Source organism: Myotis nattereri (assembly GCF_964212035.1).
Source record: "Myotis nattereri genome assembly, chromosome: 1".
Taxonomy (NCBI): Eukaryota; Metazoa; Chordata; class Mammalia; order Chiroptera; family Vespertilionidae; genus Myotis; species Myotis nattereri.
Genome location: NC_138075.1, coordinates 11,581,686 through 11,647,893, shown reverse-complemented (window position 1 = coordinate 11,647,893; position 66,208 = coordinate 11,581,686). Strand labels below are relative to the sequence as shown.

Sequence of the window (66,208 nt, the reverse complement as noted above, 5' to 3'; positions counted from 1 at the left end):
CATATCTCACTGATTAGCCAATGAAAAAGGTATCGTTCGTACGCCAATTACCATTTTTCTCTTTTATTAGTGTAGGATTATTATTATTATTTCACCACACAGACACCGTGGGTATTTTTAGTGGCTGTGGCAGGGATTTCTTAGAATAAACCAAAAATGGTTTCAAATTATGACTTGGCTTTGCACATGGCTTGACCAAAGGAAGAGCATGCACTACTCAACCACTTTTAAGTATTTCTATTCTTTGTGGCAGAGATTACTCATCTAAATTGGTAAGATGCTATCCTAGCATCTATCTCACTTTCTAGTGCATTCTAATTTAGCTTGCATCTCTCTCACAGATCTTTATTGAGGAAAGAGAGATAGAGGTAGAGAGAGAGAGAGGTTTATTGTTCCACTTATTTATTCATTCACTAGTTGTTTCTTTTATGTGCTCTGACTGGGGATCGAAGCCACAACCTTGGCACATCAGAATGATGCTCTAACCAACTGAGCTGCGGGGCCAGGACCCTGTCTCACAGATCTTGATTACCTCTAGACACTGACAAGAGTGAATATTTTCTCTGAAGCTGGAGGAAGAAAACCTGTAAGAAGGAAAAGTGGGAAGGAGAAATTGTGCACGAGAGATGTGTGACAAAGGCCTTTATTTTAGTAGCAAAGGAGTTGGGTGAGAGATGGTGAGGTACAGTCTTGATCTCAGTAAAGTAGGCAGCCAGACTGGCCATGGTGAATGCAAAGGAGGTAGGCATGATTAGGGGCTGAAAACTATAGGAAAAGGCCTTTAAGTAATGTCATGGAGGACTCAATGTGAACAAAAGGATTGCCAAGAGGCAGTTAGACACATGATAGTTAGGTGCTCAGTACTTGTTTGTTGGCAAAATAGCATCTACATAATTCCCATTTACTTTTGCAGGATATAGAAAAAAGAATAGGTAGTGAACACTTTTTTGGTTAATTAGTTTAATTTTTGCTTAATTAGCACCCTGTTTTCTGAATTTACAATGTGGTCATGTTAGTGCAATGAGCCCTCACTCTCCTGGCACCATCTGATTGGTTGGTCAGGGTAACTATGTGACTCAACTCAGCCAAGTTTTCAGGCTGTAGGTGCTCAGTCTTGGCTCTGAGGCAAGCCAGGCCACGAAAACTTCTCTTCCAGGAACTCTGGAACCAGAACTGAGAAAGAGAAGCTACACGGTGTCTCTTATTGTGTCTGGACTGCAAGATGTAATAGCCCAGGAGGTAGTGGAGGAGCAGAGGAAACCTGCCTGTGGAGGGAGAAGGGTGAAAGCCAATGTCAGTTGGAGAAGAGGGTCCCAGAAATTCTGGAACGCTAATTCTAGTTGTCCCTGGGGCCTTGTTCCTATGCTTGGATTCTGAGAAACGTCCCAATATCCTTATGATACATTCTCCGTTTCAGTTGAACAGATTCAAGTTGACTTTCCGTCATTTACAACCAAGAGTCCCAAATAATACAGAATGACAATGTGAATGAATGAATGAGTAAATGACACCATCTCCACCCTCGGAGGTCTGGATCCCAGTGTCTGGAGGTGTTCCAACTAGTTTCAGGGGTGAACGAGACTCTTGAACTGGTCTACCCAGAACATGTAAAAGCAGACTCCTTTCATCTTAAGAGGGAAAGAATCCTCACCCACCAACTGAGGCAACTGGAGAAACTGGTCTATCGACTCATTCCATCTTAAGGAACTTTCTGGTAACCCCTATGAAGTAAAAGAAAGAAAATGTGCCTTTGGAGACAGGAGATACCACAAGAAAATAAAAGAGCCTGAACCACTTCATCGGTATGATCTGCATTCCTTTTTACTTATTTATTTTTTTGAAGTGGGTGGTGAGGAGGGTAGAACTGTCTTGGGTTGGAAATGCCTTACTATGTAGACACAATTCCAAGTAGTAGTTCTTCAGCCATAGCTAAACTAGCCTATTTGTGCCTAATCACAATTCATGTACTCAAGAATCTATCTGAAATATGTAAGGATTTGAGATATTGTATAGAAATGAGCATCAGCAACAACACCTGGTAATGATGTTACCATTTAGAATCTTTAAAATCTTCAGGAGGAGAGAGAACCAAGATGGCAGCATAGGTTAACGCCGGAGTTTGCTGCTTTGAACAACTACTTCAAAAGTGAAACTAAAAGACGGAACGGACATAACCCAAAACCACTGGAACGCTGGCTGAGTGGAAGTCCTACAACTAGGAGGAAAGAGAAACACATACAGACACTCAGAGGAGGCGCAGTGCTGAAGTCAAATTCTGAGGTGCGGAGTGCGCGGAGCGGGCTGGCGGCAGAGGGCACGGTTGGCGTTTTCAATCGGGAGGGAGTCGCAGACTCTGAGCTCCAGATCCGGGCGAGTCTTTAGGGACCCAGACTCAAACGGGAGAAGCGGGACTGCCTGGTTTCGGTCAGAGCGAGTGCAGCTTTCTTTCCGAGCTTTGCAGCGGGTGCTGGGACTCAGAGAGGCAGAGCCCCTGGGGACAGGACGGAGAGCCACCATAACTGCTCTCTCCGGCCCACCCTGTTGATCCTGTGCGACCTGCACACAGGCATTTGCCGGATAGCCTCAGGCAAACGCCAGATTAGCACCTCCCTAGAGGACAGAAGTTCTCTCACTGCTGACACAGCTGATTCTCATAGCCACTTGGCCTGGAGGTCAAACCCTCCCTGGAATTAGCTACAACAATCAAGATTTAACTATAAAACCACGAACAAAGACCACTAGGGGGTGCACCAAGGAAGCATAACAAAATGTGGAGACAAAGAAACAGGACAAAATTGTCAATGGAAGATCTAGAGTTCAGAACCACACTTTTAAGGTCTCTCAAGAACTGTTTAGAAGCTGCCGATAAACTTAATGAGATCTACAAGAAAACTAATGAGACCCTCGATGTTATATTGGGGAACCAACTAGAAATTAAGCATACACTGACTGAAATAAAGAATATTATACAGACTCCCGACAGCAGAAAAGAGGAGCGCAAGAATCAAGTCAATGATTTGAAATGCGAGGAAGCAAAAAAACACCCAACCGGAAAAGCAAAATGAAAAAAGAATCCAAAAATGCGAGGATAGTGTAAGGAGCCTCTGGGACAGCTTCAGGCGTACCAACATCAGAATTATAGGGGTGCCAGAAGATGAGAGAGAGCAAGATATTGAAAACCTAGTTGAAGAAATAATGACAGAAAACTTCCCTCACCTGGTGAAAGAAATGGACTTACAGGTCCAAGAAGCGCGGAGAACCCCAAACAAAAGGAATCCAAAGAGGACCACACCAAGACACATCATAATTAAAATGCCAAGAGCAAAAGATAAAGAGAGAATCTTAAAAACAGCAAGAGAAAGAAACTCAGTTACCTACAAGGGAATATCCATACGACTGTCAGCTGATTTCTCAACAGAAACTTTGCAGGCCAGAAGGGAGTGGCAAGAAATATTCAAAGTGATGAACACCAAGAACCTACAACCAAGATTACTTTATCCAGCAAAGCTATCATTCAGAATTGAAGGTCAGATAAAGAGCTTCACAGATAAGGAAAAGCTAAAGGAGTTCATCACCACCAAACCAGCATTATATGAAATGCTGAAAGGTATCCTTTAAGAAGAGGAAGAGGAAGAAAAAGGTAAAGATACAAATTATGAACAACAAATATGCATCTATCAACAAGTGAATCTAAGAATCAAGTGAATAAATAATCTGATGAACAGAATGAACTGGTGATTATAATAGAATCAGGGACATAGAAAGGGAATGGACTGACTATTCTTGGGGGGGAAAGGGGTGTGGGAGATGCGGGAAGAGACTGGACAAAAATCGTGCACCTATGGATGAGGACAGTGGGTGGGGAGTGAGGGCGGATGGTGGGGCGGGAACTGGGAGGAGGGGAGTTATGGGGGGAAAAAAGAGGAACAAATGTAATAATCTGAATAAAGATTTAATTAAAAAAAAAAATCTTCAGGAGATGCCCTGGCCGGTGAGCACAGTGGTTAGAGCGTTGGCTCCTGCACCTAAGGGTCTCGGGTTTGAATCCCAGTGAAGGGCACGTATCTGGGTTGCAGGTTCAATCCCCACCCTGGTTGGGGTATGTACAAGAGGCAACCAATCAATGTGTCTCTCTCATTGATATGAGATATGTTTCTCTCTCTCTCCCACTCCCCCTCTCCCTTCCAATCTCTCTAAGAATCAATGGAAAAAATATCCTCGGGTAAGGATTAACCAAAAAATAAAATCTTGCCGAAACCGGTTTGGCTCAGTGGATAGAGCATCGGCCTGCGGACTGAGGGGTCCCGGGTTCGATTCCGGTCAAGGGCATGTACCTGGGTTGCGGGCACATCCCCGGTGGGGGATGTGCAGGAGGCGGCTGATCGATGTTTCTCTCTCATCGATGTTTCTGACTCTCTATCTCTCTCCCTTCCTCTCTGTAAAAAATCAATAAAATAAAATAAAAAATAAAATAAATAAAATAAAATAAAATCTTCAGGAGGAAGCTCACTCCGGTTTGCTCTCCTCTAAGGAGGGTTGTGTGCTCAGGTTGAGGGCATTTTTTAAATGCTTTGGATCAAAGGGATTTTAACAAGAGTTTTCAAAGGTTAAATGCAGTTTCTTGGGTAGCTTACTCTGAAACTAACACTTCTTCCCAAAATGCCCAGCTTTTGTTGTGATTGGAGTTCTTCCAGAAAGGGATATATGTTTTATGAGTTATGTTGATAATGAAAGAGATCAATGAAACAACATAAATCCTTTATTTTTAAAAATAATTGTTTAATAAGTAAATAGTTAAATCTTCACCATTCAAGCTGCCTTTCTTTGACAGGAAGGTGACCATTTAAGAACTGATTTGATTTTAGTCTCCATTTAAAAACCCTTTTATCTGGTTGACTTTTGTCTTTCTGGCAGTTCTCCTAAGTGTGGGGCGGGAGTGGCTGGTTTATTTCCTCCCCCTTCATTCCCATCTGCACCTCTCTTCTCACTGCCTCCTCTCATTGCCAAAAAAAGCAAACGTGTGAATCTTCTCACCTGTAAACTTCCAGTTGCAGGTGGAAGTACCTAAGTTAAATTGATTTCACCTTTGCCTACCTCTTTAGGAACACAGAGAGGAACTATCCTCTCCTAATTTTAAGCATGCAATACACGCTTGATACAGAAAACGTTTTAAAAGCAGGGACGTATAAAGAAGATGGGCAATAATCACCCAATTTCCATTACCCAAAGATGAATACTGTTTTGGAGTATTTCTACATAGGCCTTTTCTTTCTTTCTTTCTTTCTTTCTTCCTTTCTTTCTTTCTTTCTTTCTTTCTTTCTTTCTTTCTTTCTTTTATGCTTGTTGGGTGTCTTAGTTTACATATTTTTTCATCATGGTTGTGATTGCTTTTCTTCCAAGTACAATAAATACACAAGCATCTCTCTGTTTTAATACAAATCTCATAAACATGTTTTATATGTAAAGGGTGTCCCAAAATTCACGCAAGAAGTAATTTTGATAGAAAACACAGGTTTATAATTTAAAAATATTAATTTTTTATTGATTCGTAAAGTATACAGTATAGGGTTATGTATGGAATAGCATATCGGGTAAATGGCCTCCACAGCTTTGCTGGCACATACACACTCTTTTGTTGAAATTTTCCATGACCGTTTTGCATAAATGTGGCTGAATTTCGATGAGGCTTATTTTCATCTTGATGGCTTGGTTAATCGACAAAATTGTCGCGTTTGGGGTTCAGAAAATCCACGAGTGATTGTTGAGAAACAAATGCATCCACAACGTGTCACTGTTTGGTGCGGATTTTGGGCTGGAGGCATCATTGGACCATTCTTCGAAAATGCAAAAATGCGGCTGCTCAGGCAATAACAAAAGAGTGTGTATGTGCCAGCAAATCCGTGGAGGCCATTTACCCGATATGCTATTCCATATGTAACCCTATACTGTATACTTTATGAATCAATAAAAAATTAATATTTTTTATTATAAACCTGTGTTTTCTATCAAAAATTACTTCTTGTGTGAATTTTGGGACACCCTTTATAATACTTCATCTAAGGGGTAGGATCATGATATACTTAACCATTCCTTATTTCTAGATATTTAAAAAGCCTTACCTGTGTCATCTCAGCAATGTTATCCACGAGTTCGCCAAGGCACGAATGGCCAGGCAGGACTGTCAGCCACAAGATCTTCGGTGGTTGCTTTGCTCACCCATCAGAAGCTAAGGGGGATGTCTGTAATGATGAACTGCCACTGCGCCAGAGCATGAGGAGTGAGGTGCCAGAAAGGACAGCGAAGGAGGGGCAGAGGGCACGTTCTAAAGAGACAAGTATAACTTCCAATAATAAAGGCAAAGCCCCACAAAACACTTGCTCGGGAAAGTCACTGTACTGTGTACCAGCAGTGCATACAGGCATCTCAACAAACAATCCTGGCCCGAAGATGTAAGTGCAAAGATAATCTAGAAATGAACCAGGAGTTCAGCCAGCACTGGGGAGTGGGGCCAGGGGCTCCACTGAGCTGGAGCTGCTTACCTGTGTCTTGACAGATGAGGAGGACTTCACTGGACAGGCCAAGGAGAAAACAAAGGTAGGCAGAGGGAATAGCATGTGCAGGGTCTACAACAGCAAGGTGTGTTCAAGGACGCTCAACCCGGGCACTGAAATGAGAGAGGATGGGGTGAGCTGGGAAGAATGGCTGGGGTAGGACCTGAATGCCGTGTGTTGTACGACAGAGAATTTGTCTGGTCCTTGTCCCTGGTTCTTCAGAGGGAAACACCAAATCTTTGGAATTTCCTGAGTGATTCTTTATTACTTATGGTGGGTCCCTGACCATACCTGAGTTTACGCTAACAATATGACTCAGGATGTGGACTCCCCATGGACCATGTGATTAGAAGGTTGGGGTTTTGAGCCAGCTGACCGCTAGGCAGTGGACAGGGGCTGGAGATGGAGTTCAATCATGCCCTCATAATGAAACTCCCATAAAACTCGAGACACCAAGGCTCCGGTGAGCTTCCTGCTTGGTGAGTGCATGAGTGTGCGGGTGGGCGGTGCGTCCTGATTCTACAGGGAAAGGGCACAGAAGCCCAACATCCAGGACGCTCCCCGACCTCGCCCTATGTGTCTCTTCATGTGGCTGGTCCTGATGTGTAACCCTTTCTCATTAAACTATCACCGTGAGTATACCACTTTCCTGAGAGTTCTGTTTATCAAATGTTCTAGCAAAGGATCATACCTTAGGTAATTGACCAAATTTGTAGCCAGTTGGTCAGAAGTGTGGGTAGCCTGGGGATCTCTGAACTTGTGCCTGGCATCTGAACTGAGAGCAGTCTTATGAGGGACCGTGCCCTTAACCTATGAGTCTGTGCCAACTCCAGCTGATCTGCAGAGGAATCACATAGCAATTATTGCACCATTCTACGGTGTTTGGATCTTATTTTGAAGGAGTTTAAATATGGGAAATATCAACTATTAGAAAAATCACTCTGTGGACGTACAAAGAATGGGTTAGACAGCAAGGAATATGAAGGAGGGGGGGTCACAGATTTCTGAAGATCAGGCAGAAACAATAAACTGGCCGACAGACAGCATCAGGAGTGAAGACGAATTGCCATCATCTCTGAAAGAAGTGTGTGAAGGGGCAGATCAGAGAGCAGCATCCCCATGGGTTGGTTCTGCCAGGGTGTGTCCAGCCTGTGGTGGAAGGAAGGCAGCAGTTTATTGGAAACATCACCTTCAATGATCCAAAAGCTAAAAGATTTATATCTTCTATAAAAAAGACTAACAAGATACATTTTCCTTTTGAGTCTGTGGGAAGAGTTTAAAGATGTTGAATAATACAGCATATTATTGTGTGCTCACCCCTGTCCCCAATTTAGCACATATTAACATTTTCTTCTTTTTCCTTAATTTATTCTATTTGTGCTTATTTGTTTTTTATTATAAATCAATGGTTCTCACTGGGGGCTGGGGGAGTGGCAATTTTCCTCTCCAGGGACATTTGGCAACGTGCAGAAATATCTTCTGTTGTCATAAATGGGGAGTGGCACTGAAGCTAGTGGACAGAGCCCACGGATGCTGCTAAGCATTCTACAATGTACAGGACAGCCCAAGAAAGAATCATCAGGCCCCAAATGTCAAGAGTGCCGAGCCTGAAAAACCCTGATTTAAAAGAAATAAATTATAGAAAAAATGGAAATCCCTGTGTACCCACTGAGAAAGGGAGAGGAGATTCAACTCTCCTCCCTTTACTCTCCTTTATTCACTGTGGTAGAAAATAAGATCAGGAAAAGCCATTTCCAGAAATAAGATTAGATACAGGGCTAGGCTTGTTTCAGCCCTGACCAAAATATAATGTAACAAACACTCCCTCCTTCATTCGGTCCCTTTAGACTCAGCCACCGGGAGTCCATCCTGCAAGATCTTCTACAGAATATAGTAGGAGTTTAACACCTGTTGGAATAGAGTCACCGAAGGTAGGCTTATTAAACAAAGATGACCTATTTCAAATCATAGTTTTATAAACAACTTATAAGAATTTTAGGTTAATTAACCCAAGAATTTGAGATACTGACATGATGCTTCAATGCAAGAAAAAAATTAACTGAAATAAGTGAAAGTTACTGAAACAGATGGAAAAAAAGCTTATTTTTTTATTTAAAAAAAGAACACTAATATTTTTCAACTACATGCTAAGTACTATCCTCTACACTGGTGATAAAATATCATCTCAGGTGAGGGAAACATCATTTTAGATGCCTTCAAGGATCTCATAATCCAGAATGAGAAGCGCACACATTAGCAGATAATGTTCATGAGATGATGTGGTGGGACCATGGAAGAGAAATTTTTTCAGTGTAATTGCAGCAGCAATGAAATAAAAGACTCAACTGGTAATAGCAACACTCTTTTCATCACACCCGAGCTATGGTTTATAACCATGCAATATGAGCTGAGAATGCCATTTAAATAGTCAAGTAAACTTGCCCTACCAGATTTAAAATATATTGCTGTAATAGTCCACAGTAATTTGAATGGTATGGAATTGGTTTAAAACAAGGTAGACATAATAGCACAGAATATGGAGTACAGAAACAGAACGTACTCCATCATCTGTATGGCATTTCAAATCAGCGAAGAGATAATGATCTCAAAATAAATTTTAATTCAGCGGAAAAATGTTATTATAGCTCCAGTTCTCCTTAATACCAAATAAATTCTAGTTGGGTCAAAGATTAAATATTTTAAAAACACATGCAAAAACAAAAAAAATATAGGTATTTTTTACATCTTGGGGCAAATAAGATCTTTCTAAACATGACACCAAAGCTAGAAATTCTGAAAAGAAAATGTTGATAGATTTTACTAAATTAAGATTTTTTTTAAACTTCCGAACTATGAAAAAAACCTGTCAAAAACAAATATAAAAAGTGAAGCAACAAAAAAATGTTTAAAAACTATGTCATCTGAATTAATACCTGAAAACATATAAAGATCTCTTATAAATAAGAAAAATATGACTCTCCCCCATAAAAATGGGAACATGAAATGAAAATGCAATTCACAAACCAAGATATGCAAATAATGTGGAAAGATATTGTTCTTTTTAATAGTCAAAGAAATGCAAATTTCACCACAATAAATGATAGTGAAAATTTAAAAGACTGAAAATTCCAGTATGTGCAGAAGACATATATACACTGAGAGTGGGAAAATAACTGGGTAGAAACCTACTGTAGGAATTTGGTAATATGTGTAAGAAAGTCTAAGGAGAAAATAATAAAGGCAGGTAGAGGGGGGAAGGAGACGATACAGGGAATACTTTTGAACTAACGCGTCCTTTTCTAGGAATTTACCTCAAATATGCATCTGTTGTGTTTATAATGGTGGGTTAGTCTGCTATGGATGCCATAACTAAAAAACACAAATTGCGCCGAAACCGGTTTGGCTCAGTGGATAGAGCGTCGGCCTGCGGACTGAAAGGTCCCAGGTTCGATTCCGGTCAAGGGCATGTACCTGGGTTGCGGGCATATCCCCAGTAGGAGATGTGCAGGAGGCAGCTGATCGATGTTTCTCTCTCATCGATGTTTCTAACTCTCTCTCTCCCTTCCTCTCTGTGAAAAATCAATAAAATATATTTAAAAAAATAAATAAATAAAAAACACAAATTGTGACTTAAACAACAGACATTTATTTCTTGGAGGCTAGAAGTCCAAGATCAAGGTGTTGGCAGGGCTAGTTTCTGGCAAGACCTCTTCCTGGCTTGCAGACAGCCAGGTCTTCTCCCTGTGTCCTCACATGGCCTTTGCTCTGGTGTCTCTCCTCTTCATATAAAGATGCCAATCATATTGGATTAAGGCCTCACCCTTATGACCTCATTGAACCTTACAGTCACACTGAGGTCTTCAACATGAATTCTGGAGGAACATAACTCAGTCCATAACAAACAGTGAAAATTAAAAACAACCTAAAGTTCTATACAGTAAAATGTTATGCAGCCTTAAACTGGAATTGGTTTAAGTGATGAAATCACCCTGGCCAGTGTGGCTTTAGTTGGTTGGGCGTTGTCCCGTGCATCAAAAGGTGGCTGGTTCGATTCCCAGTCAGGGCACATACCCAGGTTGCTGGCTTAATCCCCAGTAGTGGGTGTGGAGGCAACTATCAATACCTATCAATGTTTCTCTCTCCCTCTGCTTTCCTCCCTTTAAAATCAATAAAAAATGCATTTTTTAAAAAAGTGATGAAACCGATTTATACTTATTAATATGGAAGCTGCTATGATATGACATGTTTCTTAAAGGTTTTAAAACAATAGGCTTAGTATGAACACACTTGTGGGAAAAATATATTATATGTATATTTGAAAAATAAAGTTTATGCATCCCAAAGTAAACAAGGTAACATCTAGGCAATGGAGTTGTGGAAAATATATGCATTTAACTTTATATTATAGTGCATAATATATAATGAATATTCTTACCTTTATAATAAAGGAGAAAGAAGTTATTTACAAAAGGACAGTTCAGTCCCAAATTTATTTCTTCCAGGATTATTTAAATAAAGTTCAATTTCTGATTACTAATTTTGCATAAATAATTGCAAACTATGAGCCAAAGTGGCTCTACAGGGTGCACCAGCAAAGAGGCCACCGTCATGAGGCAGATTATAAGCTTGAGTGCAAGTGATTCATTTGGGGGGAAATTATGAACTTAAATAAATATTAACTAATAGAATTTATGGGTATACTTAGTGGACACTTGGCAATCATTTTATTAATTTGATCATGTTAGCCTGTCAAACTAGATAATTTAAGCCAAAAGGCCCTATTAGACAAATATAGAATAATATACTAACAAATTTCAGACACAATTCGTTCTCTTTTTAGCAGCTCGGAATCCAGTGTTCAACTTCAACATCAACCACACAGAATTCTGGGGGTAAATCCACTTTACAACTAGGAAAAAACCAACACAACAGTCTATGTTTGTTTAGCTCCTGATTGGTTTACCAACTAATCCAGTCCTCAGAGTGACAACTTTTTCCTTTTAGTGAAAAATCATCTCAGTTTGCTCCTTATTTTGAGTTAGATTTTGTATTTAAAAAATAAAAATTCAGCCCTGGCAGGTAGCTCAGTTGATTAGAGCATCGTCCCCATACACCAAGGTTGCGGGTTTGATCCCTGGTCAGGGCACATATAAGAAGCAACCAATGAATGCATAAATAAAAGTGTTTCTCTCTCTGCCTCTCTCTCTCTCTCTCTCTCTCTCTCTCTCTCTCTCTCTCTCTCCCTCTCTCTCTCTCATCAATAAATAAAAAAAGTATTTAAAAAATTTTTAAGCCTAAATTCAAGTCAGATCCTTCAAATTTGAAGAGCTCAGCAATGAAATGTCTGGTGACAGTGGTGACAGTCATTCAGACTAAGCAACACTCCCAGTTTGGTTTGCCATTCTGCATCATTAGTGATGCCTGTGTTGTAGGCAGAATTCCGTAACACAGCTTGATTTGCCTAAACTCAAGAAACACTTCTCTCCCTGTTAGATGGGAAGGTGGCACCAAGGGTGGAATTCATCTCCTGATTTGTCACTATCTTCAGAAGTTTGGCTCACTGATTCATCAGAACAAGTGAAGGCATGATGTCTTCCAACCTCTCTTGAGCTGATCAGGCAGCTGATGGCAACCTTGCACGGTCCTTCAGCATATGGGTTGCATAATCTATGGGGGATTCTGCAGAATATGTTGATAATGACTTCCTCTGACATTCCAGTTAATTATCACTATTGATTCTTTAATACTTAAAAAATACATGATGCTTAATTTGTTCATGAATCAGTGGTTTAATAAATGCCAGTGTATATATTAAATTATGTTAATGTTTAATATCTTTTATGAGCAGTCAAGGGTACATTAAAAATTAAAATAAAATTAATTCCCACTTTCCCATTCTTACACTGTAGGTAATGTTATTTTGCACTGTACAAATTGATGTTCGGTATTTGGAATTAATGAACTTTGTGATTTGTTTACTGCCTGGGGTGTTATTCATTACTTTTTCAATTACTGTAAAACTTTATACATCACAACATGAGACCCTAAGCAATCAGATAAACAGTGCTAGGGAGTTTTTCCTTTTAAATGGGATCATGTAACAAAGGCAGAAGACTAAATTAACATCTCTAATATGCCAGCCAGAGACACTGGGTTTCTCATCGGTGGGCTTGCGAAGAACCTTCCAGAAGTGAACCTTTCAGAACCAGGATGCTCAGGAGAACCTGGTGTCCTGCCCTTGAGCAACTGAAAAGTCATGGTTTTGTCGCCCACAGCACTCAAAAGCAAGGTTCCCTGGGACCCAGTGTAATAGCTAGAGGCAGCTGAGAGTTTGAAAGTACTGCCATGTCATATCAGCCTACAAACTTTCAGAACTACCAGGCCCTAAATGTGTCCATGTGTTTGATTTCTTTTCATATTTCTTTTAGTAAGCACGGACAAGATTCCCAGCACTGCCCTGGGTTCTAAGGGCTGAGGGAACATACAGAGATGACACCGCACCCCCCCCCCCACCTTAGGGTTTGTTTGTTTGTTTGTTTGTTTGTTTGTTTCATCTCCTGGAAACCCTGTGTCATTCCCAGGAGGGGCACCCCATGTAGAACATCACCCCTGCTGGGAAACTCACAGGGAGGCAAGGAAAGGTTAGAGGGGGCCTCACTGAGCTGCTCCCACAATCACAGGAGAGGGAGAAGAGCAGTAGGGAGTGAGGAGAAGCCATTGGCAAGGTGACAGAAGCAGCACATGGGCTCAGTGGGAGTCCAGGTTGCACACCAGCAAGCCAGCTGGAGGAGGTAAATACACAACCAGGAGGGCCCAGGCTTCCTCCAGCAGCTCAGCCCACTCTGCCTGCTTACCCTCAATGTGCCAATAGGAGGAGGAGCTTATCACTTGGTACGAGGGATCACTATTCAGTGGCAAGAATGAAGGCAGGAAGGAAAGACCTCTCACCTTCACAAAAGATAGACCTGATGACAAGTTGCTGCATTACTAATGCCCCAGAGGCTGGGGAGCCTGTTGGCTACTGGGGCTGGGACCAGGCCACACAAAACACCAGAAGGAAGCTGTTGGGAGCTGTGTAACTAATGAGCGTTTATGGGTCCTTTGCAAAGTTATACAAAATGCCCATCGCACAAGGAAACACCAAACTCTAATTGTAGGCATTTTATTTCTGTATCAAACATATAACAGAATCTCCGTTTTCTAGAATTTTCCTAATTAGTCTGTTCTGGCATATCTTAGCCATTCTGTGCTCACCCCTTTGGTCATCCTGGATTGGAACAGGTCCCCCTGTGCCATGGCCTCCTCAGTCACAGGGATGGTTCCAGTTCACTCGTCTGTCGTATAAGCATCTATCTGGGCTGAGCCCTCACTTCTTATCCCCCAACCTGCTCCTTGCTTATAGCCTTTCCGAGACCCTTGGACCTCTGATGGCTTCTCTGGGCCTTAACCCTTCTTCCTGCTCCTCCTTAATTTAAACACATTCCGTTTATCAGGCCTGTACAGACCCCTCTAGGAGCCCCTTACCCAGGACGGGTCTCCGCAAGCCATCCCAGTCCCTCCAGCTGAGCTGACCAAGGCAGTCGTGGATAATTTGCTTTTTGGAGCCAAGGGAAAAAAATCTTCTTTTGCTTCAACACTTCCAAAGACCCCCTGGTTCTTCCTGGATGGTGAGGGAAGGTGTGGACCTCAGGGTCTTCATTTCAAACATCAGTGAAGGCTCCAGAGTTGTGGCTTACCCCAAAATGTGGCTCCTCAGATAATAGGACCAGACACTGGACTCCTTGGCTTGAGTCACCTCTCTCGTCATTTGATGTTTTCTGATAAGGGACAATACTATAAAATTAAACAAGCAATAGTGTTCCAGTAGTTGCAAGTTCTTGGGAGTGGAGTTCTTTTAGGCCTATTATAACTATCTATAAAAGGTCCCCAAAGCTATATAGCCCTTGGGAAGTAAAGATGACTTAGGGCCTCTGAAACTGCCACAATTATTTTGTTAAATAAATCATGGTCCCCAGAAATACCCCGATAATTTAGGGATAATCTTTAGAACCTGGCTGTGGTGACCTCATTGTAGTGAATAGAATGTGGGTTCTGAGAAGTCAGGACTAGTGTTCAGTTCCAGGGCAGTTCATGGCTATAGTGCAGTGATGGCAAACCTATGACACGCGTGTCAGAGGAGACACGCGAACTCATTTTTTTGGTTGATTTTTCTTTGTTAAATGGCATTTAAATATATAAAATAAATATAAAAAATATAAGTCTTTGTTTTACTATGGTTGCAAATACCAAAAAATGTCTATATGTGACACGGCACCAGAGTTAAGTTAGGGTTTTTCAAAATGCTGACACGCCGAGCTCAAAAAGTTCGCCATCACTGCTATAGTGTCTTCAGTCCCAGCTGGACCCTGTGGGAAGGTGGCAACAGGCTGGGAAAGTGACCGAAGGAGGGTTCAGGGATCTGCCCCACTGCAGTCTCTGGAATAGGTGTGCCACTTGCCCCAGTTGGAAGAACTAGTGAATTCCCAAAGCTGAACGTCAGAGCGCCGATTTCTCGAATATAGTGGGCAGCAGCCTGGATATTTTGGGAACCACCCATATCATTTCCCTTCTCTCTCCTGGGAGAGCAGTCTACATCTACACATCGGTTCCCAGGAGATCAATCTCCAGAAGCCCCGTGAGTGCAGGTTACAGGGTCAAGGTCCTGCTGCTTCAGCTGCCAGCTCGGGTGATGAGGCAGAGAGCCAGAATCACAGAGGCACGTTATGTGGACTTACACTGCTTCCATGGCAACACACAGACACCATGAAAACGACTGTGAAAAGTTTAGCCATCTTGATGTACCTGTTCATCTTAAGCTTATTTCAACTATCACTTTAAATGGTCAGCTTCTAACCTGATTTGATTCTTGCAACTTGTGTTTGATTTTTAAGCTTAAAATATTAATGAAACGATTTACTTAGGAATTCACCTGGTGCCTATTTTTTTTATGTATGGTTTTTGCAACAGCAATCCCAAACTCTTGAAGGACTGTTTACTTCCATTATTTTTATTTGTAAAAAATATATTTTTATAATCTATTTTTATTGATTTCAGAGAGGGAGAGATAGAAACATCAATGATGAGAATCGAGCCCGCAACCCGGGCATGTGCCCTTGACTGGAATCGAACCCCCACCTTTCAGTCCACAGGCCGACGCTCTATCCACTGAAACAAACCAGCTAGGGCTACGCCTCCATTATTTATTGATTGCTTTCTGCTTTTTTTGTTAACCCAGGGAGGTCATTCATTCTCAAAATGTAAACTCTTGCAATTGAATCGAATTACTCAGATCTCCGCCCCCCCACCACACCCCCCCACCCCCCACCCCCACCCCCTGGCAGGCCATGCGGCCAGGTCTCTCCTCAGAGCTCCAGATACCTGCACAGCTGCCGAAAGCACATCTCTACGTGTCCACATGTCCTGTTGTATGAAACAAAACCTGTTCCCTTCTTTCCCAACTGACTTCCTTTCCCAAGCCTCCTATTGACTTCTATCAGCTACACTGTGCAAATATTCCTGTTTCCTTTGGGGATCCCAAACCCATTTATTTCATCACCCACTGGGTCCCCTGAATTATACATAGTGTCATCACTTCCTGGGTAAATGAGTGCATATTTTTCTGGGGAGAAGACCTCCCAAGTTTTCATTCTGTTCTCAAAGGGTCTATGATCCTCTCCTCCTCCAAAAGGATCAAAATGGTCTGTCATTTAATCAATGCTCTCATTATGTTACACTTTATATTAAAACAGCCCCTTAGCTGAGCCCCTTGCCTGTTCTCCTTTCAATCCATCTGTACACTGAACACCACCCACTATTTCTTCAGTCAAACACAAGTGCTAATGGCTTCAGTTCTCTCTCCCTCCTCCCAATCTGAAGGGTCCCCAGGAGCTGGGCAGTGCACCCCCCGCGCCGCCCCCCCCCCCCCCCCCCACACACACACACTTTTATTCCTAATTCTCTGTGGCTGCTCTTCTACCTAGAACACCTCCCTTGCCCCTCTCCCCACCTCTAGCCACACCCACATTTTAAGCAAAAGAAGCCTTCCAGACTAAGACCGTCCTAGATATAAGAGTTTGGTTTCAGATAGAATACCCATCTGAGTGGGGATGTGGGCCTAGAGGGCTACAGGGCTGAAAACCTTGACTTGAGAGTTGTCTGCACAGAGTTTAAAATCTTGGAAAAAAAAGACGAGCTCTCGAAAGCTTCAACCTTGAGGATGAAAAGAGCTCTCAAAGGGAGATGAAAGTAGAAAGCACTCAAGTGCTCATTCTCAATTCTACAGCACTTCGGTGCCCGGCCCTGTGCTCCGCAAAGAGTGTCACTCCAACGCTTACAGAACGAATGTGGATGTTACATTGAAAACGTGTCTGATGGGTGGTGCAGGGAGTTGCATAGGGTCAGATTTGCCTGCAAAATATTGTTGCGGGACAGGGAACCTGGTCCTGATCGGGTCTGCCCAGGGCCGGCCAGTATTGTGTCGTTTCTTGATTTCGTGCAGGAAAGATTTCACAAGTCCAGGTGATTTTGAGGGTAGGCTTATTAAAATAATAAGCCCTCACTGGGGACAGTGAGACAAGGAAGTGCTTAGCGCAGAGGAAGTAACAGGAGAGGACGAGACGGGCCTCTTTGGCTCACTAGGAAGTCAGAGAAAAGGGGGCCTTGGAGACAGCTTCAGGGGGTGAGCTGTCCATTGCTCCCTGGCTCCTCGTCTTGTGGGGACCCTGAGAGTTTAGAGATGCTGCCAGTGGGGGAAGGTGAAGGGGAAGAGAAAGACATTGTGCGTGCTCCCAGGAAGGAGAGCACATGCTGGGTCCTTGGTTTTGAGGGTTTTTACCTGTCTCTTGCAGGCGGGAATCTTAGGGGCGGTCTCAGGGAGGGTTTCAGCAGAATACTCATCAGTTTTCCAGGTGTGCCCTTTCAGGGTCATGGTCTCTAGGGATTGGTCAGCGCCTTAGTCATTGCAGCTGGTCCTGGTGTTGCCCACCTGGTTTTGCGGCTTTTCTGGGCCTGGACCTGAAATACAACAGAGGCCTACATGTTATCTCTAGGGTGGCGACCTCCTCCAGCTGGCTGTAAGTGGCCTGGCCAGTTTGTTCAGCTCTCTATCTCAGTTTCCCCATTCCACTTGCCAAGGAATGTTTCCAGCTTTTACTATCCTGACTCAATATTTTGAACAAAGTGATTTGCAAAAAATAGGTGAATTATTTCCCCTGTCCTTGCATTAAAAATTGTTATTTATAAAAGCATGATCGTTGATAAACTGTTTAAAGTAGTGCATTAAGTCAAATGACATCCTTAATAGGTGCTCATTAAATATACATCTTTCTATTAACATTTTTCATAGATATGATAATAAAGTACATCTAAAGTGGAGAGAGAAAAAATAGACTTTGAATTAATAATTGGTAAATAATTCTCTCAGGCATTTGCTTAATTACTGTTACTTATGCAACTACCCCAGGCATAATTTTTCAGGAAATTATTCATGTCTTCTTAGCAACACATTTAAACCAATATTATTGGTCTCTAAGTAGTAAATGTGTCCGCAGTTAAGTTAGGTATTTCATATTATGAGTAAGTATTAGTATTAAACTTGGAGCTAAAGAGAGAACAAAAAACGGGCTGGTGCACAGACAAATACATAAGGTCTGTTATTTTTGCAGGCAACTGAGTTGCCAAATTAGCTGTTACTGGGATGGAAGACCAAGCAGGAAGCGTGTGGCTCCGGGGCTGGACTCCTCTCTCTGCATCAGCAATGCTCACCAATATGACATCTCTGCAATGCTTCATCCTCCTCATTTGCAGAAGGTAATGGATAACAGCAAGGCCTAGCAAGCTCGGTTACTTGCGCCAGGCACATGGTTGCTATGGAGCCAGGCCTCTACCTGACAATCTACTGCCTCCCAAATCTGCAGCCATTTTTGTGTAAGTTTCCCCCAGGGCTTACTCATGCCCTTTGGACCTCCATGCACAAGGGCCCTTTAAAAACCTTTCAACGAGGCTTCCTGAAAGCTCCTGAAACCTTCATCCCCAAAGCCGCTACCCACAGCATTCCGCCAGCATTCGGACCACACAGCCCCACTGTGCCCCAAATCTAGCAGAGAATTTCCAAGTAGGAGAAGCCCCAAGGATAACTGCTCCTCTCATTTTACATGTGACAAAACAGTAGCCTGGAAAATCTAAGAGCTGGCCCAAAACTGTGCACCTGGTTATGGTGTGGCTGGGCCAGAACTCTGATCTTCTCCCCCCAGAGTAGGCGCTGCTGTACCCTAGTTCTCCCAGCTGTTAGTGACGTTAGCTAAGTAGAGCTGGCATTTCAGCAGGTGAAAGCGGGTCCCTTTAGGAGTCCTGAGAAGCATCTGAGACTTTTGTTATTTATTAGAAAGGCATTGCTCCAATTTACTGGAATGTTTCCCTTTTACAAATTGACTCCTGTCCTTGCCAAACCCTTCCCATTGATTTCCTTTGGAAATGACCTACTTTGACACCCTTGACCTTGTTGCCCAGCTGTGGGCGTGGGGATTCCTGTCCTCCAGACTCCCTTGTAAATGTAGTGAGCACTGGCAAAGAATGGGAGGAAAAGGCCGGAGATTCAGAGGTCTTATGATGCAGCCAGCAGCCAAGTCCTTGACCTTCGAGCAGCCTTGGGTGCCTATGCTTTCAGGAAAGGCTTGAAGGTAGCTCAGTGCTAGCGTGGCTCAGAAATGCCCTTCAAAGGAAAAAAAAGAAAGCCTTCCAGCTGGATAAACTTGGGGTAGCCCTTGTCCTGCCTTGTTTCCAACTTAAAGCTCCCTCACCCCTCTCACCCTTCCTCACTGGTTTAGGCAGTTGGCCCAATTTGTCAGCAACCAAAGCAAAGACCATGGGCTGAGCTGACTCACTTAGGAACAGTAATTCCTTTCAGAGAAGAGTCCCCGTTCATTTAGGCACCAGAGCAATTATTTGCTGGCTGACAGTTCTAATTACTTTTTACTGCAGGTAGGTAACTGTTCCAGAAGCCACGCTAATAGGATTACTGGTTTCTGAAGGGCTTTTGGAACAAGTAATTTTCAAGTAGTCAGCTCAGCCTGTTCAGTGAACTTTCCACTTGGGGTAAATTCCTTCCTCTGCGGCTCCTCACGGCAGGCAAGGTGTGGGTCCTTGGATGGGGCACTTTGGAATTCAGGGGTATTCTTCTTCCATGCTCCTTTGTTTGAAAAGGGGACCAGAGCAAATCATGCTTGAGGATTTTTCATGAGCTTGCACCAAATCATTCTTCTAATTTTCAACTGCTCTGGCAGTTGGTATTACATTGTATCAGCCAGCCCACCTTTTTAGCAGTAGTTAGGGTCACTCACCTTGCCAGTCATGGTGTCCCGTGGTAACTTCTCCCTCCATGCTACCCATTTCTGAAGGGAAGTTAAACAATAAACCCAGAAGACCTTTGAGTTGAGGTTCCCACCAAGATTACCAACTGTTTTAGACTGCAGATAATGATTTCGCAACACGGTTCTCTATTTGATAAGAAATAACCCTTCTGAATGATTACCAACATTTGACTCTATCAGTTGGTTTGACATTTAACAAAGTTTAAAAAGCTCACCCATAATCCGTTGGGAAAACAGCGTCTTACTGAGAAGTCATTCAAGGTGTTTTTGCTCTTGTTATTATGACTACTTAAACATTCCCACCCTCTGCATTGCCATCCCCTAGTTAGCTGAACTAGGGTTTTGAGTGGGTCATAATTGTTCTCTTTCTGTCCCCGAGTTGGCCTATCCTGGCACCTGGCCAGGAGAAGCAGAAAATGCAAAGTTATATTATTGGGAGAAGACTGGGCCTAATGTGAACCTTAACAGCTCAAGAAGATGCAGTTCTGCTTTTAAGTAGATGAGAGCACTGAGTTCTTGGGAATCAAGAGAGGATGAACTATATAGACTATTTCTTTTTCTGCTTCATTGAAAGATAATTGACATGTAACAGTGTAAGTTTGAGGCATACAATGTGATGATTTGATATCACGAAATGTTTACCACAGTAAGGTTAGCTAACACCTCCAGTCCCTCACATGATTACCATTTGTGTGTGTGGTAAGCCAACTTCCAGGTATCCTATATAATAAAAGGCTAATATGCAAATAGACCAAATGGCAGAATGACCAGTTGCCATACTGTGCACTGACCACCAGGGGGCAGGTCCTCAACGCAGGAGCTGCCCCCTGGTGGTCAGTGCACTCCCACAGGGGGAGCGCCACTCAGCCAGAAGCTGGGCTCATAGCTGGCAAGCGCAGTGGCAGTGGTGGGAACCTCTCCCACCTCTGCAGCAGTGCTAAGGATAGGTCTCTAGTCTATCCTATATAACTAGAGGCCCGGTGCACAAAAATTTGTGCACTCGGTGGGGAGAGGGGGTCCCTCGGCCCAGCCTATGCCCTCTCGCAGTCTGGGACCCCTCGGGAGATAACAACCTGCTGGCTTAGGCCTGCTCCGGGTGGCAGAGGGCAGGCCCAATCCCTAGGTGCAGCCCCTGGTCGGGCTCAGAGCAGGGCTGATTGGGGAGTTGGGGCTTCGCCCCCTGTCATGCATAGAGCAGGGCGGATCAGGAGGTTGCGATGCCACCCTCAGTCATGCTCAGGGTAGGGCCGATTGGGGGGTTGGGGCACCGCCCCCCTGTCACACTCAAGGTAAGGTCGATTGGCACAGAGCAGGGCCAATCAGGGAGTTGAGGCGCTGCCCCCTGTCACTCACAGAGCAGGGCCCATCAGGGGCATTGGGGCTCCGTACCCTGTCACACACAGAACAGGGTCGATCAGGGGGTTGAGGAGCTCCTCCCTGTCACTCACAGAGTAGGGCCGATAGGGGAGTTGGGGCACCACCCCCTGTCACACACAGAGCAAGGCGGATCAGGGGGTTGGGGCGCCGCACCCTGTCACACTCAGGGCAGGGCCGATGGGGAGGTTATGGCTCTACCCCGTCACACACAGAGCAGGGCCCGTGGGGGGGCAGTTGGGGCACCGCCCGCTATCACCCACAGAGCAGGGCTGATCAGGGGGTTGGGGTGCTGCCACTGTCACACTCAGGGCAGGGCAGATGGGGAGGTTATGGCTCTACCCCATCACACACAGAGCAGGGCCCGTGGGGTGGGGGCCACACCCTGTCACACACAGAGCCGCAGGGCAATCAGGGGATTGGGGAGCTCCCCCCTATCAGGCACAGAGCAGGGCTGATCAGGGGGTTGGGGTGCCTTCCCCTGTCAGGAACAGGGCAGGGCGGATAGGGAGGTTGTGGCCCCGCCCCATCACACACAGAGCCGCAGGGCGATCAGGGGGTTTGGGCGCTGCCCCGTCATGCTGATCCTGGTGCCGGGAGGCATATTACTCTTTTACTATATAGGATAGAGGCCTGGTGCACGGGTGGCAGCTGGCTGGTTTGCCCTGAATGGTGTCCTGGATCAGGGTGGGGGTCCCCACTGGGGTGCCTGGCCAGTCTGGGTGAGGGGCTAAGGGCTGTTTTCAGGCTGGCGGGTGACTGAAGCTCCCAACCGCTCCTTTTCTTCTTTTATTTTATTCTGGGCCAGCTTTAGCTCTGAGGCTTGGCTCCAGCTCTTAGGCCTCGGCTGCTGAAAGCAGGTATCTGGTTTGTTTAGGTTCTATAATCAAAACACTGTTTCAGCTCCAGCTCTGAGATCCCAGCTGGCTGAAAGCAGGTTTCTGGGGTTTTGTTTAGCTTCTATATTTGTAACAATGTTTCAAACTGCAAGCTCAGAGGCCAGCAGCGGCAGGGAGGGAACGTTGGAGTCCTCCGTCACTGAAGCAAGCAAGCCTCATGTTCGCTTGAAGCTGCCTGGCTGCCGGCCGCCATCTTGGCTGGTAGTTAATTTGCATATCGCCCTGATTAGCCAATGGGAAGGGTAGCGGAGGTACGGCTAATTACCATGTTTCTCTTTTATTAGATAGGATAATGCCTAATATGCAAATCGCCTGAACGGTGGAACGACCGGTCACTATGAGGCACACTGACCACCAGGGGGCAGACACTCAAAGCAGGAGCCGCCCCCAGCCCACAGGCCCCAGGCCAGCCAAGGCAGGTGCCAGTGGAGGCCTCCGATCACCCCACCAGTTGCCCCGCAGAGAGAGGCAACCGGCAGCAGCAGGGGGCGGGGCTGGTGAGCCGGCAGCACCAGGCTGGCCAAGGTGGGTGCCAGCGGGCCTCCCCTCCCCGCTGCCAATCACCCCATAGATCGGCCCTGATCACCAGCCAGGCTTAGGGACCCCACCTGTGCACAAATTTTGTAAACTGGGCCTCTAGTATATATATAAGGTTAAGTGACTGTCCAACCAGTAGCTATGACATGCCCTGACCACCAGGGGGCAGACGCTCAATGCAGAAACTGCCAAGCTGCCGTGACTTGGCAGTGGTGGTTCTCAGGTGACACACCCCAGAACCAGAGAGGAGGGAGACCAATTCTGGGGTGCATCACCCAAGAATGGCCCTCTCGCAATCCGGGACCCCTCAGGGGATATCAGAGAGCAGGATTTGACCCAACCCCTGCAGGCAAGGCCAAGGAACCCCACCTGCTATAGGGACCCCGCTCACTACACAGATGCCCTTCGAGCCATGGCACCACCCCAGGTGTGGCCGGCCAGGGAGGGACCCCGGGAGGTTGGCTTCAGGGCATGTCCAGCCCGTCCTGCCCAGTCCCGCCCCGCCAGCCACCTTCTAATTAATTTCCTTTCAATGTGCACAAATCTGTACAATATAGTCACCGTGTTGTACATTAGCTCCAGAAATATACTACTTTATGTTTAAATATTTATGATCCTTTGTATTTCCTCTTTGATAAATTGCTTAATCATGACTTTTACCCATTTTATTGGAGTCGTTTTCTTTACTTGTAAGAATTCTTTATTAAATATGCATATATGATGTTACACAGGTTGAGCGTTAACCCATAAACCAAAAGATCCTCGGTTCGATTCCCAGTCAAGGTATGTGCCCGGGTTGTGGACTCAATCCCCAGTAAGGGGCGTGCAGGAGGCAGCCGATTGATGTTTCTCTCTCATGGGTTTCCATCTCTCTACCCTTGTCCCTTCCTCTCTAAAAAAATCAATAAAAACATCTTTTTTAAAAAAAAGAAACGTTTGAAATGCGCATATCCCTGAGAGAGATAAGACATTAACCTAAATTTCACTTTAGCATATTAATAACTCATCTTTTCCAGAAAGTGAGCTTTAGGAGAAGGTGTACTGTGGAGGATACCAAATCAAGACCCTGAATGTCTGAGAATGGAAGCTATGACTCGAAGACCAGGGAGGAGAAAGTGGAAACCAGGGTGAATGGGTGTAAACCATGTCATAGTTTTACTAAGGGTCCGTTTACCACGGTTAGAAACCTCCGGATTACTGCTTATCTGGGTCCACGAGACCCCTCCCTGGGGAATTCTAACAGTGCTTCACCGACACTTCACAGGCACCAGCAGACAAGAAACTATTTCTCCTTCAGCTAGATGTATTTTGGGGAACAGTGAGAGGATGTGTAGCTGGTACCCACCCAAAAGGGAAGAATCCAGCCCTTGGGTTCTGATCACAATGTTTTTCTACTGGAAAGAGAATGGATATTCAGCGTATTTTAAGAGTAAAAGCAAATGTAGATGAATTATAGACATTTTGAAACATGAATTGAACTAGAAGTAAAAACCAAAAGCTTTCTCAAATATGTTTTAAATAAACTATTAGAGCCAGACTACAAAAGAATACTTTAAGTTTTGACCAGAATTTTAAATATTTGTAAAAATCTTAAAATATATGACCAAAATAAACAGAAAAATATGGAGGTCACCATCTTCTGATTGGGCTCAATGTGGAAATAATACTTTACCCTGTTGCCTAAAGTCAATAATAACAAGAGTCAAACCGAGATAAAATTCTAAAGAAAGGGGATCTGATAATTAAATCATGAGATGCATTAACCTTCCAGGAGGCAGCAGGAAGAAGGTAATCTCAGCCTACGTTTCTATTGAGCAGAAAAGGGAGCCCTGAGAAGTTAAATGATTTGGATGCAAGTCCCCTATAGTCCTCTATGATTGATAAGGTGATGTTTTTGGTTCAGTTGTAAGTATCCATACAGATGAAAATTAGTTACAGCAAATGCTTGCACTGTCAGCCATGTCCAAATGCTGCCTTCTACTCTACTATAATAATCACATTTCCTCTTGAAAGGGATTAAAACCTCCACAAATACTGAAGAAAATTGAAAATCAGTGTGAAATAGACTGCAGTTTAAAGCTTCATGAAATCAACAACTTTAAACAGAATTACCATTTTTGTCCCAGATAAAATTTCAGGACGCCCATCAAAAGCAATCCTTAGAATACTTCAATGTCTCCAATTGTATTAGTGGGAAGGGAGGCAAAACAATCCTATTTGGATCTGTTTTGAATAAAACAAAGTTTAGAGACAAATTCCATAATTTACTTTAGAATCAGAATCTTTTTTCTGTAATATTTTAGTTGTAATTTTGAAATAGCTGAAAAATGTTTCCTGCTATCTATTCCCCATGTTCACTGTGAACCAAAGTGCTGTGGAATTGGATCCTTTATGTGACAAAAGATAAACATTAAGGTGCATCAGCAGGGGATGGAAAGAGTGAATTCCATACGTCCTAGTTGCAATGGGAAACAATCTATCCTCATCACTTCCCAGCGATATAAAAAGGAAAAAGGAAGACTGTTGTATTTCACAATCATGTGTGAGCAGCTGACCACAGCTTTCATAAAACATGCCTGTCAGCACTTGCACCCAATTACTTCAAAGACTCAGTCTCTTGATCCAAACAATTTCAAAAGCAAAAAAAATAAAATGGTGCCTAGAAAATATTTATTGGGTTCAACAAACAATGAAAATTGGGGTGAGGGGCTTCTTAGATTTCTGTGCATTCTTTCCTAGAGAGCTAAAATTAAGAATTATCAAAGAAAATAAATTTCAAAATGCTGTATAAACTCCTTTGGAAATAAGCTACATATACATAAACAGGTATTCTCTTAATCTGTGCAAAAACCATCTCCTGACACTAACAGATATAATACCCTGTTTTGGTAGTTCCATTTAGGATCCATAAGATGGCACACCTAGTTTGACAGTGGGAAGTACACAAGTATTTTCCACAAAATTGGTAATTTTCTAGTTATTTGAATGGGTGGTGGGTTCACTTTAATATTTTGCTTAATAATTTACATTTACCATATAATTTTGTAGGTATAAATATTACACAATCAAGGTGTTTTAAAAGAACGTAATAGCCTTGGCTGGGTGGCTCAATTAGTTGGAATGTCATACCATACACCAAAAAGGTTGTGGGTTTGATGTCTGGTCAGGGTATATACCTAAGTTGTGGGGGGTTCGATCCCCAGTCAGAGTGCATATGGGAGGCAACCCATCAATGTTTCTCTCTCTCCCTTCCTCTCTCTAAAAATCAATAAAAACATATCCTGGGGCCAGGAATAAAAAAAGAGAGAACATAATATTTTCCTTTTAAAAAGCTACATTGTAAGAGAAGCTGTCCTTTTTCATTTAATTCCTCTTTTTCTCTCAATGGTTGTTGATTCAAGTGTTCAACATATATTTATTTAGCAACTATTATGTTTCAGACATGGTTGTAAGTATTGAGGCATAAGTAAGAATATATAACAAAAACCAACATCAATAAAAATACAGTTCCTGTCCTCATGCAGGTTACAGCTCGTTAGCTGTGAGCACTGAACTGAGGGGTAATTCTTTGCAAGCCTGGTACCTTTTAGAGTGCCTTGCCCATGGAAGAACCTCAATGTTTCCTAGTGGTTTTTGATCATGTTTGTTCTGCCTATAGATCACTTTTAGGGGTAGATTCTTTATGTCGTAATCAGCTCCTTTTACCATTTAAAATAGACTTCATCCAGCAACAAGGAAATCTGTCACACTGGATTCCTAAGCCACTTGGAATCTCATCCTTTTGGGAGTCTCAATAACCTTGTTTTACTGAAATAATAATCATTGCAACAAGTTTCCAGGTAGAGGTAAGGAGTTGTAGAAGTCTACAAATTTTGTTTTGTATTCAGTTACCCCATCATTAACTATTCATATATAGAGGACATTCTCCAATGACAGCTCCCCGCCCCCTTCTCTGTGCCCTTTAACATACAAGTTTTACACAAATTTAGAGATCACAGGGTCCAAATGACAGGGTTCCATCTAAGTCCTTCTGCAATAAAATGTAGCAAATGCTGGTGTTAATCAGGAAGAGCAGCACAAGGGAAGGAATACAAAGAAACCCATGATACACTGCTATGAAAATTACTCATGCAATCACTACGCATTCTCTCAGTGAAAATGTTTTCAAGATAATAAACAAACATTTATTGAAACATCAATTGTACTAAATCTCATGGGAAAATGTTTCATGGGAAATCTCATTTATGTACTCCAGATCAGAGCTGAATTTAATTATACGTTTCAGGTAGCACAAAATTTAAAATAAGAGACTACAACTTCAAAATGTCAAAGACTAGGTTTGCCAATATGGCATATTATAATTTGAAAAATGCTATTATCAGTGATTAATTAGAATGCTTACCTTAAAGAAAAAACAATGCTGGAATGTGTTTTGCCTTCCAAATTCTAGTAGCAGAAAAATGGCCAGTTTTTGCCTTAGAGTCTTATTTGATAAAATAAAAAACCAAGCAGTTCAAGTATTAATATAATTCCCTTTAATATTAGATGATCAATTACATATGAATGACTACGTACACACTTATCGATATAGAGATCATATGTGTTCACACAGTGGTAAACACTAACCACATCACACTGAAGAGGATCTTTTGGATTTAAAGTTTTTTTGTTTTGGCCCTGGCCAGTTTTGCTCAGTGGATAGAGTTTTGGCCTGCGGACCGAAGGGTCCCAGGTTCTACTCAGGTAAACAGGCTCTTCCCCAGCAACCACTCCTGTGTTTCTCTCACATCAATATTTCTGTCTTTCCCTCTCTTTTCCACTCTCTAAAAATCAATGGAAAAATATCCTTGGGTGAGGATTAAAAAAATAAAAAGGTTTTTTTGCTTTGGTTTTGAGAGAGTCAGAAAGTCTAGACCAGTGGTTCTCAACCTTCCTAAAGCTGCGACCCTTTAATACAGTGCCTCATGTTGTGGTGACCCCCAATTTCATTGTTACAAATTGAACATAATTAAAGCATAGTGATTAATCACAAAACAATATGTAATTATATATGTGTTTTCCGATGGTCTTAGGCGACCCCTGTAAAAGGGTCCTTCGAACTCCAAAGGGGTCGCGACCCACAGGTTGAGAACCGCTGGTCTAGACTTTATGACAGGGTTCAACATAATTATTTTATGTATATATGTTTTTCTGGGAGGTTTCTGTGGCTTTTATCAGACCCTCAAAGGTGTGTTGATGACCCTGTTCTCCCCCTGCCCCACCCCCCCAAAAAAAAACCCTCTAAGAAGCATGACTCCAAGAGAGATTAATCAGTACTCACATTCTAAGGTACCTGCTATATAGAATTAATTCAATAAACATTGTTGAACGAATAAACTTTTTCTCGAATATCACTGATGCTGTCATCAAAGATAAATGTTGAACAGGAAAGACAAATCAGGAAAACAGTGACAAATCAAGACTGACTACCATATGCAGGACAGATCTTAGTCTTTTTTTTGTTAATTTGTTTTTAAGAAACTAATCAGAATGACAAAAGATACACAGAAGGATGTAAGAATATTAGCAAAGAAAATATAGTAGTCGATGTGTTATAAAATGTATACTAGAATTTTTGAAGGTGAAAGCCTTTCCTGGGTTTGAAGGAGTTTTGACATACAGTTTTTAATTTTCCATCTACACTCAGGAGAAGGCCAAAAGTATAAATGGTAGGGAGAAGTGGCATAGAAGGAAGTTTTTTCCGTCTTCAGTTATTGGGAGGAGAGTACCAAGGGGAATGCAAAGTGATCCAGTGCTTCCTGAAGTGCACACTCACTAGCTCCTTGGTATGGCTGCCTTTTGGGGAGCAGGGGGAGAAAGGGAGAATGTAGAGGTTGCTGACTCCTCCAGTGCCCTGAAACTATTATACATCTTTAAACAGATACTAGGCCAAGAGAGGAGCAAATGCCTTGAAAATTCTAGTTCACATTTGGGGAGCACTCCCAATAGGAATATTTGGAAGCATTAACTTGGTACACATCCAAGCCAGTACTGTTGCCACTTTCTTGTGAGGTTTCTGAGGAGTCCCAACAGAAGGTCAAGTCCAACTAGACTCTATATCCTTTCCTCATTTTGGTATTATGAGTTTTTGGAAAGTAAGGTACAACTGCTTACTGGTGTCTTATTTACTGTAGAAAAATATGTAGGAGATACATGATGAGACCAATATTGGAGAAGATAGTCCAGGAATTGAGCCCAACCATGGTGACATTTGTGGCATTTTCACTCCTCACCTCTAACGTATGAAAATACTGTCACTTAAAGAGAGTATAATTTCTTGGATCTTCTCTAATTCCACTGCTAATACGTTCAGATTATAACTAATTTGTATACCAGCTACTGCAATCTGGTTCAACTTCTAGTTCTGTCTCCATGGGTGAACCGGATAAGTTATTTATCTTCTCTAAGCTTAACTTTCCTTATTTGTGAAGAGGAGTGAAATAACAGGATTTTGTGTGCAGTAAATGAAATAAACTGTAAGTAAAGATACTGCATGGCACACTGGAAGTGCTCAGTAAATACTAGCCATTATTCTTATAGTGATTGCCTTCATCAGTGTCCCTGTCTACAGTTTCTCTCTAAAATTCACCTCCCACTTTGCTGCCACACAATTATTCTTAAACTACTGGCCCGGTGCATGGATTTGTGCACACTGAAAGGAACTTAATTAGAAGGTAGCCGGTGGGGTGGGACTGGGTGAGAGGGGCCGGACACGCCCTGGAGCCAACCTCCCACAGTCCTTCCCCTGCCAGCCGTACCAGAGGTGGCACCACGGCTCAAAGGGTGTCTGCGGAGTGAGCGGGGTCCCTCCAGCAGGTGGGGTCCCTCACCTGTGGGGATCGGACTGAAACCAGCTTTCTGACATCCCCCAAGGGGCCCCAGAGTATGAGAGGGCACTCTGCAAGGTGCTGTCGTACAGGGTGTGGAACGCAAACACAAGTGTGCAGTAAACCAGACTCGGGGCTGACAGTGTCCCAGCAACAACATAACCCACTGCTGAAGGTGAAATCGCGTGGCCCCACGAGGAATTGGTTCTGGGGTGCATCACCCAACAACTGCCACTGCCAAGTCACCACAGCTCAGCAGCTCCTGCGTTGAGTGTCTGCCCCCTGGTGATCACCTCATGTCATACCTATCAGCTGGTTGGACAGACGCTTAGCCTTATCCTAGCTAATAATAGAGAAACATGGTAATTAACCGTAACTTTGCTACCCTTCCCATTGGCTAATCAGCAAGATAAGCAAATTAACTGCCAACCAAGATGGCGGCTGGCAGCCAGGCAGCTGAAGCGAACAGGAGGCTTCCTTGCTCCAGTGATAGAGGAAGCCAAGGTTTCCCGCCTGCCGCTGCTGGCCTCTGAGCTTGCACTCTAAGCAACTATGTTGCAACTATAGAAGCTAAATAAACCCCAGAAACCTGCTTTCAGTCGTCAGAGCTGGAGCAAGCAGGACCGCAACAGGGTTACAATTATAGAACCCAAACAAACCCAGATACCTGCTTTCAGCAGCCAAGGTCTCAGAGCTGGAGCCGAGCCTCAGAGCTAAAGCCGGCTCTCAGCTCCAGTGACAGCCATAGAAGGTAAATAAATCCCAGAATTAAAAAAAAAGGAAAAAAGGAGAGGCTGGGAGCTTCAGTCACCCGCCAGCCTGAAAACGGCCCTCAGCCCCTCACCCAGACTGGCCAGGCACCCCAGTGGGGATGCCCACCCTGAAGGGGGTGTGACCAGCTGCAAACAGCTATCAGCCGCTCATCCAGGCTGGCCAGGCACCCAAGCGGGACCCCCTACCCTGATCCAGGACACCCTTCAGGGCAAACCAGCCGGCTCCCACCCATGCACCAGGCCTCTATCCTATATAATAAAAGGGTAATATGAAAACTGTCCCTAACAGCAGAAAGACTGGGAATGACTGGTCACTATGACACACACTGACCACCAGAGGGCAGACGCTCAATGCAGGAGCTGCCCTCTGGTGATCAGGTTGCTCTCACATGGGAGGAGCTCTGCTCAGCCACAAGCCAGGTTGCCAGTACAGTGGTGGTGGTGGGAGCCTCTCCTGCCTCCTCAGCAGCGCTAAGGATGTCCGACTGCAGTTTAGGCCTGCTCCCTGCTGGCAAGTGGACATCCCCCAAGGGCTGCCGGGCTGCCAGAGAGATGTCTGATTGCCATCTTAGGCCCAATCCCCCCGGGGAGTGGGCCTAAGCCAGCAGGAGGTCATCCCCCGAGGGGTCCCAGACTGCGAGAGGGCACAGGCCGGGCCGAGAGGTCCCCCTTCCCCCCGAGTGCACAAATTTTTGTGCACCAGGCCTCTAGTCCTATATAATAAAAGCTAATATGCAAATAGACTGAACGGCAGAACAACTGAACAACTGGTCACTATGACGTGCACTGACCACCAGGGGGCATGTGTGGAACATGGTGGGTGTTAGCTGTGGCAGGATGGTGGAGCAGGTGAGCGGGGGCGCTAGACCAAGGCAGGGTGCCAGTTGCTTTCATTAGGGCAAGCCTCTGGCGGTTACTGAAAATTCTTTGCTCCGTTCACACCTGCTGCTGGCACCAGCCCTGCTCGCACCTGCTGCTGGCGCCGAATCACTTGGTGCCAGCAGTGGGTGCGAATGGTGGCTGTCAGCCCTGATCGCCCCTGAGGGCTTCTCTACCTCCCCCTGCTCCTGAGGGGCAATCAGGGCAGCAGCCGCCACTCACACCCACTGACAGCACCAGCCCTGCTTGCACCTGCTGCTGGCACCGGCCCCACTCCACACCATCAGCAGGTGTGGGTGGTGCCAGCACTGTCAGCGCATGGGAGTGGGGCTACCAGCAGACAGGGGACTGGGGTCTGTGGCGGGAGGGGCCGGGCGGGGGCGTGGAGGGTGGGCCAAGACCCACCCCTGTGCCTACCACAACCTCGCAGCCCACAATTCCTTTCAAGGAGCACAAATTCATGCACTCGGCCCCTAGTGTGTGTGTGTTTGTGTGTGTAATACCTTTGATTTTGTCAGTCTCTATTCAAAATTCTTCAATAGATTTCATGCAAACAGGATAGTTTTATCTTACTACCTGGCATGTGTGGCCATTCTCTAGCTAGCCTTAACCACCCTAAACCCACCCTGGTCTCTCATGAGGCCCCTTAATAACAGAATAAACTTCTCCTTTCCCAACATACCCTGCTCTTTTAAGCCTCCTTGCTTTGTTCCTGGTATTCCATCTGCATGGAATGCCTTCCCTATGAGTATCCATATAAGTTGCTGACCCTCCAAGCTAGCTCAGGTGCTACCAGCTCCACAAAGCTTTCATCCCTCTAGCAAAGTGAGTTTTCCCCTACGGATTCCTGAAATAATTGTCATTTCTTCTACCTTGAAAAATTGTTACTTAGGTTCACATTATCTCCCAACCAAAATATAAGTCCTCCAAACCCAAGGTTCCAATCTGTTTCATTTTATATCCCTACTAGAGGCCCGGTGCACGAAATTCGTGCATGGGTAGGGTCCCTAGGCCTGGCTGGTGATCAGGGCTGGCTGCCAGCCAGGGCCTTCCTTCATTCCCACCGCCCCCTGGAGGTCATCGCACATCATAGCGAGCAATCGAACTCCCGGTCTCCCGGTGGAACTCCCGAGGGGACAATGTGCGTATTAGGCTTTATATATATAGATGGTCCTAACACAGGGCCACACTTACAAAAGGTGCTTAACAAATATTTATGGAATCAAGTAACCATACACTATTACTAAAAGTACAATGTGGTAACAGAAGAGGTTGAAATGAAGCGCTAAGGAAGCACAGTGGAGGGAGAGGTTATTTCAGTTGACTGTGCATTTGAAGAAAGCTTTACGGATATTAGAACTTTTTGGACAGAGAGCTAGGCCAAGAATGCAATGTGAATAAAGAATGAGTGGGGAAAACAAAGACTTAAGAACAATTTATATGGCTGCAATTTACGAGATGGAAAGGATACTAGGTTATTAGGAATAAAAATGCCAGATTATTGAGGGACCTGAATGAACTCCTAAAAAATCTGGATTTAATCCTAGAAGCCAGGGGAAGCCATGGGAGGCGTGAGCAGGGAAATGATATAGTCAGAAGTGTGATTTAGAAAAGCTACTCCATCAGCTGGCCATAGATGGAACTAGGTATGGAAGACCAATAAAGACTTTTACAGGAGTTAGGAAAACAACAACAGGGCCTTGAACTATGATGGTGACAGCAGAAATGTAAAGATGAAAGAATGTAGAAGGGGACAGAGTGGAAAGAGAACTGCAATGGGGCAGTGAAAGAACAGGGGTTCCCCAAGGACAATTCAGGGAGTCCCTGAACTTGGCTGGAAAAGTACAACATCTTTATTTTCTTTTTTTTAAAATATATTTTATTGATTTTTTACAGAGAGGAAGGGAGAGAGACAGAGAGTTAGAAACATCGATGAGAGAGAATCATCGATCAGCTGCCTCCTGCACATCTCCTACTGGGGATATGCCCGCAACCCAGGTACATGCCCTCGACCGGAATCGAACCTGGGACCTCTCAGTCCACAGGCCGACGCTCTATCCACTGAGCCAAACCGGTTTCGGCCATCTTTATTTTCACTAAACCCCTAAGTGAAATGTAGCATACCTTCAATTATGAATATGGGCAACAAATCATGGTAGCATTAGGTTTCATCAGACTGGCAAATAGTAACATGGTATAACAAAGAACTTCTTCACTCTGAAGTGACTAAAAGTTTGGTAAAGCCTTTACCAGAGATAAAGATTAGAATTAGATAGAAAATTTTAAATACACACATATATATATTTTAAAGAACCCATGTGTGGGGACTGGGAGAAGGAAGAACAATAAAGATGGTTAAATGATCACTTTGACTTTGGGTGTGTCGAGTTTCAGATGTCAGCCCACACTTATCTTATACAAAAACATCCATTTGTCCAGTAACCCTCCAGCTGCAGGGAACCCTAATCACCTCTATACAGTAAGAACCTTCACTTCCCATTCTGCTCATCCTCCCAGCTTGTGGCACTGAAAACAGTCCAAGGTTGACCAACTGTCCCAGTTTGCCTGGGACAAAGAGGCTTTCTAGGACAAGGGCCTTTGAGTGCTAAAACCAGGAAATTCCAAGGCAAACTGTGATAAGCCAGTGACCCCAAGGGCCCCAAATCTGGCTATATGCTATATATATATATATATATATATATATATATATATATATATGCTAATAAGACTGTATTACTATTATGCCTTCAATTAAGAAATAAAACTATGATCCCTACAGTTTATTTTGGATCTGAGTCTGTCCATCTGTTCTTCCCACAACGTAGAAAATCCTGAAGGAAAAATCTTCCCCTCACAAAGTCAAGACAGTTAAGGACACTCAATAAATGCTCCAGGAACCAGAGAGCATTATGTCAGTAATTTTTACAGTTTACACAGTGCTGGCAACACTCACATCTCATGCAACCTTCACCAGCAGGCTGTGCGACCGAAGAGACCCAGGCTCCGGGAAAGCTCGGTCCTCTGCTCTGTCTACTGCGCACAGCAAGCAAAGCGCCGGCCCCGAGCACCGCGGCTGCCAAAGAACACCGTGTGTTCCACAGAAGCACGAGCGGCTGTTGCTCTATGGAGATTATGCAAAACTGCAGTTTCCTTTCTTTTGCAATGTCCACGGACAGGGTACTGACACACAATAAAATGGAGTGTTCCTTTTAGGGTGCCAGTGATGGGTTGTTACCTACAGGAAAAGGCATAAAAGGCAGTTAATTAAAATATTCGTAATTGGTGAGATCAGGTAAGAGCAGCAACAACTTACAAACCAAAAAAGAAGGCAAGTGGTACGAAGATTGTGCTCTCACACCCAGCACCTAATCAGAACATCTACCCAAGGCAGTGAATGCGCCTGCATTAGTCAATACGGGAGGGCATCGACACGCCCATGGGTGCCTGTATCGATCAACCCAGGAATCTTGGCCGGGGCTGGGAATGGGGAAAGCCAGGATGTATAAATCAGGGGGGTCAATTACTCCTAAAGCTTCGTAAACCGGAGAGACCGGGCCTTGCTGGGTTTATGGGCCCGCAACTCACCAACCACCTAGCCCTGTAGCCATGGCAACGCCCACGCCGAGGCAGCGCCAGCATTCACCTTCGGATAAGCCACAATCCACCGCACTTGCACCTACGCAGCTCAAATAAAACCAACCAGGACGTCGCCTCCCGCCCAACCAAGGCAGCCATGGCTTCTCCGTGTTCCTCTCTCTAACCTATGCAGGGAACATGTTCTTTTATTCTTTACAGCCGTGTCCCCGGCAGAGAGGGCGAGTCCTGAGCGACGGCCACTTTTGCTACAAAGATAAGAGGAGTTTTTCTCTTTTTGGGGGGGTGGACGTCAGAGACGCCTGAAAACCGGATGCACACCCAAACAGAAGTTGCCTAAAAAGGCAAATGAGCTGATATGATCAAAAACATTTTTTTCAGCCAACATCTCGGAGCATGTCTGTCAGGCAAGCTCAGTTTTGCCCCTGCAGGCCACTGTTTCTGGAGCGATAAACAGCTTCCAAGACGGCTGTTTGATTGAGAGTTAAAAACAAAACAAAACAAAACAAAAAAACCCGCATTCCGTGCGGGTGGGACCGCGCGCCGCGAGCGCAACCATGACGTATGCGGGAGAGCGTTCCAGAACCGCTTTCCAGCGCCAGCAAGATGCCCGGGAAGCAAATCTCACGTTTGCTCCTAAAATTTAAGGGGAATCCATTCGCCCTCCCCGCGCCCGGTAAGAGAAAGCAAACCGAGCGGTCTGACGGAAGCGGCAGCTAAAACCCCTGTGAGACCCGCCTCGTCCCAGGGCGGCCACTCAGCTCCCTGAGCTCCCAGCCGCCAGCCCGCGAGTTCTATCCCCGCCACATCCCCGGGATCTACGCACAAACAACACAACCCACCGCCAAGTAAAAAAAAAAAAGGGGGAACCCCCCAACAAAACTTCTGCCGCGCAGCCTTTTTTCTGCCGCTCAGAGAGCGCCGTGAACAGACCCGCGGCGTCCGGGGCGGCCCTCGCTGCCACTAGTAAAGATGGCCGCCCTCGGCGGGGCCGCTCCCTCCCGGCGGCCGCGGGCTGCCCTGGAGCCTAGACCACTCACGCGGAGCCCTCCACGCCCGCCGCGGCTTGACGCATTGCAGGTGCGGAGCGGCCAATCAGGAGGCTCAGCTCTTTCCGGCCAACCACTGCAGGGGCGCGCTGGCCAATCAGAGCGTCCCCGTCGCCCTGAGCGAGGAAAGCAGGCTCGGCAGCGCCAACTAAGCACTCGGAGGCGCGGCGCGGTCTGGGGCGTTACTGCGACGGCCTGTGTGCTCCTCCGCCGGGAGATATAGTGCCCTCGCCCGCGCCGCGCCCCGCCCCGCCGGCCCGCGCGCGCTTGAAAAGCCTGGGTGCGAGGCTGGCTCCTTCTCTGCCGCTTGGGGACAAACAGTTGCCTTGGGAACGACGCTAAACGCCTTGGCCGTGGCCCTCGGAGGGGCGATCGCCAACCACCCTCGCTCTGCTCCCGGGCGCAGTGAAGCCGCGCTGCTTGCTTTGCATGCGGCACGTGTTGGGAAAGCGGTGGTCGCCCGAGAAATAAGAAAACTGCCCCTGATCTCGAAAACCGGAATCAAACTGCAGCGGAGCCGACCCTTCCTGTTTGCGAGCGCAGGCCCTGGCCCCGAGGGCACCCTCGTGGGCACTGGCGTGTCAAAAGGCCCCGTTTTCCATCCCCATCCCCACCCCCTTCCCCCCTGCGGTTTCCTGATCCCCTCGCAGGGCTGCAGTTTTCTGCCCAGTGCGACCGGGAGCACCCGCCCGGGGCGGGGGAGGGGATGGTGGGTTGCCTGGCAGCCTCCTGACTCGGCTGGTCCTCCCCCCTGGAAAGCTTGTTATTTCTCTGAAAAACGCCCTGCTAGATGGAGGTTTAGCGAAATGACTGCCACCAGGGGCCCGATCGGTACCCTTGTCTGTCTAGCTAGCGCTAGGAGATAGCGCTAAGCCCTGATGACACAGTGGAAAGTCCGAGACTCAGGAGGGTCCATAGACACACACGCCTGCGGCCGCACAGCATTTCAGTAGCAGCGCGCAGCCTGGGATCTAGGCTGTGCGTCTCCCGAGCCTGGGAGTCTCTGCGCCATCACACCCCGGCCGGAGCTGACACTGAGGCTGTCAGCTGGCTCCATTATTGGGGAACTTTATTGTATAACCGAAGGAAGCTGTAGGAGCTAAGGGAATCGTTTTATTTTTATTATTTTCTGAACATGATTTTCAATCGTGTCCTACAGACAAAGTACTAGCAGAGAAGACATGTTACTTGGTTATTCTCCCAACTCTCGGAATCTAGCTAAGAATATGAAATCTAATGGATTTCTCAGAACTGCCATTTCATTGAACATCCTCTGTGATTTTGGCACGATTAGGGCTTGGATAATCTCATGATTTTTTTTTTTTTTTCGCGATCGAGCTATAGTCACATCCTGTTTCTAAGGTTACGCCATGAATGGTCTTTCCTGGGGTTTTAGGACCAGTAGTGGGGACGGCACTGTAGCCAGGGAAAGGTTGTTCTTTGATCGGAGGCCATCGTTGCCACTTGCCATTTATTGCTGCTGCTTAAACTTTTACTCAAAGCCTCGTTCAAAAGCCGTGGTTTTCTTTCTGTGGGTGGCGAGTCATCATCCCCAAAGATGTTTGCCAAGTGAGCAAATATCTGAACTTCCAACGAGCTGCTCACCATAAAAAATATCTACCCAAAGAAGCAATACTTGACATTTCTTTTTGCCATGCATATGGCATAGGAAATACCTATGGCAACATCTTCGTATCAAGTCAGAGGGTGATGTGAGAAAAGAGATCTGACGGTGTCACTAACACATTGGGAATTCTTGGGTAAGTTCCTTTGTGCCCAGAACCTGTTTTCTAGTCTGTAGAATGGGAAGATTGGATTAGATGATTTCCATATTTCTTTCCAGCTCTAACCTTTGATTCTGCCGTGAAGAATTTGGAAGATAACTTACTTGTGTCATTATATTCAGCCTGATGATAGTGCTTTAGGCTTTTAATATCACCTTTATATGTCCTCATTTACACATAAGTGAGGTTTGCTAAAAGTTTGCCCCAGGCTTATCTAAAACATGAATCAGTGTGCCACAAAATATTCCTTCAGGCTTATTACTTCAGTCCGGGTACATACCACATTTGCTGCTTTTGGGTGGTCAGTAAGTTAGCTCCCTGAGCTCCTTAAGGACAGGACCCATCCAATTTATCTTCATATTCTTAGTGCTTAGTAAATTTCATTTTACAGTCCAGGGACTTAATAGAGTTTTGTTGAAGGAATGAATGAACAGTAATTACAACAGTGGTAGAAGAATTGGATGTAAAAGGGTTCTTGAGTTCCAATCAATACTTATTGAGAGTCTACAATGCAGAAGTATTTTCTTTCAACATTACAAATTTCTCTCTCTCTTTGTCTCCACTTCTTCAAATTAAGGAAATATCATCATTATGGGACATTAATAATGCCTTCTTAAATAGTAGGGCTTATCGCCAGGCCTTTCTTTGTATGCATTTTATTGCATTCTTTGAAGAATACAAAGATTTAGAAGAAAATGATTTCAAAAAAATCTGACTCACTCGAACCAAATTGCTCACTTTCCCCGTGTATTGTTGCTTTTCTCGTTGTTGTAAAGAGACAATGTCCTGTACCTAGCTTTTGATCTTTTTTGAGTTTTTTGAAATAAATGTCAGGATTGATCAGTCAGTTTGAGCAGGCACAGTTTAGTCTGTTCTAAGTATTTTAATGGAGTATCATTCAACAAAGTAGGAATTCTTTAATGATCTTAAGTTTTACCATTTATAAAAAGATGAAACTCGTGAGTCGAGTCCCCTATGACCATAGCTCTATTTATATCTACATCTCCAGGGGTCTCCTAGTTACTAGGGAATTCTGTACAAATTCCTCACAAAATTCACAAGCAAAATATTAAGCATCATAAAAATCCTAAGTTTGGGAAGAACAAGAGAAAGTCCATCTGGTCCACCTTTTCCATTTTTCAGGTAAGTTCTGAGAAGTGATTAGTTAGGGACAGAGCAGGCTTTAGAACAGGGGTGGGCAAACTTTTTGACTCGAGGGCCACAATGGGTTCTTAAACTGGACCGGAGGGCTGGAACAAAAGCATGGATGGAGTGTTTGTGTGAACTAATATAAATTCAAAGTAAACATCATTACATAAAAGGGTACGGTCTTTTTTTCTTTTTTTAGTTTTATTCATTTCAAACGGGCCGGATCCGGCCCGCGGGATGTAGTTTGCCCACGGCTGCTTTAGAATGATACTAGACTGATCTGGCCTTTGACCTTTGATTACATTTTAATCAAAGATTAATCATAATAAGAAGAGCAGAGGAATGCTGCCATCCACAAGGCCTCCGAGTGACTGTGGAAAACTCTTGCAATGACTTTGCTTTGGACTTTGTTATCCCATTTGGGGTTTGGCTGTCTTGAATTGTTCTCTGTGCTAGGCCTTATCTATACAGCTGTTTAAAATCTTTGACCTTCATTTAAGTTGCTGACCCTTTCCTGTTAAGCCTTATCATGCTTTCTTTACTTATGTCTTCTCAATTCTAGCCGTGTTTCCCTCTCTTATCCCCCAAAGCGAATGTTTTAAGATGGCTAACAAACAAATGCAAAGGAATGTAGCCGTACAATTATAATTCTTTTGTGTTTTTTAGGGTATGGCAAAGTGCTAAAGAAGAATAGTCATGGCTATAGCTTCATGTCTCATAGTGAAACTTTTAGGCTGGTTCCTCAAAAAACGGTCCTCTTCTTCAGCTGATTAAAACAGGTATGGACTGGACTTGTTCAGAGATGGCAATCTTTCGCAAAAAGGAAACCTCGTTCCATGGCTCCAGCAGCACCTAACCTTTAACCTAACTGGCTGACAAGCAAATGTTTAGAAGCAAAACGCCGTTTAGAAAATAACAATGGCTTGGTGGAAGCCTATGGTATCGCCATACCAAACACAGGCGGAGATATATGCTCCAACCTCAAGGTCTTACAAAATACAAGTTCCCACGGCGACAGAGTGCTGAATAGCTCTCGTCGGTTCTTCTCCTTTCTTTAGGGTTTGAAAATCAGGAATGCCTCTGTTAGAATCACTGTGTCCATAGGCCATTTCAATGATGGCTTATGGATTTTGCTGCTATTCAGCTTTGAGGTCATTTCCTAGGTTTCAAACTTAGTGCGAGACAGGTGCAGCGATGCCACTTTGCGTGGCAGGGAAGAGCTAGAGCAGTGAAACATGAAACTATAAATCAGTTCTCTTGTCACCAGCCTCTTGGGCTGCTCTACAAGAGGGCCCTGACTCAGCAGCATTCCGCTGGAGTGGTGAAGGGAACGAGGGCGGGGAAGGCTCCTTCCCCAGAGCCTGCCTGTGGAGGGCGCAGAATGATGGAAGACCTGGGATCTTCCCACTGCTCAAGACGTTAGACTATAGCCTCAGAGTCCAACTAATTTTTTCTTGACTTCTGATCTGACTTTTGTCAATTGAACTGACCTTTTAAATATTGTCAATAACCACACCTGATATATGTCTAGGGCTTTATTGTCTACAAACTAATTTGATCTTTTTTTCTCCTCTCATGTGATCCTCACACAAACCCTTGAGGTATATGATTATTATACCCATTGTACAAATGAGATAACCGAGTCTGTGGCTAAGCGGCCAAGGAAGCAACCATTTAACCTAGCAAAGAATATTTCACAATATTGTAAAAGAGGTTTCTTGGGAAATAACTGTTTTCAAAACAAAACAACAACAACAAAAAATAAACCTTTCATTGAAATAAGACAAAATTTCTATCTAAACTCTTGGTTTGTGGAGGAGAATGTGAGAAGAGAGGAGCATACCAATACTCATTTGTACAACGTGAAAATTCTCCCGAAGGAAATATGTTCAGGGAGCAAGTGATCCCATCATCCTGTTGTTACGCCTAGAATTGGTTTATTATTCCAAGGACTGAGAGTCTTTACTTGGAATGAATAAGGACTCAGGAAGCATCTTCACTGGACTTAGAAAGAGACCCAGTTTTTCTGTTCAAGTACAACTTGCCTTCGGCCATATTTTCTCCATGACAGGAAGCGGGGAATGGGGTCATTTAGGTGAAAGTAGGGAGAGAACAGCAGAACCAGGAAGGCCCAGGCCAGGTATGTGGTTGCTCAGGTCATACAGGGTAAGGGTCGGGATCCCAGCAGAACAGTCCAGCGTGTTCCTGAGGAGGTGTGGCTTGCCACCAAACCTAGGAAGACTGGCTTGATTTTTGGGTTAATAGAGGACACACTGCTTCAGGGGGTTTAGCATTAGAGCAAAGGACTCCCCCCGCCCGCCCCCCTTTTTTTCCCTCTACTTTGGAAAATCCACACCTAATGCCTTCTCTAGTTCCATGAGTGAATTGAGCTCAACACTAAATAATTAAATGATCTTTCGGTATTTATTGACTTAGTTACTATGATGAGGCCAAAGAGTATATGATGGTAGCTTCTGCTACTAACTGGTTGAACAGGTAAGATAGAAAAGATAGCAAGCAGAAGTGGATAAGAGGTATAGGAATTCGGGAGATAAGAAGTTCACAAGGAGCGATGATAATCAGGAATGTTTGGAAGCTGGGGCATTTAAACTGGCATGAAGAGAGGAGGTGAAGATACAGACAGCCACGTGGATCCTGGGAATGGTGTGGAAAAGGCAATGAGTTGGAAGGGCACAATATGTATTCAGGGGGTAGAGAGTAAACCAATTTGAAAGAGAGTTCATATTTGTAGAATAACGGGGGGGTAAAAGTTGAAAAAGTAAATCAACCAACTGTTGAAGGGCTTTGAATGCTGGGCACAAGGACTTAGCATTAAATCCTGCCAGCACTGAGGAGCCAATGAAAGCTTTTGAACAGGTAAGTGACATGACGAAACTAATCTGGCAGCCGTGTATTGAATGGACCAGAAGAGGACACGATCACTGGGATGATAAAGAACCGTGGATGTGATATTAAAACTTTTAGGACCCTCAAGATGATCTGTTTTTCATTTTTTTTAATTGTCTAAAGTTTTACATATGTCTCCTTTTTTCCCCGATTGAGACCCTCAAGATTCTTGATCCAGGCAACACGGTAGTGCCGTCCAATAGAATTTTTTGAGACGAGGAAATGTATGCTGTCCAATATAATAACCACTAGCCATGTGGGTCTACTGAGTTCTTGAAATGTGGTGAGTGAAAGTGAGGAATTGAGTGTTTTATTTTAATTAATTTTGATTTAAATAGCCTCATGTGGCTGTGGCTACCATATTGGACAGCACAGATCCAGAAGGTAGGGCAAAGGTTTTTCATTATGATTCAAAACCAAACCACACATTTACCAAAAGCAGACCTTCCCTCTGTTGGAAGTGGTGAGACCCATTCTTTGGTATAATCCACAATCAACATCAATTTACCCGATTTACCATTATGGTCCAGTTCTCTGCATGTCAAGCCCCCAGTGAAAGTGTCAATTTGCGCCACTCTGGCGCTGCTCTTCAGGCCAACTGAGTCATCCCCAAACCTGCCATTCCAGTCTACCACTGTGGCCACATATCCCTCAACTGAACAGTCGTTGAATCATTTGTAAGCCGCTAAATGCCTATTGTTGCAGGGATCTGCTCCCTGTAGGGTAGAAATGAGAAGTCGCTGGTTACTGTTTTATGTTGACTGAAGTTACTTTTGCACTTGATTTTTTGATTCATGGGGAAATAGTGATTCAAGAACTTCCAAAATAATACAATTTAGAGAAAACACTGCTCAGTAGGTGAGCCGCATTAAAAAAAAAAAAAAAAAAATCAGCTGAAACCGGTTTGGCTCAGTGGATAGAGCGTCGGCCTGCGGACTGGGGGGGGGTCCCAGGTTCAATTTCAGTCAAGGGCATGTACCTGGGTTGCGGGCACATCGCCTGTGGGAGATGTGCAGGAGGCGGCTGATCGATGTTTCTCTCTCATCGATGTTTTTAACTCTCTATCTCTCTCCCTTCCTCTCTGTAAAAAAATCAATAAAATATATTTTTAAAAAATCAGCTTGAATTTAGTGTAAACAATTAAAGCACAAAACCTATGCTCTTATCCCATCGAGTATTTAAAATCTGAATTCATATACTTGGTCCCTAAGTCTTTTCTAACCAGTGGCTGCTTGTGACTTAAGAGTTCAATAGGTCAAAGCACAGAACTAATGAGGCCCCAAGTCATGGGTCTAGTCTCATTAATGGCCCATTATTTTGCTCTGTTCTCTATCCCGGACCCCTTGCTGTGTTGCATATTCATGACCTTGGTCACAAGGGTGGAACAGGCCAGAGAGGGACTAGTGCAAATCCATCACCACAGCTACTAGCAAAACAAGCTCTGTGAATGGAGGGCAAGAGGTGTCCTCTACTAGACAAATGAAAGCATTTGAGGAAAAAAGAAAAACAGGAACAGGGCACACATACCAGGTGAGTGTGCTGCTTGGAAAGATTGCACTTTAGGCCATTAACTAAATATATTGATGAACATCGCAAGCTGGAACACACAGCAGGACATGGGGTCTGGTTATGATTCACTGAGATTATGGGACACTCAATAGACACCTATACTTGTATGTTAAAATTGGTAATGTTTTCCTCATGGTATAAAGTCATGGTCTAGCATTTGCTTGTTCTGTTCGGATAGCAACATCTATTCAAATTTAAATGTTATATTAGAATTCTTACTCTATTCTTTACCTATAGGAGTCATTCATAAATGATAATAGCAAAATTTTAAATGAGATATTTTGTTGACAGAGATAATAAAGCTTTTCTAAACAATTCTGTATAACATTAAATGAAATGTAACTCCACACACAAACAGCAAGAATCTGTTCTGGCTCTTGGAGATGACTCGAGGTAGAGAATCCCAAATGGTGGATAATTACCAAAATGCCATTGGACTATGGGCAGAGAGGAGGGAACGGGGATGGTAGGGAGGCAGGAGACAAGATTTCTCTCCTGTGAGATAGCCCAGGACAGGGGCTCTAGTTTGGGATTACAGATTTCTTGAGGAAAATAAATAGATAATCCATCCATGAAGACACAACTGACTATAGTTATATGTAGTGAATGAATTTAGACAGGTTACTTTGTAGAAACCATGAGATAAATTCTCTCTTTCTCTCTCTCTCTCTCTCTCTCTCTCTCACACACACACACACACACACACACACACACACATTCATTTTCTCAAAAGAATTTAAATTCCATAAAGGCAAGAAGATCTATCGTCTATCTATCTATCTATCTATTAATCAATCAATCAATCATCTATTGATCAATCTTAGCTACTGTATTCATAGGGCCTAAAAGATTGTGGGATATAATAATATTTAAATAGAGCTTTGTTTTGAGGCAGATGTAGATATGTAAATACATATATATCAGGACTATACTTTGATTTGCATAAATTTATGTCTTAAAAATCAGGTTTGCTCTAAGACAATTTTGTGGAAGAGAAACTTTAAAAGACCAAATCCTGGAGATAGGGTTTGGAACAGGACTAGGATTAGGGCACACCCAGTCACCTCTTTTGAAGCAGCATAGAGACATCGACTGAATGTTTGACAGTGAGAAAGGCTCCTTGCCTCCTTAGGCCTCATCTGCACGGTGAGAGATGCCCTTCACCTAGAAGGCATCACAAAGGTAAGGCTTTGCTTAAGTTTTCTCTCACAGACCCTCTACTTGTGTGTCATAGAGCTATTACGACATTCCTATGATCTTATTTTAATTTTAACTAAATGGGTAAGAAGTATCTCTTTAAAGTCAACATTTAAACTTATTCTTTCCACTCCCCCAACAAAAAATTAAATAAAAAATAAATCCTATTAAATAATAGATATAGTGTGATTCTTACATGCTTGGTTCTCTGAGCTAGAATCTTGGGTTCCACCACTTAGATTAGGCAAATCACTGAATCACTCAGTGCCTCGGTTTCCATACAAGGACTGAGCAGAAGAATGAAATAACACATTTAACACAGAACCTAGCCATAGTCAATGCTCAGCAAATTCTTTTTTTTTTTTAATTTTTAAACTATTTCCATTTCTCCGTTTTTTCCACCTCATCTTCAATATATGTATATTGAAGTATGCCTACATATATGACACGTATGTGTAATATGGATATGGGATATATGTATATATTATAATCATCTGTTATAATCTCAGACACAGGGTTTTACGACTGGAAAGAACTTATAGATTAAATTCAAACTTCTTGTTTTCCCCAGGAGTATGTACAATAATTGCGTTTGTATCCTTTCTGTTAGACTCAGAGGGGTGGGGCGATCTGGTTACTAACAGAAATGATATTCAAAACTGAGATTCCTGGTTTGGGGCTTCATTCTTTCTACTCTTGGTCTAGTTAACATTATTTTATTTAAATAATAATGATAACCATTTTCTCTCAATATCATGACATATTCCATAGGCTTGGTTCTCAGTAAATTATGATATATAATAATGTGGCTTATTTTCCTGATTGCTGATCTCTCCATAAATTAAGTTTATCCACTTTCGGGAGGTTAGAGTAGTCCCCCCTTATCTGTGGCCATTATGTTCCAAGACCCCAGTGAATGCATGAAATCACCGATAGTACTGAACCCTAGAATGTATGTTTTCTCCCATATATACCTATTTTTTCACTAAAAGGAAACAATTTAAAACTTTTATTTATGTATTTATTATTATAATTATTATTTTAAAATTCTCATCCAAAGATATGTTTCTATTGATTTGAGAGAGTAAGGGAGAGAGGGGAAAAATCAACGTGAGAGGGAAACATTGATTGGTTGCCTCCCATACATGCCTCAATCAGGGATCAAACCCACAACCTGGGTATGTGCCCTGACTGGGATTCGAACCCGAGACCCTTCGGTGCAGGGGACAATGCTCCAACCAACTGAGCCACACAGGCCAGGGCAAGGAGGCACTTTATAGCTTCTCTATGGAGAATCTGAATTGCCAGCATCACTACTCTTGCACTTTGGGGGCCATTATTAGGTAAAATAAAGGGGTACTTGAACACAGCACTGCGATACAGCAACAATCTATCTGGTAACCCAGACAGCCACTACGTAACGAACAGGTGGGGAGCTTATTCAGCGTGGATATGCTGGACAAAGGGATGATTCATGTCCCAGGCAGGATGAAGCGGGACTCGCAAGATTGCATCATGCTACTCAAAGCGGCATGCCGTTTAAACCTTATGAATTGTTTATTTCTGGAATTTTTCATTTACTATTTTTGGGCCGCGGTTGACCATGGGTAACTGAAGCCTCGGAAAGTGTGGGCCAGGGGAGCCTATTGTACAATTGACACTTGAATAACGTGGGGGTTAAGGGGGCGGGCCCCCTGGGGGGTTGAAAACCTGAGTATAACTTTTGATGGATCCAAAACTTAAGTTGTCCCTTGGTGGTCCATGGGGGATTGGTTCCAGGGCCTCGTGCAGAAACCCAAATCCGAGGATGTTCAAGTCACCAGTATACAAATGGCGCAGATCAATGCATACAGTCGGCCCTCTGCATCTGTGGACTCCCAGCAGTACAGGTATTTATTGAAAAAAATCTACCTATAAGTGGACCCACAGAGTTCAAACTGTGACCTTTGTGCTGGTCAAGATGAAAATCCTATAATCATCTAAGTTGTTAGAAGAATCTGCTTGATGAGGGCAAGTCCTTCACATTGCATGTTTAAAAATTTCAGATATTGATTTCATCCATATATAATCTAAGATTAGAGCCCTGAACAAGGGCTCACACTCTATTTTATGCTCCATCCTGACTCATGGTAAGATCTTGGGCAAGTCACTTGACCTTCTTATATTTCAGTGTGGCAAACTAGCCATAAAACTGAATAAAGTATGACCTCATTATAAACCCACTAGACTTGAAAGCTAAGATGTGACTTGATACATTTAAAAATTACCAGAAGATAACTCTAGATGGTGAATATGAAGACTCAGAATAATGAATTTTCCTGTAATAAGTAAAGTGATTCTATTGTTAGCAAGTAAAGTCATGGAAAGCATTTTATTTGGGCGAAATAGGTTAAATGACAGAGGGAGAAATATTACTTTATAAAATGCCTGGTTTTCAAAACCATGGATTGTAGCAATTTAACCAAAATAATGATAAGAAATGAAAGAATACTAGAAGCTAATGAATCCTTAATAATTAAATACATTTCATTTCTAGGCCATTATTTCCTCCTACTCATACAATATACCCCATGTTTTAAAATGTATTAAATTAACTACTATGTGAGAAACCTGACAAAAGAATACAAATTCCTTCTCTCTCTCTCTCTCTCTCTCTCTCTCTCTCTCTCTCTTCCCCTCTTTCTATTGACAGCAGGTTCACCCTTTCTGTGGTATGCTAGAAAAAACATAAAAGTAAGAACAGCTCCACAGATGACTGTCTAAGGTTACCTCAGCAGTCCTGCGGCATCTGCAATGTGCCTGAACATTTTCCATTCTTTTAAAATATCTTTCTGCAGATTTTGTTAAAGCATGAAACAAACACAACCAAAGTCCTTTAGAGCAGAGCTTCTCAATCCCACACGTCGCCCCTTTCTCTGAAACAGTAAGCAGATGATAACGTGCGGCTGTTGCCCGGCCCTGTAAACAAAAGATCAAATTGTGTTCTGCCTTGGCAAGAAAAGAAACACTGCAGCGTTTTTGTTTGGTCAAGATTTATTTTTTCTTCTTTTTACAAGTTTTGGGCTTCAAATCAATAGCTGGAATTGTCCTTCCCCCCCCCCCCTAGTTTACAGAAAAAAAAATGAAAACAGTAAATTTAAAGATTAAAATGCCATTTAAAAATGAATATAATCAAGACTGTAGGTTAAAATCTAGTCTAGCTCCATCCATAGCAGCGCCAATTAGCTGTGTCCTCCAACTGTAATCTGAGGGATTCTAAGTATTCTTTCTTCCTTTGTTTCTCTGGATTGAAGAATAAAGATCTGATTCCTCTCAGTCAGGATCAGTAAAATTAAGAAAAACAATGCAAGCATGGTTATTAAGGTCCACAGAAGATACACAGATACCTAAGTTTTAATAAGACTGCAGTCAGGATGAGTAATAGTATTTTCCATAGGAAAAAGAGAACAAAACATTAGGGAAGAGATATTGTTCAGGCATACAAAAAAAAAAAAAAATAGAGGAAACGTAAAAACATCCCATTAAGAGTGGCTAAGCTTATGAACGTGATAGATTTACCAATTGGGCATTTATAATTGGTCTCCGCTATTGCTTCAAATTTTGAGAAAAAGAAAAACGCCCAATTTCTTGCATGAGGAAAACTGCTTTGCCCCTCCCAGACCCCTCTCCCGGGCAGCTGAAGGCGCCCGCTCAATTCCTCGGTCCTGTCCCCAGCGCCCCGCGGCCGCCCCTGCCCCAGGACGGGGTGCCCAGCGCAGCGGTAGGAGACGTTAGCGCAGGGGGGTGGGGGGGGGTGGGGGGGTCTTGCAGATGGGGTGGGGCTGGGGGAGGGGCGGTCGGCTTCTGAAGCCCAGGGCCGCCTTAGGGCCGCACTGTGCAGGCGCTCGGTTCTCGCCCCGGCCCCCAGCGGGCCGGCCGGGTCACTCCGCACCGCTCCCCGAGCCGGGGCCGGAGGTGGCGGGCGCGCAGAGGGCGGGGGAGGCCGGGCGCGCCGGGGGCGGGGCCCGGCGGGCGAGGCCCGGCCTTCGCCGCGGCGCTGAGCAAGGCGGCGCGGCCGCGGCGGAGGGATACCGAGCGCCGTATATAGCCCGCGAGCGCAGGGGCGCGCTTCGGCATTCGCGCTGGGAGGCTCGCGGCGCGGCGCCGTTACTCGCAGTCGGGCGGCGGCGCAGGCGGCGGCGGCAGCGGCTCGGCACAGCGCTCAGCGCACCCCGCGCCTCAGCAGCAGCAGCGGCCGCAGCAGCAGCGGAGGCTCCCGCCGTCTCAGCCCCGCGCTGGTGCAGGCTCCCTCGGTCCTTCGGCGCTTCCTCCCTCCGTTCGCACCATGGTAGGTCGGGGATGGCAAATGCCGGCGTAGCAGCTGCCTGCCCAGGATTTCTAAACGCATTTTTAGTTCAGTCCGGATTTATTCTTCTTTTGCTGTTCGTTTGTCTTTTTTTGGGGGGGGGGGATGGATTTCCCCCCTCTTTCCCGGGCATTACGCAGCAGTGGCGGCTAAAACGGATACATTTCGGGTTTGCATCTTAGTTTCTTCGGCCAGGGATCCTCCTTTAAATCTGGGTCCTCTTGGGGCTCTGACTACAGCTGCACGGGGCTTCCGCATCCCCCGCCCCCCCTCAGCCCCGCACCACTGCATCCAGCGCGCCGCACCCGGGCTGCCCGCAGCGCCGCGCCTCGGCCGGGGCCCCGGGGGGGTGGGGGAGCCGGGCGGGGCCGGGCACTAGCCCCCCGACCCCACCGCCTTTCCCCAGGCTCGGAGGCGGCGGGTCCTGCGGGCGCGGGCGAATGAATGGGCCGGGGCGAGCGGGTGGCGCACATAGCTCGGGGCCGGGCGTGGGGGGCGCCGTCGGTGTTGCCCCCGCCCTCCCCATCAGCCTACCCCGCTGGGCACCATCTCTCAGCCGCTGTTCCCTCCTACCTCCCGGGGGGCGCGGCGCGGGCGTGGGCTGGGAAGGAAGGAACCGGGGAAGGGTGGGGTGGGGGCAGGAAGGCGGGGGGGAGGTGGTGCGGAGAGCGGAAGCGGCGGGCAGGCCGCCCTGCGCCCGGGCGGGGCCCTGCGGTGTGGCCGGCACTCTCCTCTCCCTGTTTCGCACCCCAGCAGCCCCCCCGCCCCCTACACCTCGGGGCAGCAGTATAGGCGTGCGGGAGCCTCGGCACACCCGGAGGCCCCTTCCCGCGGGAGGCGCTGGGTTGGCGCTAATTGGGGCGGGGGGGGGGGGCGGGGGGGACCGGGGGAGGAGGGAGCTGGCGCGCGGCTCGGTTTCCATTAGAGACGCAAAGTTTCTGCTCCGGGAGGAGGCGTCGCGGCGGGCTCACCGCCTGGGGGAGCTGAAGCGGGTGGGAGGCGCGGGGCGGGCTTTGCGCTCCCCGCGGTGCGGGTCCGGGGTTGGGAGTGGGAGGTCGCCCCGGCTGGTGAGGGGCGGCTCTCCCACCCCCCGCGCTGGGGCCATCTCCTGGCCCCTCGTCTGGCCTTGGGGCGCGCACCCCTGGCAGGCCCCTCGCGTTGCGTTTCCCCACTCGGCGCCACTTCCCAGTCCGCAGGGAGATGCCCTCTACATTTCCGCTTTCTCTGCGGCTTGGAGATTGCCAGATGCGCCTGTGCGCCTCGCTGGGTGTGTGCTCACAGCCCCCTTCCTCCCTGCGCTGGGCTGACATCACCCGCAGGGTTTTCTGGCTGGGCTGGGTAGGGAGATGGCCCTCTGGCAGTTTCGGGGCACCCCTGTCCCCAAGGCCAGTGCCATCGGGCGATGTTCCTTTGTCGAGGAAGGCTGATGCTGGCAATAATAGCCCCTCTAACATGACAGCTCGGCCGCGTAGAGGGACCGTGCTCCCCGGTAAGGGTGACAGCTTCTCTTTCGAGGTGTGGCAGCGCTTCCTGTTGTACAAGACAGACGCTGCTCCGGCGTTACATAAATCATCGCGTCTCCCTCGTTCGATATAAAGAAAACCTATTAGGCAGTCACTGGGGTAGAAAGGAAGAAGACTCAGTTCTAATATGAAAAAAAAAAAAGTTTTCCATATATTGGAACACCGTTCCTCTTTGTGAAAGTTTTCATTTAGGAGTTAGAATAGACTTAACACCGTCACCTTTCTGTTAAGACCCGTTTTGTAGCTGGCTTCATTACGTGCCCTTCATTAAAATAAAAATACATATTAGCTCTCCAATTCCCCTGGCTGGAGATGCAGCTTCCATGTTGGCGTGAGAGTTACCTCCGTGCCCATTACCACCTCCAGTAAAATGTTCCTTGTGAGCAGCTCTGTTGTCATCTTTAAGGTCGGTAAACATCCTCCAGCAGAGTTCCTCCTCTCCAGAAAAGAGATTAGTCTCATAATCGTGTAGTTTTTGGTGCACTGCACATTCGCAGTTTTGTAACAGCTCACTTATCGGAGGTTCCATCCCCCCCCCCCTCCCTTCCCAGCTTCTGAGTCGGGATACTTTGACAGAGGGCATTAAGCCATTGCAAATGGTGGACTTTTAACGAATAACTGCCTAATTTAAATGATTGAAAGCATTTACTACATGGAAATGGAGTTAGCGGGATAACCCATTGCGGTATATTTATTTTCCCCTCCTAATTGTATCTCATAAAATGAATGTAAAAGCCCGTTAATCCAACCCAGTGCCATTATGTAACGCCGGTTTGGAGATTGGAGTGCCCGCAGCAATGCGCAAGGTGCGCTAAAAGCCTGCCCCTGGACGGATCCGAGATCCTGGCTGCGGTGACAGCAGCGTCAGGCTAGGTCCTTGCTGGGGCGGAAGCGGGGACTGCGGCGCCCGGGTGCAGTAGGTGGCGCTCTTCTTTCTCAGCGCCTGCTGCTGCTGCAGCCCGTGCTGTGGGACCCTTTGCCACTAGAGGTGCCCTTTTTCAAGTTATGAACTGATCCTTCCTAGTTAGACCTCACAGCACAGCCCTCGGCCCAGACAGGAAAACCTGAAGGGAGCTGTCACTTCCTCACTTCCTTGTCATTCCTTTTTTTTAAACAGCATCAAGAGTTTTCTTTATTTTTGTTTTCATTAAATGATAGTGCTAAAGTCTTCAAACAGTTGACATTTAAAAAATATTGACAAAAGGTCACTATTAAAAGTGTAATCGGAGCAAGTGTTGATCTCAGTGTTGTAGATTGAATTACAGCCTTTTCTTTCTCCATGTAGGCTGATCAACTGACTGAAGAACAGATTGCTGGTAAGTCCATGGCTTCAGGAAGTCCCCAGGAGGCCAGAGCTAGGCATCAGTCAGTCCCTCTCCCCTATAATGTGAACAGTTTTCTGAGAATCTATAAAAATGAAAACAAGCAGAAGTATTAAGGTGAGATGTTACTCCTCGCCAGTATTTTGGAGATACAGTGAAAGGACGCAGAACTAAGAATATCCATTTGTTACGCTCTGGAGTAGCCGACGATGTTTCACGGTGCGAGGTTTTGTATATAATGAGATTGCACTGAGTTTACCACTCAGACACGTAGTTTGGAATTTTTATGTCACAGGTCTTTTAGTAATCCACCTTGAAAACCTGTGCTTGCTATTCTAAAGTCTATGGGACTGGGTGAAAGTGAGTGTTAGGACCATTATAATAATTGGGAAGGGAGTTGTTTTAGTTTAGATTTTAATATTCCCTGGAGGACTTTTTTGGGATGGTTTCTCCTTAGGAAACCAGAAATGCCTTTGGAATATTCTGAATGCCCTGTAGAGAGAAACACTGCTGCCTGGAATGCACATTTTAGTAACCGCCACGTTGCTAGGAAAACAAGGCCTTCGCATGGCAGTAGACATTTTAACAGGAAGGGACCTTAAGGGGACACAGACCAATCTCGGTCTCATTTCAGTGTGTTCAAGCTTAGCCTTTCAAGATGTGAGAATCCTGTGGTTTTACGGAGCTGGCTAACAGGAGCAGTGTTTGCTTTACGGTCTGCTGTAGAGAGGCCAGTCCAACAGGACTGTTGTCTTTATTTCAGTAGATAAAGCCAGGCAGTTTCGGATAGCTTGCACACCTTGGACCACTTGCTTTGGCAAGCCCCAGGGAAGTGTGCGCTGTGGCTGGCTTGGGTGCAGACATTCGTTCTAAAAGGTAAACTTTTGTTTTCAGAATTCAAGGAAGCTTTCTCCCTATTTGACAAAGATGGCGATGGGACCATCACAACAAAGGAACTTGGCACCGTCATGAGGTCACTGGGTCAGAACCCAACAGAAGCCGAATTGCAGGATATGATCAATGAAGTGGATGCTGATGGTAAGGGCTTTAGAACTATAAATGAGCACCAGTGTTCATTCAAGTTCGGACATGTTACGGGATCGTCTCTCAGGTCCCACAGCAAAACAAATGTGCAAAGATCTTTTCTGTGGTTGCCTTCTGGCCACTGACAATGTAAATAGGAGATTATGGGCCTGCCTTTTGCCCTGCTCACCGGCTAGAACGTTTCCTGGATCAGATCACTGTATTGTTCTTTTCTACCTGCTGTGACCCACAGCTCAGTCTTTTATCCACTGGCCCATGAGTCTGCACTGAGTTCTGTGGAGAAGTAAAAGACAAATAGCCATCGACCTTTTTAAAAAGCCTATGGTCTCTAAGAGGAGGAGAAAAAACCCTTCAGTGAAGTGGGTGAAGAGCATTGTTAGATGCTAACAGAATTGGATACAGTGTGAGCTGTAGATGTGTGTATTGAGAATTTTGTAGTCCTTGTGAGGCTTGGAGGTGTGGGGTCATGATGGACTGTAGGGAATAGATCTGCAGAATCTAACAGAAGGAGAGGATGTGTAAGGCCTGGGGCAGGAAGGAACAAGCAAGAACCTCTGTAGCAGTTGGTTACCACTGCTGCTGTTCATCGTCTTCTGAATTCTAGAACAGTGGGCAGTAAATCTTTTATTGCTTGCTTCTATCAGTAAACAGTTTTTGAGACCCCCTCCAAAAAACCATATATATATATATATGTATATATATATATATGTATATATGTATATATATATATGTATATATACATATACACACACACACACACACACACACACACACACACTAGTAAATGTACTACAGAAGATTGTAGAACATAGTGATCTAAGAAGAATTTGGATCTGGACTACTTTCTAGATGATTGACTTGATAGTCATTTAAAAATAGGGTTTTGAAAGGTGATAAAAGTTGAGTCAGATGTGTCATGTACATGTAGAAGCAGGGGCTTTGGTTAAACTCTTTAACGATGGTTTTAGCCCATTCACACTATTTCTAAAGACTGTTTTCAGCCTTAATATTGCTTTGGAAAAAGAGGTTGTCCATAGTTCTCTCCAGTGTGCTAAGGTTATCAAATTTCTCCAGTAAACCCTGGGGAACTGAGCTTGGGGACTGGCAGAGCTATTAGGCTCCCCGAGATTTGTATGGAACAAGGTGGGGGGGGGGGGGGTGTGTGGTGAGAGGTCCTGGTGACAGAATCTGGTATTCACAGTGAATAAATATGATGATGCCTAAGGACATGCATCTCTGCTTGGCTGTGAGCATGCTAAATACTTAATATTGACTTGCATGAATATCAATAATGCTTTACGTGAGGCCAAAAGAACTTGAAAGGATCTATTGAATTACTCTTTTGATTTAAAAGTACTGGTGAAAATGGGGAGCTTGACCTAAAGCTTTCTTCTTCTGGTTTAACTTTATTTCCTCTTAATTCAAGTTACATTGTTAATCGAGTGGTTTGTCTCTGGCGAGTTCATCTAACACTTCGTATCAGAGGGGTTGTTTGGAAGATTGGCCATAGAACAGATTCTTTTGACACAGTTTTCTCATGTTAATGGTCTGAGCTGTGAAAACACTTCTGAGTTTTGCCCTTAATGGGAAATAAAGATACTGAGTGGGGAGAAAGCCATTAGGTGACTTCTCATAACCGTGGCTGAGAAATGCCCCTGGAGAAGATGTTCTAACCTTTATGGTCCATGGCATAATAAAGTCAGTTTGTCCCCATCATGATCCTTTTCATCCCTGGGGGCCCAAATCTAGGCCTTGACCAGCACCACTAGCCAAGGGCGAGTTGGCTCCCTCTGATTGCCCTAACTTGGAGCGGGGGCGGGAGAGACAATCTGGAATGCTTCCCTTGGGAGCGGAAAGAGTCAGCCTTCAGTGCTGTGTGCTTCTTTCTCCTGAACCGAACAACCCCATTCAGTGGTCATGGTTCTGTATGTGCAGTTTCCTTTGCATTCTTAAATGCTGTGCAGGGCATCGATTGCTAATTTGAATCATGTGAAATCGCCCTGCGAAGTATTGCAGCAGTTTAAACTTACAAATGGTTCAACCAAATAAAATAATTTACCAGTTTGTCCTAGCAGGCGCTTACCATTCCATAAAGTGGTTCTAAAATTAATACTGCAGAGGAGCATTGCTGGAGCACTTATTTTACACAAACTTTTTGTTTTCACTTGAGGCAATGGCACCATTGACTTCCCAGAGTTTTTGACTATGATGGCTAGAAAAATGAAAGATACAGACAGCGAAGAAGAAATCCGCGAGGCATTCCGAGTCTTTGACAAGGTAATCCTGCATCTGCATGGCAGTACAAAAAAAGTACTGCTTTTTTGCTCTCCTTGCTAAAAGCTTCAACAATCTGTTCTAGTTAGAACACTTACCTAACTGCCCGAACCTCTGAAATCTCACTTTCAAATAACCCCGACTTATTGCAGTAACTTTATCGAGTAAGGGAAAGCATAATAAATAGCTGAGAAAATTTGAACCAAGTTTCTTGATTGGGGAAATTTCTATTAGCTTTTGAAACCCACCCCCCGTGTATTCTGCCCTCGCAGACTGCATGTACGTAGTGGGTAGAGGAGGGGACTGGAGATTGAATTGTTGACGAGAGCAGAGTTGGCAGTAACTTGAGAGGGCATAGTTGAGTCAAAGACCTATTTGCCCACACTGACCCACTATCAGCCCCTATTGCTAACAATTGCTGAATGTTCACAGGATGGCAATGGGTACATCAGTGCGGCAGAACTACGTCATGTCATGACAAACTTAGGAGAAAAACTAACAGATGAAGAAGTAGATGAAATGATCAGAGAAGCAGATATTGATGGAGATGGACAAGTCAACTATGAAGGTAAAACAGTGTTTCTTTAGCTTAGTTTTTAAGAGTCTTCCCTTCAGAATCTATAAACAAGGTAACTGTTTCACTAGACATGCACTAATTTTTTTTTTACGCAGAGCAGAGATGGTGGGTTCATAAAGCTGCTTTTGAAGATAACTGAGTTATGACTATTTGTCTTTTCAGAATTCGTACAGATGATGACTGCAAAATGAAGACCTACTTTCAACTTTTCCCCACCTCTAGAAGAATCAAATTGAATCTTTTACTTACCTCTTGCAAAAAAAAAAAAAAAAATCATTTACTCATTCTGTTTCTATATAGCAAAACTGAATGTCAAAAGTACCTTCTGTCCACACACACAAAAAATCTGCATGTATTGGTTGGTGGTCCTGTCCCCTAAAAGATCAAGCTACACATCAGTTTTACAGTATAAATCCTCGTACTACCTTAACGATAAGGAAGCACTTAGTGGACTCCTTGCAGTTCCATTTGCTAATGATTAATACACTGTTTGGGCTGGCCAGTTTTTCATGCATGCAGCTTGACAATTGAGCACAGTCAGGCATTTGTATTAAAAACGAAAAACGAAAAAACAAATTCAAAACCTATTCAGATGGGTTCTAGTTCAGTTTGTTAGTAGAAATTGTCCTAGCTTGGTTTGCTGAAAGCAAACACATTTAAAATTGGTTTACCTCAGGCTGTTGTGTAGAAAAATGGGTGAAGGATAAACTGTCTAGACGTAGCCCCACTAGCAGGATGATGGTCCCTCTTGTACTTTCATGTGCCCCGACCCGTGGTGACGGCGAGGCATCCTGCTGGCATGCCCGCGTGTGTTGGTTTAGCGTTGTCTGCGTTGTGCTAGCGCGAAATGGGTGTCAGGCTGTCACCATTCACACAAATTTTTAAAAAAGAAACTTTTACCAAGGGAGCATCTTTGGACTCTCTGTTTTTAACACCTCCTGAACCGTGACTTGGAGCCAGCAGAGGTAGGCTGTGGCTGTGGACTTCAGCACAACCATCAACATTGCTGTTCAAGAAATTAACCATTTAACGTCCATTCCAAGTTGTGTAAATGCTAGTCTTTTTATTTTATTTTTTTTTTCCAATAAAAAGACCATTAACTTAAAGTGGTGTTAAATGCTTTGTAAAGCTGAGATTCAAACGGGGACAAGGCAGTTGGAGGGGGAGGCCCAGTGCACCTGTAACTGCTCCCAGCCCAGCATTGGGTTTCCCTCCCCCGCTCCCTCCCAGCATCCCAGCACCAACCTCCGAGCTGAGACCTCGCCAGAAACCAAGCAAATTTCGACTGCTTCATCATGTTTATGGACATGGAGGTCTATTGTGTTTTCACCCGGGGGGAGGGGGGGACAGTGAATCATGGTAGCTTAATGATTATTCAGATAGTAGAGCTCTTAATGAAGGAAAAAAACCCACTTTCTCTCAAGCATGTATTTAGGGGTTTGTCTCAATAGTGCTGCTGATTACCTGTTTTATGTAACTAGAGACCATCTGTGCAAGAGACATGATTCAGTGTGTCTGTAACTCAATCCTCGCTGTGTGTGGTAGAAGCAGTAGTCACTTTTCTAAGCCAGTCTCTTCATGCCTAAAAGACACTACAGTCACCTTTTGATTCATGATTATTTTTAAGTTATGATTATCCTCTACCGTAGCCTCCTTTTACTTTTTAAAAAAGGTTGACTTGACTTTGCTTTTTTCCCCCCCAAGTAGAACTAATGGTAGCCATCAGCTTGAAAGTAAACCACCACCCCAGAGGGAATGTTGTGTCTAATTATAAACCTGTAACCAAAACGAAGATGCTGGTACTGGTCTTGGCCGTGGGATTGGTCTGCTTTTAAAAAGCCCCTTTGAAGGCACATTGCATTTTGCAGAACTCTTTGAAATGAAGGCTGGATGTGCATTTTTTTCAGGGTGTTAACTGGTGGTATCTTATTAGCAAGGAGGTTTGGGTTCTGAGTGTGTGTGTGGGAGGTTTTAATTTGCCAGGGAACAGTGGAACAGTGGCAGGCTGCGCACGAGGCAGTGAGGAGCTCTTGGCAGCCAGCTGGGTGCATTCAGGGCTGATTTATAGAGACCCTTGGCTTCTCCCTCTCCTACTCCCTGCCTCTCTGGCATTTTGCAGCTTGTTAGATTTCCTGCCAGAGGGGTGGGTCAGAGCCGTGGAGAGGAGCCCGCCCATCTGCCTCTGCGACTGGTCCTTAGACTCAGTGGTTGGTGGAAGAGAGGTTGACATCATGAGCTAGGTTTGGCTTTCATTTCCTGAATCTGGAAGGAACACCTAAGAATACCTTGGGGGTTCTGATGAGCTAGGAGGAGCGAGGGCTCCTGGTTCGAATAAGTTACAGACCTGGATGTTTCTTGCAGGGAGTTCCAATAGCCTGCCTGTTGACCCAGTCTCGGGCCTGTGGGAGATGGCCTCTTGGTAATTCCAAAGAGGGTTGTGGGTGACTTGACTTGCTGGAAACTTTGCCTTCTATCTCTAGAACAGTGGTGGCGAACCTATGACACACGTGTCAGAGGTGACATGCGAACTCATTTTTTTTTGGTTGATTTTTCTTTGTTATGTGGCATTTAAATATATAAAATAAATATCAAAAATGTAAGTCTTTGTTTTACTATGGTTGCAAATATCAAAAAATTTCTATATGTGACACGGCACCAGAGTTAAGTTAGCGTTTTTCAAAATGCTGACATGCCGAGCTCGAAAGGTTCGCCATCACTGCTCTAGAAGCTGGGTGGACTCCATTTCGGTGGTCCCACAGTCTTTCCTACGAGACTACTTTGGAACTAGATTCTGAAAGGGCCAGGATCCTGTGGGCACAGCAGCTTTCCCCAGGGAATGTGGAGGTGCAGCCAGGCCCACTGTAGCCTTTTTCCTCTGTAGCCTTTTTCCTCTGGCGTTGGAGGGGACGGCCAGCCTGGGAGCGAGGTGTTTGCGGTCTGCGTGAGTTTGAGAGAGGAAAGAGCTGGATGTCGTGGCAGTACTTCTCGCAAGAGGGTTAGCACCTTCCCGTAAACTCTTGCCCCTCCTCCTAACTGCTCTATACATGTACACACATATATATATTTATATATATAAAGTGACTAGTTTAACTGGCATCCCGCTTGAGCCTGAGACTTGCCGTAAAAATCTGCTGAGTACTTGGCAAACCCTTTCCTAGTTTCGTTCTCCATCTGTTTGGGGTAGGTGTTGAGCAAGGCAAATGTAGCTTGATATTTCGGATGAGCTTTTAACGCACCGTTGCCAAGGAAGGCTTTTTTTTTCTGATTTTTTTGACAAAATGAATTTTTGCACACTTTAATTGGTGTCTTTCAGCAACTTAAACACATTGAAAATTAGCTACTGTACATATTTTTATATTCTCTTTATAAATGCATGTCTGACTGTACCTATAACTGTATTGTAACGAGTGGCTGTCCAGTAGGCCTGGCGCTGCTGTGGCCCGTCGGAGTAGCAGCATATTGTTAGCCCCTCAGCATACTGGGAACTTCTTCCTAAACCGAGAATGTAAATTTGGTCAATCTGCTCTTTGTTCATTCGATTACTTTAAAACATTTGAACTAATTATTGTATATCTTCAATAATCCTTTTATTGTATATCCTAAATTTACCCTTCTGGCAGTGACTAGATTCCACGAATGTGTCTTACTCTATCCCTTCAGCTAACAATGACTATTTCCTTTTTTTTTTTTAAATCCCTTGAAGTTGTCCTGTAGGAGACACTTGGCTGTCTGTATCCCTTGGAGTGAGAAGGTAGTGGCATGGGTGGTGTGCGTGCTCTCTCCAGATCTATTATAATGTTCATTAAACACGTCTGTGGCCAAGATGGTGGTAGTTCTTTGGTTACTGAAGTTTCCCTTCACCGTGGCGATTTGCAAAGGAGAAAATGTACTTGAAAGTTTCTGTAAATCTTGAGATAAACTGTTGGGAGATTTTACCACCTCTCTGATGGGGGACCAACTCTATGGAAATTGTAAATAAGTTTTATTTATAAACCTGGCACTGTATTCAATAAACATTTCTGCAGCCTTTCATCTCTAACTGCGAACTGTGTAGGTTTTTAGCTTGCGTGGCTATCAACCCCTTTGCTCAGTGAACGAGATGTACCTGCCCACGGATGTAATTCCACCTCACCTCTAGGTGAGGGGCCAGAAATAGCCTACTACGGCAGCCTTACTCCAGTTTTAAGTAGTTTGGGTGTTAGCTGACATTTTTAACACAGTCTCTTGGCCTAGTCATGTATTCACGCTTGCTTTATGCAGAAAATGTACACCATAAAAGAGATTGATTTCCCTTTAACCTCAGTGTTAATCCAAGTCTCATTAGGAATAGTGGAAAGAAATACACGTTAAGAAGAAGATGGGCGTTTTAAATCACCTAAGCACATACTGTTGCCGGGAGCAGGGTCACCAAGGAAAATGGGAGTGGCTACAACTCCATTTAGAGTCTTGGGAGTTGAAACCTTCCCCTTCACCAGTGCCATCCCAGTCCCTGGTTCCCAGGCAAGCTTCTCTAGCAGAAGAGGCCACCTCCTGGCTGCCGCCTATTTCCAGAAGGCTCTTTCCCCAGCTGCCTGGCCCGTGTCCTTTCCCACTCTGCACAGAAGCAGGGAGAGGGCTGAAAAGTGGAATGGTCACAGAGTGAGCCCTGCTGTGGCCACAAAGCTTGAGACAGCTCCAGAGAGCATTGAAATAGCCCCAGCTGCATGCAGGAGCTGCGACTACAAGGATGTGGACACTACCGTGGGACAGGCCTTGCCTACCTTTGGTTCTGTCCCTCCGTAGCCACGGTCTCTTACCTTCTGTGGACCTCATCCCTGCCCCCGCCCCCCTTGGTAAAACGAAGATTATTGGACTAGGTACCTCCTACCTGTGGCTTTCTAGGATTCTGACCAACCCCGGTTGGCATCACTTGGTGTTTAAATGGAAACTGCAGCCTAAAGGGTGGGAGGCAAAATAGTGTGGGCGTGCCGTATGCTTTGAGATGACAAATGGGATTCTTAAAAAAAGTCTCAGCAGCTCCCTGGTGGGGGTGGAGTGCAGGGTAAGCGTGCTGAGAAGGCTGATGTAATATTGGGACATGGGTCAGAGAAGCTGATCACTCAGGGACAGCCACCCTCCTCACAGGACAGAAATAGGAAGCTGCCTGCACGGGATTCAGTTCAAGCGGCGACAACATCTGCCTTTTCAGCAGCTTTGGCTCAGGTCTTTTTCCTGACACATTTCCATGCACACATTTCCGATCTGAGCTGAACTTCTTTGGGCACCGGGGGCTGGAGCGCCCAGTGACTCAGGACGCCTTAGAAGGAAATAAAACAAACGTTTTTTTATAGCTTGGTGCATCTCCGCTCCCACTGCCCTCAGCCCTCAGCCCGCTGCCAGCGAGTGGGAGGAGTTACGTTCCTCACCCACCGGAGGCTGATGAGGACCAGGAGCCGAGGAGCGGCCTGGCTCTCCTCTCCCATCTCATGGCCGACACTCCCTGAACTGGGGATAAAAAAAAAAAAAAAAGGGTGGCAGTTTGCCTCATAAGACTTATTTATGTTCTGCCCGTGTGTCAGCAACCTTTGGAGAGAGTGTGTCATTTACACAGAGTATTTCAAATGTCACACAATTTTTTTTTTTTTTCACTTTCACAAAAATGAAAGGGAAAACCCAAGTCTTCTCTAGTCAGATCATTTCTTAAATAGTTTGATGCAACATAATCTTTTTATTCCGGCTGCTTATAAGCATGTACCGTTTGCTTTTAAACTAATTTTCTTACCCTTTTTGAGTCTTAATATACCTTTCACATTGTGATCAGCTTTAAAAAAAATAAAAGTTGAATCCCCCCGCCTACTCCCCCCCCTCCCCAGGACTGGTACCAGAGTCAAGATTTGAGATAATGAATTTTTTTAAAAAAAGAAAGAAAATAAAAGGATAATTATAAAATGATAATATTTCAGTTAGAAAAAGTCTGGGCCATACACTGTAGGTCAAACTCCCAGTGCAAATATTCACATCTGCTGATTCTCAAACTTTGGGGAATATTTTCCATGACAAGAATCTTGTTACCGCAACAGGCAGCCCATTTTTTACAAAAGTGTTTTTTTTTTTTTCTGATTCTAAAAGAAATGCTGTTTATTATATAAAAATTGTGACTCCAAATAACCCCATTATCCTACAAAACATAGCTAACTCTTCGTATTTCTTTCCAGAATTTTTTCTCACCATATGGATGCAGAGATATAGTTGACAAAATTGGGTTCTGTGTTTTTTTTTAAAAAAAATTAAGCATACTATTCCTTATTATATACAATTACATATTGTATATATACATCAGTATTAGTCTTTTTATTCCTTATACTTTTTTCTTGATATAATTCATGTACTATAAAATTTACCCTTTAAAAGTATAAAATTCATGGGTTTGATATACTCATAAGGTTGTATAACCCATTGACACCATCTAATGCCAGAAATTCTCATCACCCATAAAGAAACCCTGTGGGTTAGCAGTCACTCCCCATCCTCTCCTTCCTCCGCCCCAGCAACCACTAATCTATTTTGTACCTATGGGTTTGCTTATTCTGGACATACTAGTATATAAATAGAATCGTGTTTTCATAGTTTTTCTCTCTCTTTAAAAAAACTTATGTTGAACATCTCCATAAACTTAAATTCTTGGGTATTATTTTTAGGAGCTGTATATCAATATGGCATGATTTAGTTAATCCTTTAGTTAATAAAGGCCATTTGGCACATTCCATTTGGAGCAGTTCTAAGTGTGAAAACATTCTTAATAGGTTGACACCTGCTTCCTTGTGGCCTCCACCCGTTGATCCTCCTGCCTCCCCCTCATAAGTACCCACCTAGGCTTTCCTGGGCCCACCTGGCGACTCTTTCTACCTCCAGATCTTCAACGTAATCACCTTTACAAAGCCTCTCTTTGCCATCTAAGGGAACGTATTCGCACGTTCCTGGAATGAGGGTGTGGACATTTTGGGGGGGCCATTAGTCTGTCTGCCACAGCGTCTGATTGGCTTAGCTTGGATCAGGTGTTCACCTCTAAACCAATCAACTACTGCGAGGAAGCTGGGCTCCTCTAAGGTCAGGGCAGCTCCCACAGGAACCACAGGGAAGGGAGACTTCTCAGAACCGATGTTGCACTGAGGGAAGGAAATGTTTCCATGTCATTAGCATTGCCATCCACTCATCACCCAAATTAGAACCATGGGACTTATTCATAATCCCTTCCTTCCCCCTCATGAAATGCCAATTATATTAGATTGACCAACACTTATGTAGCACTTAGTCTGTGTCAAGCATTGGTCTAAAACCTTGCTACATAGTCATATAATCTTTTTTTAAAATATATTTTTATTGATTTCAGAGAGGAGAGAGATAGAAACATCAATGATGAGAGAGAATCATTGATTGGCTGCCTCCTGCACACCCCACACTGGGGATCGAGCCCACAACCCAAGCATGTGTCCTAACAGGGAGTCAAACCGCGACCTCCTGGTTCATAGGTTGATGCTCAACCACTGAGCCACGCCTGCTGGGCCACAGCCATATAAACGTTGCAGCAGTCCCATGAAATAGTTATCAGCTCCGTTTTCCAGAAGGGAACCTGTGGCACAGAGAGGCTGCCTCACTTGCCCAAGGTCCCACAGCCAGGAAGCTGAGAGCCGGAATCTGAACCCAGGGAAACCAGGAAGACTGGCTCCAGAGACTATGCCCTTAAGTCACTCGGTCCCTTTCCTTATTTTGCCAATGGAGCATTTCAGGGCCGTATTTCTTCCCTACGCCACCTCGTTTAATCCTTGAGGAGATAACTGTGATCAAAGATGGTCCAGACAATTCACCTGGTTAACATCCCCCTGATCCTGACTGGTTCCCCGACCCTGTCACCGTCTACCTCTCTCTCTTGGCTGACTGCCACTGCCTGCTAACTGGACTGTCTGCCTCTGGCTTTTCAAATCCATCCATCACACACATGCTACACTCACCTACATAAAATGCAAACCCAACTGTGTCATTCCTGCTTAAAACCCTGAATTGAGGGTTCCTTTCCTATGGTCTGGGGGAAAGTCCAGCCTCATGAACATGCTCTCCAAGGCCCTCCATGAGCTGCTCTGCCCACCTCTGCAGCGGCTTTCCCGGCCACTTATGCCCTGGCTAATCCAACTGCTCATGAGTCCCCTTAGAGACTGACCTTCCCCCCCTCACCCTCCACCCTACTCCCCCCTTCCCACACACACTGAATGGGGTGAGAACAAAGACTGTCTTACTCATGTCTGAATCCTGAACCCACAGGGGCTGGTATGTAGATATGATACTCAAAAAATGTGTTAGGGATCAGCTTCCATATGGCAGGAGGTCGCTAGTGGATTGCCACTGGGCCCTGTCCTGGTCTACATTCCTCCTTGGCTCCGATGAAGACATAACACCCTGTGTGACAGAATCAGCATGTGGGAAGTTCAGGCTGGCAGGATGGGCTCCCGGGGATTTAAGAGGCATTTATGTAACATCTTGTGCTGAGGTTCCGGAACACACCTGCGCATGGGGGAGGCAGTATTTAGGGCAGCAAATGCGGGAGCACTGTGAAGGTTTTGGAGATTCAGTGAGTGACTCAAGGCTAGGGGAGGGTCAGTGTTGAGTCCAGGGTTTGAAATTTCACTCCCAATGGTCTTTCTACATTCCAGCATTGCCTCCCCAGTGGCCTCTCTTCCTCTTGGATTTTGTTGTCTTTGATGAGTAGAGTGTGTCTTGTATGTCATGCCACCCTTCTTGGCGCAGGCTGTTCCTTCTGGCCACAATGCTTGTCCCTCAACTCTGGGCTGGCTGGCTCCTCCTTAGCCCTTGGTTCTCAACTTAGATGTTTCCTCCTCAAAAGGCCTTCCCTGACCACCCCTCTACAAGACGCCCAGCCATGCTTCACATCAGCATAACTCCCATTATCACTCCACTAGAGGCCCGGTGCACAAAATCCATGCGGGGGGGGGGGGGGGGTGTCCCTCAGCCCAGCCTGCACCCTCACCAATCCACGACCCCTCGCAATCTAGGACTGCTGGCTCCTAACCGCTCACCTGCCTGCCTGCCTGATGCCCCTAACCACTCTGCCTGCCTGCCTGATGCCCCTAACCACTCTGCCTGCATGATGCCCCTAACTGCTCCCCTGCTGGCCTGATCGCCCCTAACCTCCTCTGCCTCAGCCCCGCCACCGTGGCTTTGTCTGCAAGGACGTCCGGAAGGCGTCCAGTCTATCTGGTCTAATTAGCATATTACCCTTTTATTAGTATAGATTGTTTACTGTTTGTCTCCTGTGTAAGACAAAGCTCATCAGGACAGGGACCAGGTTGGCCTGGTTCACCAGTGTATCCCCAGCCTCCAGCTCCATGGTAGCATGCATCAGTGCTTTGTTCCATGTTATGGCTGAATAACATTCCATTGTACGGAGAGGCCACAATTCATTCCTCAGTTGATGGACATTTGGGTGATTCCCTAGTTTTGGTCAGTGATGCATGTATCCTAGCTGGTCCCCAGTGTGTGTGATGCGCATACCACCAGTGAGAAGACACAGCATGCCCCTGCCCGGAGTCCCTTGCCCCCTTCCTGCTCTCTGGAGGGCAGTGCTACACCCAGCAGTTGGCCTCAGGATACTCCTATGTGAGTCCTAGCTCTGCCACATGGGCTCCCTGGACTTCGCCTGCCGCATGGAGCCCACTACCCTTGTGCTGTCTGGGAGTCTCCTGTGGATGCAAGAAGCCCTGTGAGCCGAGAAGCTTAGCAGATAGAAAGCTGCTGCTGCTGGTTCCCAGGCCCACGTGGAGCATTAAGACTCTGGGCCCCTGGGACCCAGACTGCTCGGGTCTGAGGCCTGGCTCCTCTATTTGCTGGCGGAGTGATCTAGGCAGGTGGTCAGCTTCTCTGAGCTGCTTTCCCCGCGTGAGCCAAGCCTAGCTGGAAACTTGGTTCACCTGCCCCCAAACTTTAGCTTCCTTCCCCTGAAATAAGGAAGGGGGACACCTTTTATCAAACGTTTATGGAAAAGGTGCGGTACGCGCTCTCTGTGAAACCAGACCCTGTGAGCTGACAGGTACCAACCTTCACACAGTCGTGTGCGCAAGGGCAGGGACATCCTCAAGGTAATAAACAACCGAAGGGCACCCTTCCCCTCCACCAACCAGAACACTGCCCTCCGCTGGAGCAGCGCCAGGACTCAACCCTTGCGGTAGAGGCTTATGGGGAGGCCCCGTGGGTCCAGGGCGGGGCTGGGGCAACAGAGAGGGCCCTCGGTGTTTGGGGCAGTGACTTAAAAAAATTATTATTTTTTGGTTTATTTCAGAGAGGAAGTGCGAGGGAAAGAGAGATAGAAACATCAATGATGAGAGAGAATCATTGATCAGCTGCCTCCCGCACGCCCCCTACTGGGGGTGGAGCCAGCAGCCTGGCACCTCCTGGTTCATAGTTCAGCGCTCAACCACTGAGCCATGCCCGCCGGGTGGGCAGCGGCTTTTTTATCAGGACGTTTTAAAATATTTAAAGATTATTAGGGCCATGCCGGTATGTATCAGACATGCGTCAGATGAATGTCAATGTTGAACATT

At 45.1% G+C, this 66,208-nt stretch overlaps 1 protein-coding gene and 1 long non-coding RNA gene across 2 annotated transcripts; one reads left to right on the top strand and one right to left on the bottom strand.

The window, feature by feature from the left end:
- Nucleotides 1-6,184: 6,184 nt before the first annotated feature.
- Nucleotides 6,185-34,297, bottom strand: LOC308514188. The gene is made up of 4 exons (XR_013995575.1): nucleotides 34,239-34,297; nucleotides 17,425-17,603; nucleotides 6,540-6,664; nucleotides 6,185-6,322 (listed from the first exon to the last, which is right to left on the bottom strand). It is a non-coding gene; the product is annotated as an uncharacterized lncRNA (long non-coding RNA).
- Nucleotides 34,298-48,554: 14,257 nt separating this feature from the next.
- Nucleotides 48,555-56,725, top strand: CALM1 (calmodulin 1). The gene is made up of 6 exons (XM_081087723.1): nucleotides 48,555-48,861; nucleotides 51,688-51,718; nucleotides 52,619-52,762; nucleotides 54,939-55,045; nucleotides 55,475-55,610; nucleotides 55,782-56,725. The coding sequence occupies exons 1-6, from the start codon at nucleotides 48,859-48,861 to the stop codon at nucleotides 55,808-55,810; spliced, it is 450 nt and encodes a 149-aa protein (XP_080943849.1). The 5' UTR covers nucleotides 48,555-48,858; the 3' UTR covers nucleotides 55,811-56,725.
- Nucleotides 56,726-66,208: the final 9,483 nt, after the last annotated feature.

Coding starts and splice junctions, on each gene's coding strand:
- CALM1 (XM_081087723.1), top strand. Junction 52,763..54,938: donor CAATGAAGTGGATGCTGATG/GTAAGGGCTTTA, acceptor TTTTCACTTGAG/GCAATGGCACCATTGACTTC. Junction 55,046..55,474: donor CATTCCGAGTCTTTGACAAG/GTAATCCTGCAT, acceptor GAATGTTCACAG/GATGGCAATGGGTACATCAG.